The 72,089-nt window shown below is 40.7% G+C and overlaps 1 protein-coding gene and 1 pseudogene across 1 annotated transcript; one reads left to right on the forward strand and one right to left on the reverse strand.

Annotated features, from left to right (window-relative positions):
• Window positions 1-907: 907 nt before the first annotated feature.
• On the reverse strand, window positions 908-1,794 carry LOC114213045 (small ribosomal subunit protein uS5 pseudogene; annotated as a pseudogene).
• A 15,099-nt stretch (window positions 1,795-16,893) lies between these two features.
• On the forward strand, window positions 16,894-43,627 carry TBX18 (T-box transcription factor 18). Its single transcript, XM_028108129.2, has 8 exons — window positions 16,894-17,200; window positions 18,339-18,543; window positions 20,730-20,831; window positions 23,894-24,065; window positions 31,688-31,855; window positions 35,349-35,413; window positions 41,255-41,349; window positions 42,903-43,627. The coding sequence occupies exons 1-8, from the start codon at window positions 16,894-16,896 to the stop codon at window positions 43,625-43,627; spliced, it is 1,839 nt and encodes a 612-aa protein (XP_027963930.1).
• The last annotated feature ends 28,462 nt before the right edge of the window (window positions 43,628-72,089 follow it).

Below are 72,089 nucleotides of genomic sequence, written 5' to 3' on the forward strand. Positions count from 1 at the left end.
CTAGCTCCATAGAGCAAAATCCAAATATTGGCCTATGGTATTCATCTTAGTTTTTGTACCTGATTAAATAGTGTTTTCTATTTTCCTTGTCGTTTGAGTATGGGGCATACTAGTCTGGAAGTTCTCTTGTCCAGCAAAGAGAGGAGTTGCCCTTCAAAACTTGTGACAGAGAAAAAGCTACTTAGACATCAAGTAGCTTGTTTTACTTTCATTTTCCTGGGAAAAAAAAAAAGGAAATACTACATTTCCCAGAGTCCTCTGGAGGTACACAGTGCTATGGGATTGATTTCTAGCCAACAGAATGTGACCGGAAGTCACAAGTGTCATCTCCAGGCTGAGGTAATTAAGAATGGGTATGCTTTCCCCACACATCCTCTCTTTCCTTTCCACCATCAAACTTGGAAGTCAAGTCCTAAATGACATAGCTACAAGAAGAGGTCAGCCTAGGTCCCTGAGTTACAAGTTGGAAGAAAGATGCCACCTCACCCACATGGGGATCTTAAGTAAGTGAGAAGTAAACTAGTATTGGGTTATTCCACTGTTACTCAGAGACTGTAGTTAGTATTCATGTCCATGACTAATAAACAACTTTTAGAATGTTGAAATTTTCTAAAATAAGTTTAAGTGTGAGGCTTACATAATAAATGCACCGTAAATGGATGGAGATGAATATGCATCCAATTGAGTTCAAGGAAACCTAACTGGCCCAAAGGGGAACAGATTCCAGACTTTATATGTGGGTAAATGGGGACTTCTTGCAGCTACAAAGGCGCAAAAGAGGAGAGGTGCACAGGGAGTACCATTCCAAACCCTTGGACCTGCCAATCAAGGAGGGGGCCTTTATTTTTTTTCATTTATTTATTTATTTTTAACAAGCTTTAGTTCACTTTATTTTTCTTGTATAAAACTAGGTGGTGGCCGCAGCTGGAGCCTGAGTCCTCTGCATGGAGACTGGTGTGGGTCTTCACAAGATGGTCAGTGAATTCCTGTTATGGAGACTTGGTGAACACCATCTCCTCCCAGATGTCAGGGGTGAGACAGCTGTAGATCTTGGAGATGGCAGCAAAAGTAGTCTTAGCAAAGTTCCCCAGGGTGGCAGTGCAGCCTCTGGCCAAGGTGTGACAGTCGTTGATACCAGCCATCATCAGTAGCTTCTTGGGCACAGGGGCTGAAACAATGCCAGTGCCTCTGAGGGCAGGGATGACACGCACCAGCACAGAGCCACAGGGGCCAGTCACCTTGCATGGGACAGTGTGGGGCTTGCTGATCTTGTTCCCCCAGTAGCCTCGCCTCACGGGGACGATGGAAAGCTTGGCCAGGATAATGGCCCCACGGATGGCAGTGGCAACCTCCATGGAGCACTTGACACCCAGGCCGACGTGTCCGTTGTAATCTCCGATGGCAACAAATGCCTTGAACCTGGTCTGCTGGCCAGCACGGGTCTGCTTTTGCACAGGCATGATCTTCAGAACCTCGTCCTCGAGGGATAAGAAATCAATGATCTCAGATTCCTTGACAGGCAGAGAGAAGAGATAGATCTCCTCCAGGGACTTGATTTTCATGTCCTTTACCAGGCGGCCCAGCTTGGTGACGGGGATCCACTCCTTGTCCTCGGCATTGAATCCGCAAGCTCCGCGGCCTTGACCCCGGCCCCCACCACGGCCACCACAATGGCCCAGAATGCCACTGCCGAAGCCACCGCTGAAGCCGCCGCGGTCTCCCATTCCAGGGCCTCCAGGGCCTCCAGGGCCCCCAGGGCCCCCAGCCTCCTGCAGCACCGGCGTCATCCGCCATTTGGTGTTCTCTTGGAGAAGAAGCAAGGAGGGGGCCTTTGGAAGGAATAGCCAGAGTGCACTAACTCACGAAAAGGGACTTCCACTGCTGTGTGTGGGTGGGGCTGGGAAAGGAAGAAGGAGAATCCACAGCAGGAGGAAAAGGCAAGTAATCTGGACCACCACAGCTCAATTCAATACAGGTAAGCAGGCAAGCTTCAGCAGGGCCTCCAGCGTGCAAAACCCAAGGGTGTACCCAGGCCTGGCGATGAGAAGTTGGGATGACCATGAAGAGCGTTTCAGTAACTTGGGGGCAGTGTGAGCAATGGCAGCAGAAGCTCCAGAAGCACCAGTCTTCCAAGGCAGAAGAGCAGGAACGTTGAGCCAGCTGGGGCAGGCTGAGGCTCTGGGAGGGCCACGGCATGAAGGGAGGCTTGGAGGAGCTCCGGTTTAAGGTAAGCGTTGAGGACTGAGGAAGGGGCAGGGCTGCAGGCCCAGTGATCCAAACAGTGCAAGAAGCAAGGAAATTGTGAGAATTTACTGTATCCTTCTCCTACCAGGACTGTTCTAGAAGACAGTTTACTGGTTCTGCATATAGCCATATTCTAGAATCCATTAAAGCCAGAAGAGGAATCCAGATGCACACATTTTAACAGGATGTGGCTGTCTTCTCACTCCTCCTTTCCACCTCCCTTTCCCTGGGAGAGCTTCAGGGAGTTGGCAAACATGAACAAGAAAATCATGCCACAGGAATAGGCAGGCCTTGCTGGTCCCCCTTCATGGGATGGGTAGACCCCATTGCCGGCTGCCTACCACATTGCTCATACCTACTATCTACACTCACGAGGGGAAAAAATTTCTTCCTCATATGCCTCTCTCTTTTGTCATCATAAAGCCTGTTTTCCTTCTGTCACATTCTGTGCATCTGCTAAGGAAAGGGGCTGGATATTTGTTGTAGATCATTTGGCCTGTACCCCACAAATGAGAAACACAGGCTTAACTGTGCACCCGGGCTGACATGGAGATAAGACAGCAGGACTTGTGCACCAGCCCTCCAAAAGTTTAGCCTTCCTCTTTTACCTCAAGCTAGCGGATGTTATGAATAAAGGGTAAGATTTTATTCACTCAAAAATATTTATTGAGTACAGTGGTGCAAAACACTGGAATAGCTCTTTTGGAAACTCTAATGTAGACATTGTTCCTGCACCCGTGGGGCCGGCTTATGGTATGACAGAGGAGATAAGAAATAGTTTCCAGTAAGTTTAATGTAAGGAAGAATGTATTATGTGCCCAAAAGATGAAGAAACAAAATGCCGTGAGGGCTAATTCAGAGGAAGAGGAGATTACTCTCAGTTGGATTCAGGATCATAAAGTATCGGTGTATGCGGCATACATCATCTAAATACTTCAGGTGGAAGCTAAGGCTGTTAGATGATGACACAAGTTCATGGAGCCAGTGATGGAGCCAACAAAGCCTTGAGCCCCTTTCTTCCGAATCCAAGTCTTTGCCCACCCTGCTATGCTATGCTGCTTCTTGGCAGCTTAGTCAAGGGGCTGCCTGAAACAAATTACCTGCTGTTCTAGATTCAGCCAATCAATGCATCAACATGAGGAAGTTCATGAGCTTGGGAAGCTTACCAATCTAGCAGAGCAGGTCAAAGGCATACATGTGCATTTCCATATTCTAAGATACAACTAACCTCAGAAAACATAGAGGATATGTTAGATACACTAGATTGATATATTTAACCCATTATCAACCTGCAAGATTTAGCAGGAGGAGAAGGGTGACAGTTTAGTGGGTATTGAGCAGATGAAAGAGGGAAAAGGGACAAAAAGAGAAGATCTCAGAGGCCAGTGGTCTGGATAATCTTAGGTGGTAGATCCAGGACAGAGAACTTGTCTCCATAAAACCTAGAACCAGTGCTGGGTTCTCAACAAGTACTCAGTTTAAAAGGTCTACACAGTAAGAGACAGAGTGAGGGAGGATGGGGGAAAGGGGAGTGTCACTTGGTGTTTTGCTCCTGGTCCCAACCCCCTACATTTAATGGAATACTGACTTTCTGTAGTGACCTGTAAAACCTTCATGCTCCCATCCCCCTCCAACATAATACTCAGAGATCTGTCTACCTCCTCTTGGAACTCATTCATGCAGTGACTTATCCCAATATCAAGTGAACCTGACAACTGCCATTCACTGGTGATTAGGAGTGGGACTGCTGTCCAGAATCCACAAGACGACCTGCAGCCTCAGGGACTGAGCCACCCCTACCCTTGCTGCTGTAGGGCAATGCCTGTCTTACTAACATCCCCTTCTCTTTCCAGAAACTTAACCACTATGGGCAAGTAAGGAGAGTAAGGGAACTCAGAGACCTTGTTCATTTAACTCGACTAACAGATTTGCAAGTCCAAACTTTGGTATTCTTATTTGCTCTGAAGCCCCAAAGTAGTAGTACCCAAAATATAGTAGAATACTATATTGCTGTGGAAAAGGAGAAAGGAAACTAACCTTTGTGTTATGTTTATGACAATAAAAAACAGCAGTAATAACCTAACACTTACAAAAAAAAAGTCCCTTAGTGCCAGGCTCTGGAATACCCTCTCTATAAGCCTATGGGATAGACTGTCCCCGTTTTATAAAGAAAACTGGCTCTCAGAGAGAGAGATTAAGTGCCTTGCCAAGGGTTACAGCAGAATCCTAAGTGCAGAAGCCAGCATTGAATTCAGGTCTTTCTGATTCCAAAGTTCCTTCCAGAAACCAAACTGCCTCTATGTAGAGAAAGAGCTTTATTTTAACTGTAACAAAATAAAAATATCCCAGAAGAGTATCCGAGTGTGTGGGGGCTTGTGGAGGAGGGGAGCAGTTGGTCACAAATGGAGCATTTGAGTATCATTGTTATTGCCACCACCACCACCACCTTAGGGAATACCTTGCATACTGTAAGGAACTTCTATGCTTTCTTTTTGTGCTCAGTGGGAATCATGTTTCACTTTTTCTCCTAGGAGGCTCAGAGACAAATTTAAAGTTCCTCTTTAATAACTGTCTAGTACTCCACATACATATCAGCGTTCTTATTTTCTTCTCATCTTGACCCAAGATTGCTATTTCTATTTTAACTTGTTGTAATCACTTATTCATCATTTTTGTATTTATTTCTTATATGGATTCTCATGAGACTCCTCAAAACTTTAGTGGAATAAGGTATGCATGATATTAATTGAAACATAACTTACCTGGATAGAACTTTCATCTGTAGCATCACACAGATTCTTTAGTCCTTTGAATTCTATTGCTAGCAAATCTGAAAAAAAAGAAAAAAAATCAAGACACCATCTGGCTGTCTTTGGAAAGACAGAGGTAATTCAGGTCTTTGATCTGCTCTGCATATGGACTGGGAGAGGGAGAGAGGACCAAATCTCCCTGACACAGACAATCACTTGCTTTATTAAACAAGTGTCTTGTATTATACACAGAGAGTAGTGCATTATGTGGACGCACAAGAAAAAAATATGATGAAAAGTAGATACTGAGCATACTGAGTACTCTGGGTTTCGAAACATTAACGTCACAGCTGTTTCTAATAATTTTTCTCTAACTGCAAGCTTATATCCACAATATGTACTAATGTAACTGTAACTGCCCCAAAATGTTTTTCTTTTTTTTTAAACGGAGTCTTCTTAGAAATAACTATGCAACTGAGAGCCCATAACCATCTTAGATCACTACCCCATACACAGGTTATGTTGCATTATTTTTTGGTCTGCTATGACTGAAGATGGGGCAGTTTGAAACAGCTGACCTACTTAAAAACTTGTGAAATATGCCTTTCCAAACAACAATAACAAAACAAAAGAGAACCTCATTAATGAGAGAAGTCAAGAAAGTTATTAGGTGGTGTGCTCTGGGCTTTTAAATGGCAATGGCAATGGGGGAGAAGTGCATTCCTAACCCATATCTGGGGCGATGGTAATGGTAACAGGTCGTGGGAAGCTGACTGAGAAATCTCTGCTGGCTGCCCCAGGGCTTGGGGAGATTTAAGTCTTCTGTTTGAGGGTTGCCTTATATAATTAAAACTCGGGTTTACCTGCACTCGAGTGCAAAGAAAACGTGTGTTACTCTTCCTTTCAGGTTCCTCCTTCTAATTACCTTTCATTTGCAATTGTCTCCTTCCATCCAGTAGATGCTTCCTTTTCCAGATGGTTTTATATTTTTGTGAAGGGTTGGGAGACTTCTTCCTTTAGAGCCTCCCCGCGTAGGTTTGACGGAGTCAGAAGCCAATGCCTTCTCTGAGGCTGGTTCTCCTGCGCGACTCGGGGTCGCCTTCATTGCGCCCGCAGATCAGGACAACCTACACGACTTCCCTTTCAGCCTAAGTTGCGTGGGCCGGCGCCCAACTCAAGCTTCCGCCGGGGGCTGCGGAGTCCACTGCTGCTGCCCGCGGCGACGAGGTGGGGGGGGGGCGGTCAGCTCGGAGCCGAGTACAGGGCGTGGGGCCGGGGCCGAGCCTGAGCCTGCCAGACGTGCCGGGCGAGGCTTCTCGGCCTCGGGCCGGGATAGGGCAGTGCGGCCGACGCTGCCAAGGGCGCCCCGTGCCCCCACCCGGCGCTCCGGCTGCGCCCACCGGCCCGAAGTATGGCGGGCTCCGCGGAGCCTAAACGCCCACGAGCTCCTCCCTGGAGGAGGTCGCAGGCCAGGGCCTGAATTACTTCAAAATTCTGGGCGGGCTGAAAACAGGCACACAGCGGGATAGTTGACAGTCTCTCTGACAATCCCCCTCCCTCCCCACCGGACTATATTACCCCACCACCCAGCGAGCGAGCCCCGCAAGGATTATTATCCCAGTTGTAACTTTGAGGAGGTTAAGGCTGGGACATGGTCAAGGTCACGAAACAAATAACGTGCGGCATCGCGTCGGGAGCGCAGCTCGCTCGGCCGCCACCCCTCTCTGCGCGTCCCTGAGCGCTCTGGAGGGGCGGGCCACTGGCCAGGGCGCAGACAGAGGCCCGAAGTCGGGGGTGGATTCGGGTTTACGCCCGGCGGTGAGGAAGTGGTGGGCGGCTCGGCTGCGGAGGTCGGCGAGGGCCGGGGACCGCGGGGCGGAGCGCGAGAAGGGGCGTGCGTCGCAAAGCCTCCGAGCCACAGAGGCCCAGGCTCTCCCGGACGCGGCTGCAGGACCTCACCAGCGAGGGCGGTGGGCGCCCAACTCCCGGGCGCTGCCCGCAGAAAAGCGTGGCCTGCCCTATCCCAGAATTAAAGCTCCCCGCGGAAGGTGGAGGGTTTTAGGTTTTTCACTCTTTGCTCTGTAGCCGAGTTTTTTTAGAGGAATTCTTAATTCAAATAGAAGACAAGAATAGCCTTCTCTCCTCCACTCCATTCCCTCCTCGGCTCTACCGCGGTAACCCAGATAGCCTGAGAAGAATCCACATACGCGCTCGCGCGCACACAGATAGGCACACAAGCAGCTTTCGTTAACCCCGGGGTCCTCCTCGCCTCCAAGGCTGCCCCGGTAGGGTGGTGCGGCTTTAAGGGTCTGGGGAGGTTTTTGAGGGATTTGATGATCTTTATTATTCGTTCCCTTGCAGGAGGCAGACGCCGCGCTAGGCGGTGGCCAAGGCTGCGCACCCTTCTCGCTAGCAAGGGGAGGTATAGGGGGACCGCGGTCGCCCACACTAATCAGTAACTCCCAGAGGCCACTGAACAGCGGGGGCCTTTTCAGGGCAGACGCCCCAAGAAATGATCTATTTACTGTTCGCACTACTGTGCACTTAGCACCGAGAGAGTTGTTCTTTGCACTTATCAACAGAAACCCGCGGCTCCGCGGCTCGAATTCACTTTGGCCGCTGAGCGCGAGTCGGCCCGTAGCCCGGCGTCGCCGCCACCGGCAGCGCAAGGTCTGGCTTCACCATTCCAACAGGTGGCGAGGGCCGGCGGCGCCTGGTCTGGGCGCCCCTTGCCTTGCCTGACCTACAGGTCCCGGGGCGCCGTGGCCTGCCACCTCGCTCCAAGGAGGAGGGCGCGGGCTGGGCGGGAGCGGGGGTTCCGGAATGGGGCGTGTGCACTGGAAAGTGAATGCGCAGGCGGGCTCCGGACACCGAGAAACTAGAGCAACTACGGCGCCGCCGCGGAGAGCTTCCCAGGGAGCCACCCTTGATTTCCCGTAAAAAGAGTTTAATTGTTAAGACGAATATGCCTTTCAAGTGACTTGAGCAGAGAAACTCCTCCGGGATCCAGACACAGTCGAGGTTGTTACTCCTTGATCATCACCCCTTCCGCCGACACACACACCCCGTGCCAAGTTTGCCTCCCTTAGTCTTCTTTGATTTTACACACACACACACACACACACACACGTTTGCCTCCTTAGTCTTCTTTGATTTTACACACACACACACACGTTTGCCTCCCTTAGTCTTCTTTGATTTTACACACACACACACACACACACACCCCACTGGTGAATTAGGGGGGTCGCTGAGGCGTAGTCATGCCTTTCTCCGCCAGTGTGTCCCTTCTGGGATGACTCTGAACCCGGGACCGAGTCCTGTCCCCACTCGGATCCCTGCGGCCAAGCCCACTCACTCCGGCCAGCCGAGCCCAGCGGCTGCTGAAAGTCGCTGCGGCGTGCTGTGGACGCGCCGCTCCGAGCGCGCTGCTTCCCGAAGCCGCCCGCAATGCTGATTTATGCTCCAGCGGCTCGCGAAAACCCCAACGCTTTGGCTGGGTTAATTTTTGTCAATTGTTCTTCATCATACTGAGATAGTTTGCAGCTCGAGGCGGGTCTTATTTATCACCCTGAACATTTGAAATACAGTCAGACATAAAAATAACTGACTCTGGGACTCTGGCGCAATATTGGAGCCGTCGGGGAATAATTTGGCTAACTGTCTTGGACGTTTCACCTTCTAAACAGAAATGCAATTCTCAGTCAAACTGTAAATCAGATTGTCTTCGGCAATGGAGGCGGGGGAAGCACCAAACCCAGAAGGGAACGCAAACAAAATGAAAGAAAACGCAGAAATTGACCAAAGCAAAATGAGCTTTAGAAACCCAGACTGGATTTTAATTTTAAGCATGGAACCTCATCGGGAATGTGAATTCCTAAATGTTTTACCAGCCGGATCCGTCCCAGAAATTCTAGGTGCTCCGGAAACTGAAATGATTTATTTCTTTTTACCGTTATTGCTGTTTTTGTTACTAAACAATAATGAATTATAAATGCTGTTTTCGGGGTCTCCTTGAAGAGGTCTAATTATAAATGTTAATGAGAGGGCGCAGAACAGTTTGGGAAGGACTGGGTGGGAGCTTAGAAGTGACCTAACACTTGGAAAAGAAGGAAATTAGAAATTACCCTCTCTCTTTGTTCACAAAGTTCTGTGAATAGATAAGAAAGAATCTGATAATCTTTTCTGCGCCTCAGAGATTCCTTTCCCCTGCCTATGTGGAAGCCCCCAATAATGAAAGCTCAATTTCTTACCGCCCCACTTAGACCAAGTAGTTTAAAGCCTAGCCATGACTAGCCTTCCCTAAGGCAGGAACTGGAAAAGAAGAGAAAATCCATGCAGGCGACCACTCAACAGTTGATCATAAAGGGAAACTCAAAACACAACCAAATAAAACTTATGCCGGGGAAGGGTGCATCTGCTATTATTCTGCATTATTTCTACCCTCAAGTAAATTTCATTCTAGCACAACGAAGGGGAGATCAGCCTCCCGCTTTCACAGCAGAAATCTGAGGACGGTTTTCTTGACCTGAACCCACAGGGACCTTACCTGTAGGCACTTGCCCCACTTTTAGGGTATTTAAACAAGTATATATTTGTTTAAACTCCTTTTTTGACCAAGTCCTTTCACATAACTTGCTTCTTACATTTCTCCAAATAAACTTGAACAAGAGAGCTGTGACTTTTAAAATCCACAAATTAAAATTAAATTTAAAGATACCATGGGGGGCTTCAGGTAGAAAATTGGAAGGATTATTTTAAAATAACTTTGAAGCTTAAGGGATGATACTTTGGTGGTTGATAGTACTTGGTATCTATTGATAATACTGAATATATAATATTATGATTGCAATCAAAGTATGTAGTTTCAAAGGTGTTAAATGAAATAAATGAAATAAAATTTAATCTTTTGATGGGAAAAAGATCAGCAAATAGTTGGGCATTTTTTTTTTCATTCTTAAGAGTAAAGTGAACTGCTGCGTTTTTGACATTTGTGATCCAATTCTTAATCCGGTGGTTTTTATATCGGCCCCAACCTAATTTCCCCAAGTTGACATCTCTGCTTCTTCGAAGAGGGATCTCAATAAATTCAGAATGCTATGCTGATGGGCAGTACCCCTGTTGTGAGTCATCCTTTGCCAATAGAGGCTCTGATGTCCTTTTCAGTATAACCAGCTGGGAAATTAAAGGAAATGTGTTTGCTTCTCCACATGTTTATTTTTTTGTTTTTTCCCTTTATTTCTAACACATCAAGATGAGTCCTTTCTCTTAGAATCCCAAACCAAAGATATCTCCAAAAACGTATATTTCGAAAATTAAATCTACAGATGTAATACATACTGTGAACCCTATAAAATGCGTTTACAATGCTGACTTAAAGAAAGAAATTTATAACTTTCATATGTACCTTCCTTGTGCAAGAGGCAACTGCCATATGTTTCCGACTTCCATAATTCAGTTTTTCCTGGACATCTGTAGCAGGTAGTGAGTGCTTCTTAAAGTACATTTTATGTAATATGAGAAGGAACCCGCACCAAAGACTAAAGGTTAACATAAAAAAGCAGAAGTCTTTCTAGAAATGCTAGTTATTCTAAATTTACATCACCTATTACGAGTGGCCTGAGATGGGTTTTTTCCCCTCCCTCTTTCTTCATGAGGCTGGATTTGGAAATGCAATATTGTATATGCCAAGGATTCTTTACAAGCAACATTTCCAAAACATCGAAATGTTTGGGTAGATTTCCTCTTGTTATTATTGTTCTTTAGGATTTTGCTTGAAGATTCTCATTTGGCTCTTCCTGAAAACCCGGGTTGGAAATACATTCCAGTAAGATTATTTTAAGACAAAGTTTAATATTTTTGTATTTCCCCCTATATTTTTAAGGGGAAAAGAACTCTAAGATCTTCATTTTTCATTGATCTCAATTGTTCCTGATACACTTCTTAAAGGATGGAAGAGTTCACACAATTAAAAGTGAAAAGAAAACAAAACCAAAGTCATGCAGAAATGTCATAGTTTGTTGTCAATTTTTTTGCCCATATGTTTAAATTCAGGGTTCATTCCCACTGCTAATACTATTTTTCAATCGCCCACTTCTTTTTGTGCAATTCTTGTGCTAACTTTAAATTACTGTTAAAAATCTTTTCATTCAGCTGAAAATGTCTCATCTGTCAGTACAAAAATATGAATAAATCCCAGTCACATTCTTCATTGTTTACACTTTCAGCAGATTATATAAATGTGCACAAAATTTCCACTGTTCAAGAACTTTGGTATCTACAGTTGTGAAAAATGAGAACAGGGCTCAATTCACAGCCAATTAGAGGATGTAATAATTTTTAAAAAAGTTAAAAACCATAGCAAGTAATTCTTAAGTAGAGCCTAGTTAGAGACGCTTATTTCCATTTTCAATTTATTTTAGTAAAGCAGCAGGCTCAAAATAACCTTTGTTTATAGGGAAATAGTATTAAATATTTAATTCAAAGAACATGAAAGTACATATTTTAAAAATCAATTTAAACATAATTTTTTATAGCATAAGCTACTAAAATGCCCATTACCTATTTAGAGTATATAATTTAATTTCCCCATTCATTGTCTCAGTTTGATTTATATCCAAATCAACCTGTTGCAATGTTGGTATCAGCAAGGTCCAACTACCCATCCTTGGTATTTATTTACATCTGGATGTTAATTCCATTACTTCCTTTAAGCCATCTTATGTTTGAATCAGGTTTTAGTGATAGAGAACGTGTGGCCTTCTTGGACATTTCTGTTACTAACCCCTAACTGTAGGGCTGTGGGAGGAGTGTGGGTCACTGAATGAGGAAATGAAGCAGAGATTTTTTTCAGCACAGGGTGAAAAATAATTGCAGTATAGTCTGGAGGCAGAGCAGATACTGCTGGAAATTGGACATGAATGGGGAAGCTCATTAGCCCAGCAGAGTGAGTTTTGTTCTGGACACCTCACAACCCCTTTCACTTCTTTCCTTCTCCAAGCTGGAGAACTTGGAGATGGGAGGAATGGAGGAATGAAGACCAGCTTAACTTGAGAGCACACTTTCCTTTGGCTTTACCAAAACCTTGCACCTCCTCTAAGCCCCAGAGAGAAATGAGCCTTGATTTAAAAACCAACACTACTGGAGACTCTCTCTGGGTCCCCTGGAGCCCTGAAGGGCTCTTCTGTAGGCAGCTGGAGTGCTTTTGTAGAAGGACTCAGTCTCAAAAGATCAGACTTGTGGAACAGAGTGGTTGTTGAAGAGAAGAATGGTAAACAGGCGCCAACCCGTGCGAAGATGCTGTCTGTGTGTGCTATTTGCGACAGAAGGGAGCAGGGAGGAATTGCGGTTCTCCACGGGGCCTGGGTTTGCTGCTGGAGCCTGAGACTCGGCAGAGAAGCCCACGAGAGCACAGCCAGACAGACCCTGGCTGGCTGCATTTATTCCTGTAGACTTTGTAATCTTGCAGATTATAATTTATTATTTTTATTGACCCAAATCAGAGGGAGAGGCAAGAAGAAGAGTATGTACAAGGAGAAGGAAGGGAATGGGAAAGGAATGGAGGAGAGTGCGAGCCCTAGCCCACGTGTGGCATGGTCCCGTGACTCCGGGCGGCTTCTGGCATCCCTGGCCCCCAATTACGATATGGCTCCTTACCAGATCAAGTTACAAAGTAACACAGCCAAATAAGTATCCTTCTTGGGGCTCGGATTGGGCCTTCCTTCACCCGACTCTCCCATCTCTTACTCTATTTCTTGCCAAGCTAGTATTTTAGCGAATAATAAAATGTCTTTCTATGCATGGGAAGGAAGTCCAGATCCTGGGTGTTTGGAAATTTGGAGACTGCCTGGTGCATCTAGAGTTCAGGGGGCAAAAAACAGACCCTCCTGTATGCCAGGGTAAACCGCCCTGTGTCAGATTGTTAGTCTGGGAAATCAAACATGAGTTTGGAAATTTACAGCGATTGTCAAGTGTTAAAGAAAAACAGAAACAACAACAACAAAATAAGTCTATTTAGAGAATGAAATCCTGGCGCATAGGACTTTAAAATTTGGAATTAAAAATAACAATTGTTTATAAATAAAATACAAAAATAAAAACAAAATACAAAAATATAAACAATAGTAACTTAGGTAAGAAGAAACAGCAAGCTATATCTAAACATGATAGATAGATAGATAGATAGATAGATAGATAGATAGATAGATAGACTCTAGACGAAAGCACAGCAGGAGCCAACAGAAAGAATGAGCTTCAAAAAAGAATCTTTTCAATGTTCCAATTTTAAACTGCAAAAGAAAGACGAGAAAGAAAAGAGAGACAAGAAACAGGAGGAACCAGATATGCTTTTTAATCCTCCCCCCCCCCCCGCCCGCCTCCCCTCCCCCCCCCCCCGTTAATTTTCCTATCTGTTTGGATACAGATCCCACTAGGTACCATTCTCCCAGACCTGGATATGCAAGGCTCATATTATGCCCTTTCCCCTCTCTCCAAGTCTCTGAGACAGACCCACTCTGATAATGTTCTTCCCTGGGTGGCTTTTATTTGAAATAGAGCTTGGCTAGTCTTGCCAGAGGGCTGAGAGTTTAATTCAGTTTTAATCATTTCCTTAATGTAGCACAACCTGGGAAAAGACATTTTCTCTTAAAGTGACAGGAGGCGCACGTTCCCTGTACATACGCTCTCCTCCACGTTTGCACGTGCGCAGGTGCACACACGCGCATCCGCGCACACAAGCCCATACAGACAAGTGCACACATAGACAAGTGCGCACGATCGTACTCACGTGCACACAAGCACAGACATGTGCACACGCGCACACGTATTCCACCGAGCTTTTCTTCTGCCAATTCGCGTCCTGTCCCGTTTCTTTTGCTCTCTCGACAAGCAAAGTGCAAGGCCCTGGCTTCGCCCTGGCACGCGCAAGCCACGCTTTTGAGAAAACGCCTTGTAAGGGCGTTGGCTTCGCCTTCACTCCGAAGGCCGAGAATCCTCCCCGCCAGCGGACTCTGCCTTTCCTTCCCTCCCGCGCCTGGGGGGGGGGTGTTGGTGGTGAGGCGCCCCCCTCTCCTAGAGCTAAGGTCCTGGTGCTGTGAGGTCTGCGACTAGCTGCTTAGCGGGGTCGAGTACAGCTGGTCCTGTTAGGTCCAGAAGCCTGAGCCAGATGCAGCGCGAATCCCAGGCGGCAAGCGGCGATGCGGCTTTATAGCTATGGTTCCCAAAGCCTAGGCTGGACCTGTACTAAAAGGGACCAACGCTTCCTCCTGCCCTGGGCACCTAGCGCACACCTGGATTATTTGTAAGGGCCACGTTCAATCTGACATCCTGGGTGTCTGCGAGGCTCAGCTTTCCAGCTTGTAGTCTATGTGGACACAAGTACTCCGGTGTCTGTGGGTTCCGGGGTCTGCGCCCCTTTCTGCTCTGGGTAAAGGTGAAAGAGGAGGGAAAGAGGAGGCCTTTGAGTTGCATGATCCTGAGCGCGCCGTTGCAGGCTGTCTGGCCCCTTCTATATCAGTTTGAGCTGCAGAGCATGTAAATGGACAAGAACCCATCTACAAGGCAAGCTTCACGTCTGGAAAATGCGTTCGTCCCTGGCGGCCTCAGGTTTCTCAGGATGAGCCGCTCCTCGTCGGGCCCCTGGGCAGGTATAGACCTGAGGGTCCTGGTGACTCCACCCATAGCCCTCGCAGCCTTCTCCAAGTCTCAAGGGCTGCCTGAAGGAGCTTCGCGTCACTGAGTCTGGGCCTGCAGCGAGGCGCTGGGACCTCGAAGGCTGCTGATGCGGGCTTCAGACGCCCAGCGCGCGGAGCTCGGGGAGCAGCCTCCAGGCCCGTTTGCACACACCCCCCCACCCCCACCTCCTTCCACTCCCACTCCCAGCCCAAGCCCTCCAGGTGGCCTCCTCTGCTCTCCTAGGCCTGCTTCCCCTTCCGCTAGGCTTCAAAAACCGGGTTTGCGCTTACATTTTAGGCTGTATTACCCGCCTGGGGCGCCCTCCGGGGTCTGCACAACTCCAGACTGTTTGCAAAGCCTTCTTTTACAAATGCAAAACATCTCCTTCCAGTTGAATCTGTTTCTCAAGAGTTTAAAAAGAGCCCTCTTCCTCGAGGGTGTTACCCAGGCGTTTTTTGACTCAGGCAGCTGGGGCCCCGCGGGAGGCGAGTTCGTGGATGCCCGGGGCACCGCCTGCTCAGGTTCCGGCTCTTCTAGTTACCTCTCAGGAATGGCGCGTTCCCCCCGAGCAACGGTAAAAGGAACTCAGTCGCGAAGCTACTGCCTATCACTCTACTGAAAGCTTAGAGGGAAGTCAGAGGTAACAAGGAAGCCTGCAGTTGTGGGGGTTGAATTGAGCGCGAGAAAAAAACAACCCTTTGTCGTGTCTTTTATACCAAAGATTTAAGAGTAATATGTATCAAATTTTCTTCTACACTAGATTTGCTCTATTTACATCAAAACCATTTTGGGGGTTAATCCTGACCAAAAAAGTCGAGTTGAAACTATAAACTGTATGGATGCATGACTGGTGTTATTCAATTAAAACGCGTTTTTTTTTTTTTTAATTTTGCTGTAAAGAAACAAGTTGGCTCTTTAAAAGCCTGAGGAAAGAAGTGGCAAATTGTTTAAAGCAGGACAAATATGGAGCCAGGTTAAATCATAGAGATATTTTTTAAAAACCGCAATGGAAATTTTATTGTATCTTAAAACATTTCACCTTGCGAAGTTTTTAGGAGATTTAAAAGCTAAATCTTAATCACTGAAGACATGCAGGATTAAAATCCCACGATTTAACGTTTTAAAATTATCATGCTTTGAAAGGAAAGGGAGGCTCTGAAAAGGGCGTACTTTTACAGACTAGTAAATATGGGGGACTGAGCGATAATGTAAAATTTTGCTCTCCTAAATATAAAGGATTTAAATATGCCTTGATTTCCCACACCCTCCCCAAGAAAAAGCGACTAAGTAAAACATAAGCATAAATAAATAAGCAAGTCTAACGCCATTCGTGGCAGAGTGGGCGCTACTAAATACAGGGATGTTTAAATGAGAAAAGACGGGCCTGGTGGCTGTGAATTGTCCCCACTCAAAAATGTTCGGAGTTGTAGCAATATTAAGTGATAAGGGAGTGGGACTGGAGTTTAAAGTTTCTTGGAAGATTCTTGATATTCTAACTTGGTGATACCTCGCTTTAAGGCCAGGATCCTCACCCTTTCCTGGCCTGGGTGAGGAAAACTAGAGACGGGGATGTGGCAGCCAGAGAGACTGACCGGGTTCAGCGCCCGGGCTGGCACTTCCAAGCCAGACGGCGGCGCTTTTCTCTCTCTCTCCCTCTCTCTCTTTTTCTGAGACCTTGTAAGGAAGTGGGCGTGGATTGCGCGCAGTCGGCGCCACCTGATTGGCTGGACTTCCCGGTGATTGACAGGGCCCCAGACTCCACCCCCGCCGCTTTATTGACACTAATGAGCAAGTTCTTCCCACCGCTCTCCTGCCTGTAAGTGCTGACAGATCAAGGCAACAAATTTCAATTACAATCCCTAATTTGTGTCCGCAGAGTGTTTTTTACCCATGTTAGTCCTCTCTGGCGCATCAGTCGAAGCAGATCTTGGAGCAGCAGGAGGAGGTGGAGGGGGTGGGAACGAAGGAGTGCATCAGTGAGAGAGCGCGCGCGAGAGACTGAGGGAAGGAAACTTGGCGGGCGCGTCGCTGGTTCCTCGGATCCCAACACAAGCGAGAAAGAGGAAACGCCAAATTTGTTTTTGCCCGCGGCAGGGAAGGGGCCAGATCGGCCTGCGGGAGGCCCTGAGAGTCGTTCAAATTTTGGTGGGGGAGTAGAGCGAGTGTGTGTGTGTGTGCCCGCTTGAGTGTATGTGCGTGAGGGGCGGGCGGGCGCCAGGCGGCGGGGATGGCCGAGAAGCGGAGGGGCTCGCCGTGCAGCATGCTAAGCCTTAAGGCGCACGCCTTCTCGGTGGAGGCGCTGATAGGCGCCGAGAAGCAGCAACAGCTTCAGAAGAAGCGACGAAAGCTGGGCGCGGAAGAGGCAGCCGGGGCCGTAGATGACGGAGGCTGCAGCCGCGCCGGTGGCGCGGGTGAAAAGGGCTCCTCCGAGGGAGACGAAGGCGCTGCACTCCCGCCACCGGCTGGGGCGGCATCTGGACCCGGCCGGAGCTGCGCAGACCTGGAACGGAGCTGCGGCTCCCGCGGAGCCGCGGGTGAGTCGGCCCTTTCCCGCCCAACTTCCCGGCGCGTCCCTCCGGGTCCGCGGGGAACCTGAACTGCGAGTTAAGGGCGCGCGCGCGCGCGGTGCCCCTCCGTGCCTGAGGCAATTCAGCCACCAGCGCTTTGGCCTTGGGTGTCGGGGCGCGAAGCTCGCAGCAGCCCTGGCCGCTCTCGCCGCTCAACTCAGGTCGCCCTCCAGACGGTTAAAATGCAGCTCCTAGCCCCGCTTCTTAGGCTGCCGCCGCCCACTTGGCGACCCGCGCCTTCGGCCGCAGCTCTTTGCGGCTCTCCGCGGTGCAGGTCTGTGCCTTCCGCATCTGCCTCCCTTGGGGTTCCAGCCAATGGGTGCTCTTTTTTCTTTCCTAACTTTTAAAAGCAAGGGGGTGGGGGGAGCGACGGCATAACCCCCCCGAAACCGGAACGAATGCCCTAAACAGTTTGGGCAAACCAGGAAGAGGGCGGCGTATTTGCAAACGTGGTTTCGCGAGGGGTAGCTGAGCGCTTCCCTTCCCCTCTGGATTCCCTCTGCCGAGGCCGTCGGCCACCGTGAGCTTGCTTTTCGCGCTCTTCTCGTCCCTTCGCTGCTTGGCTAAGGGAGCTCAGGGCGGTCGGGGAGTTTGGCGGGAGCCGAGGCTGAAGAGCTTTCTTAGAGGATGCCTCCGCCTGGGCCCAAAGCGAGGGGCCTCGGACCCCTAACGCTAAAGGAGGCCCAGGCACTTCGGACCAGGGACACCGACGCCAGGCGGTTTTGCTGCGTGCGTTTTGGGTCGCGGGTGTGTCGGGGTCTGCAGTGGGGCTCTGGACTCGGGAACCTATCTCAGGCTCAGTCGGGCACGTATCCTAGACCCCCGCGGCGGCGCGAAACTTATTTGGGGCCTTGACCTGGCGGAGGCCGGGAGGGAGGGGTGGACGCGGCCCTCTTGCCTCTGCGGGACTCGGTCCTTGGAGGCCTCGCTCCGTCGAGTCCCTTTGGCGGGCAGAGCGGGTGTTAAAAGAATCCGAAGGCACGAAACTTCCCCCTTTTCTCCTGGTCCTTTTCGTCTCCCCAGCCGCCCTCCGGGGGTCAGTCTCCCCATCCGACTTCCTCTCTCAAGCCCTCACCGTTACCCCTCTTTGCCCTTTGCTGCCCAGGCGGCTGTGAGGACGGCTTCCTGCAGGGCGCTTCCCCGCTGGCGTCCCCGGGAGGATCCCCGAAGGGGACCCCGTCGCCCTCCCTGGCACGGCCGGGAACCCCGCTGCCCTCGCCGCAGGCCCCGCGGGTGGATCTGCAGGGAGCAGAGCTCTGGAAGCGCTTTCACGAGATCGGCACAGAGATGATCATCACCAAGGCGGGCAGGTAAAGGGCGATCTGTCGCCAACGCCCGGGCCCTGGCCTCACCCTACCCCTTGATGGGTTAGGAAGGAGAAGGGCCTGCAGAGCTGTGGAGTCTCTGGTTAGCATTTTTGTGCAGACAAGACAAGGCCCGGGTTGTGGTTCACTTTTGAGACTGGCTTTGCCTGCCTATACCGGAGTGCGGTCGGTGAGGGACACAGCCCCGCCGCCCTCTTGGATGTTAGGGAAAAATCCCCGTCGCCGCCTATGCGGCTGCGGCAGCGGCTGCGGGTGATACTCTGTGTGCTGGGTAGTTAGAGATTCGTGGTTATGTATACATCTGTCCAGGCATGTTTTTAGGCTCTAGTTATCGTTTCTGGAACTACTGAACAGATGACTTCCCTTAACCCCCCTTAAAAAAAAACAACAACGCAGTTTACTCTTTAGAAAACTATGATTTGTTTTTTTTTTAGATTCCAGACTTCCAGGCTGGTTCTTTATCAAAAGATTTCCTAGCAATGTAAGAACGTGATGTTTTGTACTATTTTGATATTATACTAGAATGAAAAGTTACTGGAATCATCAGTAATACATGTATAATCCCTGAAAAAATAATTACCCGTTTTTTAAAAACCATTCTGTTTGTAGATCCAGTTACGTGGTTATATATATATATATATTTTTTTTTCTAAATGAAATCCAACACATTCATCTAAATTTGCTGAAGAATACTAAAAAAAATTGTAAGAAGTTACATGTATTTTTTGAAAGTGTGAAATTTGCACATCCATTAGTTAGTAAAATAAATAGATTTGTTGGCCAGATACTGTTAATTTGAAGGAAGCACAGAAATATTTGCATTTTAAAGTTTTCAGTTCATTTAGTGCAATGAAATCTATCAATAATATCTTCCTTAAAAGGAACTTTAAAAAAGCACAGAAACTCTTTCAGGGAATACACATGGCAAAAACCTGGATAGCATAAAAGTATCCAAACTTATTAGAAATTACAAAAACATATTTTATTGAATCCATATGCTACGTTCTACATTTTCACAGAGCTTTTATTAATGATCCAAATTCAGTCTTCAACAACACAAAGCAACAGTTGTCTTATAAAGGATGTAGTTAAAGACCTTTACTCTTTATCTTACAGGTGCACTGAAATAACACTAAAACAGCAGCATATTAAACTGTTCTCATGCCTAGTTAGGAATAATGGACTTTCTTTTCTCTGGAAGTGGTCTTTAATGGCATTATTGTTAAAGAAAAAATTTTTGGTAAATAACAGTACTAAAATTTGTGTTACAAGGTTAAATTAGCAAAAATTAGATTAACTGGAAGGGTCCTAGACATAAATCATTAGATGAAAGTTAAAAAAAAAAAAGAACTGCTCTATTTGTTTTTCATATACAATAATTTGCTGTTATATTCTTGCTACTGTGTCCTTTTTTAAAAAGATAGCCTAGTGTACTTCAGTATCTCCTTTGATATGCATCTCTGGGAAGCCTAAAGAAATGCAGATTTTCATTTGTTTTAATTAGTGAAGTTTTGAGTAAGTGTGGTTAAATAAGAGTATTTCCAGGGTATAGTGGGGGAAGGAATGATTTGGTAAATATACATTGTGTTTAGTTTCTGCTTTCAATAAAGAAGTTTTACTATACCTTTCAAATTTAGAGCAACTTTTGCACTTCACCTTTACCATGCTGCAGACAGGAAGTCCTGTCTCAATAAAGAACATATTGTTTGGTTATAGCATGGCACATTGGCTCCTTGTGGTTTTTTATAACCCTTTTAAAATTTCACATTATAATATATTTTATCACTTGTACAAATTCAAATTTTCTATTTCTACCTTTGGAACATTTTTGTCATTTGCATTATTAAAGTAAATATGCTCATTGATTGTTATTTAAAAAATAAACTGCTTTTTTTTAGTGCTATTACTCCTTCAGTGTACAATTCTTTTCCTTTTAGCTGTAGTGACATTTCAGTAAACAACAGTGCACGACAGGGTACAACAAATTACATTTAAAAGCCTCAGTTTTGCTACGTCCTGTATTCTGATTCTTTGAATTAATGTTATCAAAGTGAACGCTATAAATTTGTCCATATGAAAAACAGAGAGGTTTCTTCGCTTATTCGTTCTCCATGCTTAATTACAAACAAAAACAAAACCCATACCCTGTTTCCTCCCCTCCATATGCATAGGCGCATGTTTCCAGCAATGAGAGTGAAGATCTCAGGACTGGATCCTCACCAGCAGTATTACATTGCCATGGATATTGTGCCAGTGGACAACAAAAGATACAGGTACCGTGATCAGATGGATACAGCAGGATTAAGAATACACTAGGATTTTACAGGCTGTGCCTGTTTCATCTGTGAGGACTGTGATGTTTGTTTCCAGAAGCCTGTAGAATTTCTAGATCTATAACCCAACTCCCCGACAGTTCCAGGAGACCGGGCGGTGCCTTCTCTTGCAGTAAATGTGGAAACTTAATTTTTGTTTTGCTTTTAGCAGACACAGAAATGTCCTTTAAGTATTGAGAACTTAAAATAGGGACGAGTTTAGGGTTGCTAAACTGTGTCTTTTATAATGATTCCCTTTTCAATTAGAATTTGAGAGGAAATGTTAAGTTTGTAGGTATAGGTAATATTCAACGAAATGTTTCATTTCCTTTGTGATTATTTTGAGCTTTACATAAATTCCCTTTTTCTTGTTGTACTCAAAATCATAACTGTTGGCAGGCTTTTTCCCTTTAATTTTAGGAAATTATTGAATTTAGAAAAATAAAATCTCATAATTCATTAGGATATTAGGACATCTTTAAACTGGTAATGAATTTGTTAATTTACTGTTGTTTTTGGTTAGTAGTTAACACAGTAGATTAAAAAAATATTGTAAGATTTAGATTTTGAAAGAGGGTGTAATACCTGGATATCAAGTAAGGTTGGAAAAAATACACATTCTTCAGTTTCAAACCAACCTTTGCTCTTTTTCTTTGGCAAATCAACAGTTTTCAGTGGACAATGCTTTCTACTTTCCTGAGGAGTTAAAAATGCTAACATTTGAAAAAGGAAATTTTGAGTAGAAGACCAGAAGATGCTTGCTTTAAAATTTTGGTCTTGTTTCTATTTTTTTTTTTTTTACTTTTTATAAACAGCTAGAGTACTTAGTAAGTTTTTAAATGAAGTCAGATTTGGTTTTTATCGCTTTTTAAAACTTAGGGAAGTACTTTTTTGAAACAGGCTTACCAGTGTCAGAAGTATTCAGATTTAATTAGTACAGGCACATACGGATTACTAAAAAAATGGGTAATAAAAAAGACAGTTTTATTGTTTTGTTTTGTATTACATTGCTTATTTTAATTAAATAACTCATTAGAGAGTTTGCTAAAATTATCTACTACATGGTAGAAACTAGAAGGCACTGTTTATTCTTTAAATATACTTGGTTAAAAATCCATATTCTAATTTGGGTTTTGTGTTGAGAAAGATAGTGTAATTCTTAATGGGCTTAGAAATTATTCCTTTTTCTTCCAAATTTCTCTCCTATTTCTCCAAATATCTTTCATGTATTTTGGGTGGTTTATTTTACTTAGTTGATTCTTATTCTCACATAAAGCAAGAAAAATTTCAAGTATTGGTATTAAGATGTCAAATTTTAAAAGATCAAACTGTTAATCATAAATTTGTTTTTCACTTATAATGCTTCCCAAGAAATTTGGTTTTCGTAATTATATTTAGAATGTTTCACAGAGAATATGTAACATGTAACATTTATTATCTTGGTGGGTGTGGATTTTTGAACTATTGGATATGCGTACTTTTCTAGGTTTTAATAGAGCATATTACTGTTTATTTTGGGAGTAACTATAGTGCAGTTTTTTTCTTGCATTTCTAAGATTTGCATTTTATTTTCTAACTTTTAGCAGTAGTAGAAAAAGTTTTTGGCTTATTCTCTGCTGTCAAAGAGTGGTTATTTGGTCAAATTCAAAATGCTTGTGATTTATTGTGATGCAAATTTAATATTCACAGAAGCCCATGCACTTAGGAACTTATTTACTGAAATTACGCTATACCAATTCAGGGAAGTTTTGAAAAAATTATTCTTAATTTTGTGATTATGTATTTTTTCCCCAAGGAAAGGAATTAAAGAATAGAAGGCATATTGAGCTCAAAAGAGAATGAAATATGTGACGTTAGTTGAAACAGAGGGCCTCACCAGAGATGTTATGAAAATGTTTCATGCTATTTTTAAAAGAAATTTGCATACTCCACAGGTAGAATTCTCTGAGACTATCCACAAATTATTGCTTTAAATTGTATGTCATATTTTAAGATACTAACGGAAGGAAAACACCTAAGTATATAATTTCATTTTATACCCTTTTCTAAGTGAATCATGATATACTAGTTTCTAGTTTTTGAATTAGTGAATTTTAAATTAACAATTAATAAATGATAACCTGAATATAGGATGAAATATTATGATCTTATTACCTGAAACATTGTTATTTAAATGTATCATTCTTATAGAGTCAGTGTATCTGACATATATAAGCAAACAGAAGAGGACGTTTGGTCCCTTAATTAGAAAAATAATATTAATTAGATATACGCTCATTTTCAAAATTTGATGAATATTTTCATTAGCGGTGTTTGCAAACTAAGGAATTTTCTTATAAAGTTTGGAAAAGAAAAATTAGGAGATAAAGACTTACATTTTTTTATTATACAAAAATTTTAAGTTAAACAATACATTATCTGTAATTTTTAGTTTAATAGAATTAGAAAAATATTCTAAATGATCATAGCTAAAACTCTTTTTCTAAGAAAATAAAAGTTATGGAACTTTTGACAATTTCCCCTTGCCTTCCTACCATCTACGTAATCCGTCTCTACATTGCCTAAAATGGGAAATGGTCTTAAAGGAAGTGAGATACTTTAAGTTATAACTCTCAAGTATTTTTGAGATTTACTTAAAGGTGAGCTTGACAACTTTAAGCTTGACAACAGTAGTTTCTTCATGTCAATTGAATATCCAGATGTAAAATGGAAAATATCAGAATACAGATGGAATGTCTAATGTGAATAAATGTGATTCATAAGAATTAAGATACTTGAATTTAGGGGGGTGATAATGTGCATAAATCCTTAACACATCACTTACTCTGAGAGGTCAATAGGCCACTGCTGCCTCAGAGAGTTTTTGAAAAGTGCTTGAAATCTTATTTTATGTGTATTGGATGTAAAGAGTAAATTGTTTTTTAGACTTAAAAATGAAAGATACGCAGTTTGTCTGATTCGACGGACTTGGAAATTCCAAGAAAACAATAGTCTGTATACTGAGCCTTGTCATTGCCTTCTAGGTATGTTTACCACAGCTCTAAATGGATGGTGGCGGGTAATGCTGACTCCCCTGTGCCCCCACGGGTGTACATCCATCCAGACTCACCTGCCTCAGGAGAGACTTGGATGAGACAAGTGATCAGCTTTGACAAGCTGAAGCTCACCAACAATGAACTGGATGACCAAGGCCATGTGAGTAGATGGCTTCCCTAATGGGCCACCATGGGGTGGTGTAGCCACATCTATACTGTGTCTGACTGAAGGGCATGAATTTCTCTCCAAAGTTGATCAGCATGTGTCTAATCTTTGCAAAACCAAGGTTATATTTGGATCAGAGACTATGCCTGTTGCCTGAAGCGTATCCTATGAAATATTTAATAGGTTAAAACTAGGTATTGCATTTGTATTGAAGTGATAGAATCTCAGGCAGCCATTTTAGCCAAAACATTTGTTTGAAACACTATGAGGTGCTAATTATTATGCTCTGAATGTGAATACTAGGGAGTTGGGTTAACAGGGATAATGGTTTATTGTGTCCTGCCTGGAATTCAGCTCTTTTCCCAGTTGAAGCTTATTGCTTCTCAGTAATGGTTCAGGCTTACAGGAGTTGTGTATTCCATCTGCAAGTTCCCAGTTGTTTTGTAATGGCATCTAATGCGTCAAAATATGTTACAACAACAATTCCTTTTAGTCTTAAAACTGCTGAAACATGATGTGTAAGTCAAAGTCAGTCATTCCAATAATATAGTGATTTTTAACGCCTTATTGTTACGCAGTATTGTTCCTAGGCCAGATTTCTATGTTATTATTTTAATAAATAAGTAACTCTGGATACATGCTGATTTCCATCATAAGCTAGCATTTCTATTAGGTTTTTGTTATTTGAGAAGGTTTTGATTGAGGCAGGATTGAAATGCCTTTTGAAGAGTACATCATACATGCCAACTAGTTCATTTCTCAAAGGGTGACCTAAAGAGTATATTTATAAGCAAATCTTTTTTTTTTTTTAAGATCTTTTATTTATTTATTTGACAGAGAGAGAGAGACTACGAGAGAGGGAACACAAGCAGGGGGAGTGGGAGAGGGAGAAGCAGGCTTCCCGCAGAACAGGGAGCCCTATGCGGGGCTCGATCGCAGGACCCTGGCATCAGGACCTGAGCCAAAGGCAGACGCTTAACAACTGAGCTACCCAGGCACCCCTATAAGCAAATCTTTTAAAACAAAAATGCAAACTGTCATAAACTAGTAACACAGTTATGATGGGAAATGATTTGCAAGTTGCTAGGCAGTATCTTAAGCAATTGACCTTAATAAAAACATTCAAGTATAAATTTTATTGTGGTACAAATTCAGTATCTAGATTTTTAAGATATATCTATCTTACATTGCTTTTGTTTGTTTGTTGCCTTTTATGATTTAAAACAAAATCAAATAAGTATCATAGTATATTTCATTTCTGAATCCAACTTCATGCCCTGTATTTTAGTGCGTTACTTCATTTCTGTTCTTTTTATTCTTTATGTACACAGTCAAGTAGTTACAGTTATTTTTCACTTGACTTCAGGGAAGGAACACTAGTTTCTACTGTCTCATTGAGGGCACTGGCTGAAATTTTGCCAGCACATTCATTGAGGGGTCTTTTGTTTTTAGAGTAGAAAATTTAAAAATAATGCCATTAAGCGTGACTTGTTTTCAAAAGCTTAAATATCCTCTACTTTTCTGAGTTCTACAGTTTGAGAACATATCTTTTAAAGAGACAACTGGGTCTAAAAAATATACACTATCATATATAAGGTACACTTCTTTAAATAATTTAAATCTGGGTGCTTGGGTGGCTCAGTCGGTTGAGCATCTATCTGCCTTTGGCTCAGGTCATGATCTCAGGGTTCTGGGATCGAGCCCCAGGTCAGGCTCCCTGCTCAGCCGGGAGTCTGCTTCTCCGTCTCCCTCTGCTTATGCTCTCTCTCTGTCAAATAAATAAATAAAATCTTTAAAAAAATTAAATACATACAGAAATAAATAATTTAAATCAATGTGGTCACTTTCTAGTTCTAATTCTTTCAGATGAAATTATTGGCTTTATATATAATACTCAATATATCTGTAATATTTGTATAGATAATTTGTTTCTATAATTTTAACTTTGTAATTTCACTAGACTTTATGTAAAACAGTATTTTCTAGAGGAACAGAGCCAGTAGAATGTGTATAAATATATACATAGAGGTTTATTTAAGGAATTGGCTCACATGATTGTGGGGGCTAGTAGGTCCCAGATCTACAGAGCAGGCCAGCAGGCTGGGGACCCAGGGAAGAGTTGATGTTACATCTCAAGCTTGAAGGTGCTCTCAAAGAAGAATTCCTTCTTCCTCAGGGGATCTCAGTCTGTTTTTCTTAAGGCCTTCAAGTGATTGGATAAAAGCCCACCCACATTATGGAGAGTACTTTCCTTTATTCAGAGTCTACTGATTTAAATGTTAACCTCATCTAGGAACACCTAGGTGACTCAATTGGTTGAGCATCTGACTCTTGATTTTGGCTCAGGTCTTGATCTCAGGGTTGTGAGATTGAGCCCTGCATTGGGCTCTGCACTCAGTGCAGAATCTGCTTGAGGTTCTGTCTCTCCCTCTCCCCCCCACCTGCTTACAAGCTCACTCTCTCTCTGTCTCTCTGAAATAAATGAATAAATAATATAAAAAATTAATGTTAACCTCATCTAAAAAATACCTTCATAGCAACACCCAAACTGATGTTTGCCCTAATACCTGGATAACATGGCCTAGCCAAGTTAACACATAAAATTAATGAGCACGCAGAATTTATTTAAACACAAAAGAATACATTGCAAATTGAAATTCAGTTGTTTATGCCTAAATAATCATAATATTTCACTTTTAGAAAAAATGAAAAACATAACAAAACAGGCAAAACCTAGAGAAATGTGTCATCTATCAGTTAAATTTTTCTTTTAAGGTTGTGGCACAGGACACAGGATGTAATACTTTAATACAGGGAGGTAATTAATGAGTGTGGAAACAAAGAGAAAGATATATACCTGTCCATTTTGGAAGCAAGAAAATTGCTTGGTAAAAATGTATGAATCAGTTGATACTAGAGGAGAATATAGGAGAAAAAAATGCTCTTTTCCATTATTTATTTAAAAAATATATTTTTTAAGACTTTGTAAAATGTAGTGTAACATAAAAAGCCATAGTCTCTGCCTTCAGTGATCTGGCCTAGATGGGGAGAGAAGACGTACACACAGATAATCATGCTGTTGGCTCAGAGAAGTACAGACACCACATTATTCCAGCCAGGAGAGATTGGGAAGGTTTCATGAGGAACGTGTCTATTGTATTTATTTACTCAGTTTGATGACCTCAAATGAGGTTAGTTCAAGATTAGGAATTCTTTTCTTAGTCCATTGTTGATGTGATTCAGCATCTAGGAAGACAGTAGTACCATTATGGTGGGACTTTCTAATTCAGTTTCATCATTTCTTGATACAGAGACCTCTCAGGGACTCACCCCTCTACCATCATGTGGTTGAGGTTCTCCTGCCCCCAAAATCTAAAGGAAGTGACACTAATTTCTAATTAATCAAGCTGTAGAGTTAAATGAGAGGTGATTTTCTAATTTACTTTTTAACTTGCTTTCTTATTTTTTTTTTTGGCCTCTCAGTTCCAATTTTACTCTGTGAAAGGTATATAAGCATTCAACGTAGTATCCTGAGAACTGCATGTATGACTTGGGACTTTTATTAAACACAGTGTGTTTAATATAGGAATCATATCCTCACAGGGCTGTGGCTGGACCTAGACCTGTATGAGACATGAAATTATATGCCATTGGGTTTTCCTCAATGTGACTTCATCTTCCCAAATACAGGGATTGTTTAGAGAGAAATATTGGTGAGAATCTAGAGTGGAATGTCCTACCACTCCACAACTAATCTTTGAATGTTGTAAAGACTTTATAATCTCTACTTACTCCTTTGGGAATCTGTAGTCAGCTTTATGTTCGATTGTATACAATCTAAGACTGGTGCTTGGGCTACCAATGTGCAAATGGTTAGCATGCTTGGGTAAGATATTTCCTTCCCATCCTGTGCATGTTTCCCTACTCATCTGGAATTTGTTATCTGGAGGGAAACATTTAGATGAGCATTTCCCTAAAAAATTAGAGGGGCACCTGGGTGGCTCAGTCGGTTAAGTGGCCAGCTCTTCATTTTGGCTCAGGTCATGATCTCAGGGTTGTGAGATCAAGCCTCACCTTGCGGGGGGTCTACGCTCAGCAGGGAGTCTTCTTGGGATTCTGTCTCCCTCTTGCTCCTGTTCTCTCTTTCTCTCAAATAAATAAATCTTTAAAAAACTAGAAGACATTTAACAGGTAATGGTGCCTTTAAACCTTGGCAGGACTCGTACCCGCAGTGCTGGGGTGCTTTGGAAGGAAGCATGGCCAGTCTGCCAGAGTCAGGGGACCTGTGGAGAATCTCTTTCTCAGCTGCTGAGGAGTCAGTGACATAGAGTCACCCTAGCTCTAAGTTTGTCCTCACCCTCTTCACATTTCTGCTTGAGAATCAGGTGGGGAGGCAAGGTGTTACAGGGGAGATTGCCAAGGTCTCCCTGATGGAAGGAACTTGCAACAGCTTGGAGATCCAACATGTTCATGTTCATGAACGTGCCAGTTTGGCTCTCTGAGGCTTGGTTTTCTCATGTGTTGTTAGAACCAGAGAATTTTGAGTGAATCAGATGAGCTGATGAACTTGAAAGTACATGTGTATAAGGAGTGTTTCATAGACAGTGTGTGTGAAACAAAACCAAGGCCATCTTGCTATGGAGCTTGTGATCTGGTGTTACTGTCTTGACCCCTACCATTTATAGTGAGTCAGTACCAGGTGTCATCAGTAATGCAGGGAGCCAAGGATCTGCTCCTCCTTGGCCCTTTGCTTGACTTGTTCCAGCACTGGCATTTAGGTCATCTAGAAAATTTCCAGAGTGAGCAGGTAATGTTTCCTTATTGAGCTGTTCTGTAAGGCACAGCTGGCTTTTCTGTCAACTTCAGGCACTGTAGGCCCTTCACATTAAACATAAATAATATCATGCTTCTTTTGACTCAAAACTAGTGTCTTTAGAGTGGAAAAAACGAGGATTAACCTGCACATGGGACAGCATTCTGTGTTTATGAACGTTAGTCCATGTGACTATCTGTGTTACCAGGTAATGCCGAAAAGAAAAAAAAAAAAAATCCTCCTTTTAAACAGAACAGAGAGCATGGAACATGCAGATCAGATATAATTATTTGAGTTTCAGCATTATCATTGTGGTCTCCTTACTTATAAGGCCAGTAGTTCTCCTGGTTCTACTTGTTTTATTAAATAAACAAAATGTTATTGATCACTCATCATTATAAAGTCTGATAGATCATTAAAAAGCAAATAATGCCATTTTATACAGAAGAACTGAGGCTTATTTAGCATTCCCTGAAAACATCTGGGGATATACTAAATTCCTATAGATAATATTGAAAGCATGTTATTTTGCTGGAAAGATCCCCAGATTACTATTGGCAGTTGCCCTTTAATGTGCAGACATAGGCATACATCAGCTATTTTTATACCCTACCCCAAAATACCCCACCTTATGTCATTTTGGAAATTCTGTAAAGATAGGAAGAAATAAATAAAATTTAAATATATATAGCTATATGGAGGAATCTGCTTGAGAGAACAAAGATGTCCTAAAACAAGAACCTATATTCATTGACTAGTAAACGGAAACCCAAATCAGTTTTTGTTTCCTTCAATCCAGGTCAGTTTCTTCCAGTTTTCTGAAATTAGCTATGTACTTATTTTTGTTTGTTTGATGTAAAGTAGCTTTCTCCAATTTCTCTTCTACCCTGGAATTTGCTGATCACTAGAATCATTAGAATAAATCTTACACCTATGTTTTTCGGACTTTTTACCTGACTCACATAACTAGATGTACATGTTATGTTGTGAACTGGTATAAACACACGCAAAGAAAACAGACAATGTTTTGCAAAATAGTACTTATCCTTACTATAAGGATACACTCTATGTTTCTACTTTATAATTTTATTTATTTAAAAAATTTCCGGTTGCAACTGCTTAAATTGATTTTTGTGAGCCATTAATGGGTTACTGAAGTTCTGTCCTTTTTTTAGACCTGGAAAGAGACTTTTCCAGAGGTTGCAGATTCATGTGTGTATCTGCAGGTGACTATGAGGGCTATTGTATTCTCTTATCCTTTCCTTATACTTGTGTTTTACCCTCCCCGCCCCCCCCCCATCAAGCAGGTCTGGTGGGCAGTGTCATTAGATCTGCCATCCAGGATCTCTTCCACTGATAGAAAATTTTAGGGTAAAAAAACAAAACAAAACTGACCACCATGCTGGTTACTGCCAGGAGGGAAAGACATCCTCTGGTGGCTGCAAACATGCTCTCCAGGTATAGGGCTATTTGTTTTGGGGCTGACCAAATACTCTGAATTTGGCTTTGTTAAACTGCCCGTATCCTGAAAAACACGAGGCAGGTCAACCACTGTGTTTTTCCAAGACTTTGTTTAAGGATTTCTCCTCTCAACTCTCAACTCCCTAAACCTGAATTCAAATCGTGTAACTCCGGGAAGATATAGCTCTTTTAACTAAACTCATTAACGAATACTTGAACGTGGCCTCCCAGCAGGAAATAGAAAAATTCACTGGGTAAGGCTGTTTTTTTGTTATTCCATCTCCTATACCTTGAAAGCATAAAACATAAAGAAAAAAAAAAAATTCACCCACAATCCCATTATCCAGAGATGATAACTGTTCCTATCTTTCTATGGGTCCTTTTTACTGTCTTTATGTTATTGTGATTAGTTTATAAACAGCTTGGATCATTTAAGGTTTAAAAAGAAGCATTTTATTTTGTGGTGAAAAATGTCCTAAACAGCACTTAGTAATGGCTGAATAACATCTATCCCATTGTATGGACTTTCATTTACTTAACCAGTCTACTCATGTAAGTGGTTTATAGTTTCTCTGCTGTTATATAATGGTGTGCTGCCCATCTCTATACATAAGGCGTTTTTTTGGGATTTGAAATATTTTCTTGGATAAATTCTCAGAAGTGGAATCATGAGGTAGAAAGTAGTTGAACCGTATTATCAGATTTCCCTAGAAGAGTCTGAGAGCACCAGCTTTTCTGTCCCCAGGTGCCTGGGTTTTGGAAGTTTCGCTCTGATGGAGACATGGACACTGGGTTCTCCAGGCAAACCAAGGATGTTGTAAGCCACACACAAGGCAGACTCTTGGGTACCCTTAGAATTCCTTTTGCCCTTGAATAGACACGTTGCTGTCACCAATGGAGGAAAAGTATTCTCTGAAGAAAACCTTGGTGTGCAAATACTTATTTTTAGGGGATGGGTGTGGTGGAATTTAAATTATCATTTCAATCTCATTTTTAGTTTTACTGGTTTGGACTCTTATGTTCCATTTGGCTCATTATAAATAAAATACTGATGAATTTATTCTTGTATTTTCAGAAACAGAAAATTAGATGTTAAATTCATGGTTGTACACCGCATTCCACCAAAATAATGATTTTTTCCTTTTGTATTTTTATGCATATTTTACAAATAACTTCTTAGCCCTCCCTTGCCAATTTTGACATACTTTATTAAATTGGCACTTCTGCATCCTTGGACATTTTCATTTCCAACTGGGATTTATTTTACACATTAAATATTTAGTCATGGTGTTGAGATTGGGCAGAAGTTGTTGATATATTTGGCTTTCTTTCCTTGATACAGATTATTCTTCATTCTATGCACAAATACCAACCGCGGGTACATGTCATCCGTAAAGACTGCGGGGATGATCTTTCTCCCATCAAGCCTGTTCCATCTGGGGAGGGAGTAAAGGCATTCTCCTTTCCAGAAACTGTCTTCACGACTGTCACTGCCTATCAGAACCAACAGGTATTGTTCTCAGAATTGCTATCTTTCTAGACTTTTTGTTTCAGGTGTCAATAGAAAGCTAGCTATCCTTTTCACTGTATCTAAATGTTATGAAGTGTCATAAAGCATTTGCCATATAAGACATCTAGGAGATGTGTGTGTGTGTGTGTGTGTGTGTGTGTGTGTGTGTGTGTATAAACATTTTTTATCCATGATTCCCCAAGTAAGGCTACTTCTAGTGAGAATTTCTTTAGAAAAGAATGTGTCTCATGACTAACAGTGTAGGTTTGCTTTCCATTTTGAGATGTCGAATCATGATGTCATAATTAAAATAAAAAATCATGTGGGGGCTCCAGGGTTGTTTAGTTGGTTGAGTGTCTAACTCTTTTTTTTTTTTAAGTTTTATTTATTTATTTATTTGATAGAGAGAGCACAAGGAGGCAGAGCAGTAGATAGAGGGGGAGGGAGAAGCAGGCGCTCCCCACGGAGCAGGGAGCTGGATGCGGGGCTCTATCCCAGGACCCTGGGATCATGACCTGACCCAAAGGCAGAGGCTTAACCAACTGAGCCACCCAGGCGCCCCTGAGTGTCTGACTCTTGATTTTGGCTCAGGTCATGATCTCAGGGTCCTGAGATTGAGCCCTGAGTCAGGCTCTGCACTGCGCGTGGAGCTTGCTTAAGATTCTCTCTCTCTCTCTCTCCCTCTGCCCCTCCCCTCCATTTACTCTATCTCTCTTTCTCTACCAAAAAAAAAAAAAAAAAAAAGGCATGTATATTGCCTAGGAAATAGACATGTAGAATATGAAACCTGGATTGTATCATAGAGCATGGGATTTGATAATTCACATATTTTAAAACTATAATCCATGTATTATAGGAAATATTTCAGAAGCATTTATCTTACATAGTCATTTGGCATATATACAAAAAGGGCTGTTTCTTTTAAGATATGCTTTAATTGTGACAGAGGGTGATACATATGCTTATAGCTTGGGAGATCAGCAGTTGTGGAGCAGTCTTTTCATAAAATTAGTAATAATTTCAAAAGTGAAATATTTCTCTTCAATATAGGTAAGTGTATGTATTTCTTTAAGGCTGTGTCAAGTAGGTGGAAAATTGATTCAAGGCGATTATTTAGTCCATGCGATTATGGCCAGTTTTCATAAAAAATAGTGATGTAGTTGAGGCTGATGTGGTCTGTGGTAGACTTTTTTTTTTTTTTTTTTAATTTTAGTGGTCAGGAGAATTATTTTAGGTCTCCACTTCTCTTTACACTTATTTACATCTCGGTTAAATTTTAAGGCTTCATAATCTCCCAGTTGTGGTTTTTGTTGTTAAAACTTATGAGGAGATTTGGATCCTGTCCCTGCATCTTCCTTCAGGGCTGGGAGGTGCATCTACTCTCACCCATGTGGAGCCACCAGTCCCACAGCTGAAGCCTTCCTGTCCTCTCACTCACATTGTCACGCTTTTGTATAGAAGTTAACCTTTATTCAACAATGGACTGTTTGATTTTGCTTGGAAGGTTGGGTCTATGAGGTTAAGAGGAGGCTAAACCACAAAACCGAGATCTGCAAACACTGGTAACTGTGAATTTAGGGCTGGCATTTTGTAGACCCTGCAGAGGCAATGTAAGTCTTTATATTTGTGAAACAATGAATAGTTTATTAAATTTTTGAATTAAAAATAAAAGCGATATAAATTAAAAAAAAAACAAGTTAACCTTTAGAAGGACTGGAGATAATTAGGAAAATATTCTTAAAATACATTAGATGCAGAAAATGATTTTTTTTTTTTTTTAGGAAGAGTGTAACGCATGAGGAGAAAAGAGCAGAGACGTTTAGTACCTTTTAAGCAACCCCAGTTTACCTGTCTCTCTTTTTGTCTCAAACACCAGCAGATTAATAATGTCAAATGTGTATTTTTCTCCCAGCCTCTGATACAATAAACAAGATGCAGTGGGCTTTTGGTACGTGTTGCTGACTAATAGCAATTGACAAACTTTGACAAATCGATAATAGGGTAAAAAAAATTAGAGGAAGGGAAACTGATAATGACCAAATACAATGATGTTCATTTTTTAACTTCCTGGCTCCTATTTTAAGAACTCAGGGAAAATTGGTGGTTAACAGCATGGGGTTCTGAAGCCCAGGGTTCCAGCCTAGTTCTACAGACAAGTAACCTTATGATCATAGGAAACTTAAGCCTCAGTTTAAAAGCAAACATAAGATTGGGATAATAACTACATATAAGTTGCCGTGAGAATTAAATGAAATATGCGTATAAAATTCTTACTACAGCATACATAGTATGCCCTCAGTAATAAAAATAAAATGGCAATAGTAACATATCTCTATTCGGACAAGACACCATTATATAAATCTACTCTTTTTTGAAATAGTATTTTATTTAAATTATTTAATGTTATTTAAATATTATTTAAATGAACAAAGAATTAAGCTATAATGAACTATAAAGAATTCCTTCAGGACAGTATATAGGGGGATTGCAGATGAGTTTTCAGAGATGCCTTTCCTTTGCCTTCGTGTTATCCAACAGTGTTCATTTGTCCTTAGCTAAAATGGCACTGTCAGAAGTATGTTCCTTAACTTTGTAGATTCCACTAAACCAAAGAGCATAGAAAACAAAGCATGATGTGCTTCTTAGAAAATAGGCTGTAACTTCCTTTGGGCAAGGAGCAGATCTATTAAGAAATAGGTGAGATGTTATTAGTGTCAATTACAAGATGGTGTAGCTAAAAAAATTTTTTTAATGGAGATGATTACACCGTTTGTAAAAATCCTACTCCCAAATCTCTGTTAAAATTAAAACATTTATTTCTACTACATGAATAAGATTTAATCTCATTAGAGCCTTTCGGTAGTGGTTACCTTTGATTAGACATTCACTGAAGGGCTCTGACCAGGTCAGGACTCAACAGAAAACAAAGGAAAGAATAAAATTATCAGATGAGAGCCATAAAGATGATTCAAAGAGAGACAAAGAAAAATACAGAGACAGAGAATTTAAAGAAGCAGATAATACCTAATTCTGAAGAAGAGAGCGATGCATAGGAGCTTGATGGCATTTAAGTGTTGTAAGTAACTTGACTAAATAGAAGGTGGATATTAGCTGTTAGCCATTACCAAGAGGAACAGGATTAAGCCATGTCAACTGCAGAGTTAAAGGGAAGAGCTTTAGTTCTGAGGGATTGTCAAACAAAGGACTGGTTATCAACAGATGATTCAGAATTTCCTTCTCTAGTGATATTAAAAGCAAAAGATTTTATTTACAGAGTTTGAAAAGGGGTGGGGAATGTCTTTTTCATAGCAGATGAATGTCTAGGTGATTTCTGAAATTTTCTTCTAGCTTTGCAGCTAAGGCAATAAAATACCTGAGAAATAGGGGAGAGGAACACAGTCAATTTTGTAATTGTAGTTCTTCCACCATTTCTCTTTTTAATGACCTTACATGACATTTATAATATTTGATACGATTTTTTTGTACTCTGTAGATTACTCGCCTGAAGATAGATAGGAATCCATTTGCCAAAGGCTTCCGAGACTCTGGGCGTAACAGGTAAGACTTAGTGAAGAACATTCTGCCTCTGACAAATATATCTGGCTTTTTGTTGTGATTTTCCATGACAAGGTAAGCAGTTAAATTTACCGGCATGCTTTTGAAATAATTTTCTGATGAGGATTAAAATTTGTCGGTACCGCTGGGCCTTGGATGTAACTTATTTTTGGGTGTAGTGCTATGGCCTGCCCATTCCTAAGGGGGATTTTGATGTGGGATGCTGGCTGAAAAATGCAAGTTCTCAAGGTGCACAGTGCATGCCACCTCTGAAGGGACCTTGAGGAAACCTGTCTTTCAGACTCAGGGGCTTCAGTATCTCAAGTCAATAGCCTACCCTTTAGGCCCCGGGGCTTCAATATTTCAAGTCAATAGCCTCTCTGCATCTGCTGTTTTATAATTTGCTTAGTGATGTCCCAACAATCTATTGATTCTGTCTTTGGAATATGATGGGGTTCCGTTCCCTCAGATTTCCAGCTAGAATATGAAACTACTCCCCATTGCCAAGAGAGCTGATGTTCTTTACTTTCCAAATTTGTCTTGGCTGAGCTGACAGCTACACACTTGTTTATTTTTTCTGTGTCGTGTTTTACGGTGTTTGTACTAGGAGGGAGAGCAACAATAATGAATTCCACTCTGTTACTTTTATCAAAAAGCAGATCACCCTTGTGTGTGCCATGGACTTTTGAATTTATTGATATGATTCTATTCCAATATAGTTTGGTGCAACATTTTCTAAAATAAGTCCTGATAGTAATAGAGAGTAATAATAGACTAACATCATTCTCCAGATGCTTTTTCAGGGGAAGGCTTTGACTTAAATGTTTTTAAAGCTTTTAAGAGGAAATATTTGAGAAATTTTTCTTACTTTACTCCAGAAATTATTCTAATACTTCTTGAAAACTTGGTATTCTTGAAAACTTGGTCTAGGCTGCGTCTACAGGAAGTCAAAGTCCCCAGTTGTTTTGTTTTAGGGACAGTTTGATTTAAAATTGTAGAGCAAGAACAATCAGGTGGTAGTCCAGATTTTCAGTTTCTCCCAGCTGATAATTTGGGCAAGGCTGGTGCAGAGATCTTTTCTCAGAATACAGTCAAGTGCTTGCAGAGTATACTCATATGCAGCGGCATTGTTTAAACACCATGCAACATGAGGACTAAAATGCAGCTGAAATGCTTTGAGAGTAGAGTAGCCTTTAATTTAGTGCAGGTACATCAACAAGACGGACTAATAATAGGACTAATAATTCCCTCTGAAATTCTTTATTCTGTAGGAAGATTTGCAGGTATTCCTATAATACCTATTGTCTGATACATTGAAATCATTCTGTCTTTTTAGATGTTTGTTTTAATGTGAGAACAGCTTTGCTTGGCTTTTGTTACGTTACATTGACAACTTTGCTGTCCAGAGGAGTTTCTAAAAGCTGAATAATTTAGTAACTGAGAAGGTCACTGGTGGGGACTAATGGGAGCCTTTGGGATGACTTCTTTTCTGCCTTGACAAATACTTTGATGGAATTTTCTTGTGGTTTTGGTGATAGCAGTATAGTATTTATCCATTTAAGGGTCGTGCATTACTTTCATTTCATTATTTTTTTTAAGCAGTGAATACATTTATTAAAACTCACTGCAACTCCAGGGAGGCAGCACGAGGCTTGAGGAATGTAACAGCCAGAAACCGTGTCCAGGCTCTCCTGTAAGACTGACCTAGCAGACACCTCAATGCTATCGACACTGGGGGAGTCACACTGCTTGGAGACTGTCGGTTCATTTTAAATGTATTGCTTCACAATACATTTAAAAATATTTTTAAAGGTATATTTTGGATAGATACCAATAGTGAATAAACCTACAAATAGAAGTGAGATGATAAGATGCATGGGACAAGTTTTCAGGAAGAATTTTAGAAATGTCAGCATAATGAAAAGGCATTTGAATTTGGTCAGTGAAAAAAAATCAGTGGGATTGGTGAAAATAAACTGCTAAGTCCCTTGTTTGTTATCATGAGGTCAGAATGCTGGGTTTGATATGAATTTTTTCCTTCCTTTGTTTTACAGGAATATAGGTGTGGCATCCGTGGTGCTTGCTACTATTTCTTTCCTGACTCTATAACTTTTAAAGTTTTTAGTGAACATAAAGGACATAAGGAATTACGTTTTAAAACTTTTTACGTTTTGTTAAATTTTAAATTTTTTGTTTTGCTCCAAATGTTTAAACAATATCATAGTACAAGAAAATTATGTTGAGTCTATACATAGCTTTCTTATTAGTGAAATGAATAATTTCACATTTTGTCTCATTAAAATTAGTTTTCCTTCTTATGATAGATAGCTCTTAGGTGCTTATTTTGGAATACTAAATATTTATAAATCAAAATTCTCTATTTAGAAATCTAATTTTAACATTTTCCATTGATAAATGCAAAAACTCATATATGGAGAAGAGGGAATTTGGTCAGCTTTAAAGATTTCTAACATGTATTTTCCTTAAAAAAAAAAGTTTAAGTTTTATGTAAGACTTGGAGGGTGCATTGGTGTTGAGGGCTTGGGGAAGGAGTGATATTTTTTCATATAAATTGAGAAGAAAGCCCATGAGAAAAAGTTCATTTTATTTCTTTAATGCCCCTGGTCTGTAATATATAAATTCTGTTTTTATTTTTCCCCATATATGAAATAAACAAATTAAGCAGGACAAGAAATAAACACGGACTTGATTTTTTTTTAAACTTTATATAAAACAATTTGCTTTAATTAAAAATTATCCCTTCCTGGTTATTTATGGTTCTACAGCCTATTTTATAGGAATCAGTAGCTTCAGCCCTTAAAAGCTCTCCTGCAAGACATTTGCTACATGCAAGAGAATTTATGTGCTGAGAATAGTTTCATTCTTCAGTTAGGCCTTAGGTTTGACCCTATAAAATTTTTTACTCAGGAAGGTACAGAAATTTCTTTGCTTTAAATACTTCAGGAAAAACATAACCATTTTACTAAATAAACTTGGCCATTTGATAGCGTAAATTAGGGTGGTGATAAAATGTGGAAATTGTTCAAAGGCATCTTGTATAAATTATCGCCTTGGCTACACTCCTGCAGGAGGTGCCTTTTATCTTTTCTTTAACTAGATGGGAAAAGTCTCCATTACTGGAGAAAATGAAGGCCTTTTTTAAAAAGTCCAGATTCAGCTAATAAATATTTTATAACTGTTTCCTGCAAAATATCTGAAATCCTTTCTGGACCTTGCAGGGTGAAACAGCAGCCTCAAGAAAAATATCAATAGCTTCAAGTCAGATCACTTGTAGATATGTCATTTTCAGAGCATCTTTTTAAAGCTTAGGGTTATATGTTTGCGATGATCAATAATGTCTCCCCAAGAACTGGGTGTATGGATTTGTATCTGAAGCATAATAAAGTTTACACTGCTAGAACAAATGATGCAGTAATGCTCCTCTCCATAGTTAATAAATCTTTAAGTCCAGTGGATGCTTATTAATTACCTCTTAGCAAACTCCCCTTGAAACCACTCCATGGCCACTTTGGTATCCTTAATATTCAAATCTATGACTATTAAAACTCATCTGTGTGGTAATAAAAAAGCAGTTTTATACAAAACTGCATTCTGACATTCTTTAGCATTTAAAAAAGCTTGTTTCTAGAAAATCATAAAACCTTGTACAAATGAAATATAGAGTAAGCAGATAAAGAGTACCCAGCATTCATTAGTTGAGTATTAAATGCAACCTGCAGGCAACATGGGGTTTTGGGACTGACCAAGCTGCCAAACTGCCCCCAAATCAATACTTTAATGAACATAAAATATTACTGAGTAGATCTTGCTTGCATCTGGCTCATAGTCAGCCACAGATATGATGTCTGGTTTTGGAAAAATCACTTGGGAGCACACAGCTTTAGAGCTAGGAAAGGATGCAGAGCTTTCATAGTCTGAGCCTCAGTTTGTGGGAAACTGAAGTCCAGGGAAGTTAAAACATTTACTTAGGGTCACACAGTGAATTTTAATGAGGTGGAACCATAGCCCAGTTCTCCTGACCCCCAATCCAGTGTTCTTACTGTGAAATAGTCCTCTCTCTGTAGAACACTGATTACATCCAAAGCTAGATTCTGCCCTTCACACTCAGTGCAGCCCAGGTGGAAGGCATGTGCACGTCCACTCTGCCCTGCTCTCCCCTTTGGCAGCCCTGTACTAGCACCTGTGTGGGGCTGGTGATGGCTTTTGGAAGTGCTCCCACAGCAGCACCCCCTGAACTTGTGACTTGAGAGATGAGTTAGGTTCATGTCTGGATGCATGTGAGGATGCTTCATGCACACAAGCCTGTGCATGCACTCAGTACCACCCATCCACACACACACACACTGCTGTCTCCTTCTATCACTAAGATGGGATACTGATGCTCCATGGAGTCATGATAGACATCAACAAATCAATGGAGTCTACAGTCTGAACACTAAGAAGTAAATTCAGTGTGTAAAACCTTAGAACAGTAGGGCAAGTTGTGTAAGATGGTGTTTTCTGCACATATCACTTACTAGGAGTGTTTAGAGAGTTTTCACCATGTTGTGTAGGTAGTATGACTATGGGGCCAGTGGGTTCCTCTAGTCTTAGTTCATAGTTCTTGATTTGGGGATGCAAGGTATCCAGAGGAGGTAGCAAGTTGAGTGCAAGTAATTAAAGACCCACTCTTTAACATTTGCATTAAATACAGATTATCTGTGTTAAATAAAACCGTATCTAACAATCACAAGAGAAGTCTGAATATTGTTTGATACTCAGAAGGCAGGCATTTCCTACAATGGAGCTCTATGTTTCAGGAAAAGCACAGTGTTATTAAGATTAACAAATTGCTTAGGGCTTTGGTAGTTGAGGGAAGACTGGTGAGGTCTGAAGAATGGGCTAGTTGAGTGAAGGGCCTCATTTCCAGAATCTAGAGGACTTAGTTATCTGATTCAAAGAGAGGAGGACTCTGAATCACTTACAGTAGGAGATACATTTATGTATGTATTTAGATATATAATATATATGTTGTTTTCAAATATATATATATTTGACATATATGTCATGCAAATAGTTTACAACCAACTTATCTTGTCTCTTTAAGTATCCGTTCACTAAGTGTATGTAGGGGCCTGAAAAGAATGTTTGATGCTAATCCTAGAGCCATATGTGGTACCGGCCTGTGAGATCACCTTTCTGTGTTCCGCCTGCATGTTGGGCTGAGAGGTCAGTGCTGCCTGCCAACCCCCTGGACTCCCTGTTGCTGAAGGGAGAGCCTACGCTGGCTGTACTGGGTGTGATGGAGATTGTGCCCCCCCCGCCCTCCGAGAGAAGTTGGTTTTCTTTGGATGAGTGCTCTTCTAAAGCTGGCTACCAAGGCACCAAATGATGGGCAGAAATGCCTCTTCAGAAAAAGTGTCTTTACAGGGTCAGGCTTTTGTGTCAAACCCTTCCTCATCAGAGGGAGAAGTAATGTTACAGGGGGAGAGGGTGGATTCCAGATCCCAGAAGAGCCTTGGACACACATCAGCTAGGATGGACCTCTTCACCTGAGCTCCTTAGCACAGAGAGACAACTTCTTATTCTCCAAGGTCGGCTTAGTTTTCTGAGAATGTTAACAGCATATCTTGGGTGGTTTCCATCGTCCTGTGCTCCTGGGGACAGAACGGTAGCCCATCTCTGAAGCGTTTCTTTCTGCCTGTGCCAAGCTCCTGCCCTACCAATATGGGGGGACACTGTCAACACCAGCGATGTGTTCTGAGCTGCTTATTACTGGCAAAAGCTCCAACTGTTCCTAACGAGGCTTCTTTTGTCCACCTCCATCCCAATCCTTCCGTTTAGAATGGGTTTGGAAGCCCTTGTGGAATCATATGCATTCTGGAGACCTTCACTACGGACTCTCACCTTTGAAGATATCCCTGGAATTCCCAAGCAAGGTAAAACACAAAGTCTCCTGGGTCATAGATACAGCCGGTTCTTGACTGGAAGCTCGGGCACTGAAAAATAACACCTGTCGTCATTGGCATCCACAATGGCGACCTCATCACCAACATTCTCTTGTTACAGAATCCACCTCTTTTCTGTGAAGAATGGGGATGGGAACCAGAAAAATGGCTCTTGTGGTCATAGGTTAAGTCTTGCATGTTGTAGGCTGTTTATGTATTTCACGACCTTTACTTTACCCTTAAATCTCTTGTTAAAATTAGAGCTGGACTGTGGGCCCTTGTGCCAGGCCCACCTCACAGGGAATTGCCAGTGCCGGTCCCAGTTCACCCTTCCTTGCCAGCTTCTTTCTGCACTTCCTTCAGCACAATGGCCTCTAGGCAGGGTTCACCTGTTGGATTTATGCTGAGGAGGTCAGGCACCTCGGGGCTCACCTCTGAGTGTTTCCCCCAACTTCAGGCTAGTGTTTCCTCAGAGGGAGCTGCTTGCAAAGGGATGATGCTTCCTCCTCTGCTCGATAGGTAGGACTCTTGGCCCGCTCTTGCACTCAGCCTTTTTATGCCTGATCCTGCCCAGCACCCCAGTGACAATTAACATGCTGGGTTTTAGATAATTATCATTGACTGGATGGGTCTTTTAGATTATTTTGAGAAGCTATATAAAACACTGTTGCTGGAGCAATGAAGGCTTTACAACCTGTCCAGCCTGTTGGAATTCTCCTCTCCCCCTAAGTTCTGTCAAGTTTGCAAACATCAATCTGCCAGTGAATCCAGAGAGGGGGAGACGGCCACCACCACCGTTATTGATTGGACACAAGGTCAACCACCCTCTCCGTTTCACAGGACTGTTTATTTGGTGGGCCTCTGCTCTTGTGTTAGCATGTGATTCACCAACCTGTGTTCTGGTTGGAAATGAGATTTTTGAAGTTCTAGACTATTGCCTTCTTGTAATAGCCCCATGTGATACAGCAATGAATACACAGAAGCTTTCAGTTTGAAGCTGCAGATATGTTTGAGGCAGGGTGTGTCTTTGACCAATTTGGCTCTTTCCTTGGAATTTTTTTCCATTTTCATGCAAGAAAACATAATGATCCAGAGCAACGTCTGCTGAAAGGGTAAAATATGGAAAGAAGAGAGGTGATGGCTATACTTTAGGAACAAGATACAGAGTAAGATGAAAATTGTCAAGTTGCCAGGAAAGTATTTGTAAATATTTATTATAGAAAATCAGAAAACTTGAGGAAAGCTAACGGAGGGAGAAAATGTGAAAATTCTATGTGGCAGTGTCCTGATCTCTTCTGCAATAAAAAAAAGAAAATTATTGCCTGGGGAGATCATATGCCTTAGAAATATTGAGAGGATCTGTGTCTAAAATATTTCAGTCTGAATTCAGTTAAATTATAATTCCTTGAGAGTCAAGACCATTTTGTTTTCATCGTTCCATGTAGGCTTCCTTGTGACAAGCTGTGTCTAGCTCATGTTCACAAAATTGAAAGGAAAACATGGCAGTGGAGTCGTTGCTGTTTACATTTCAACTTCTTTTGTAGGAAATACAAGTTCTTCCACATTGCTCCAAGGCTCTGGGAATGGCGTTCCTGCCACCCACCCTCATCTTTTGTCTGGATCCCCTTGCTCCTCTCCTGCCTTCCACCTGGGGCCCAACACCAGCCAGCTGTGTAGCCTGGCCCCGGCTGACTACTCCACCTGTGCCCGCTCTGGCCTTACCCTCAACCGCTACAGCACATCCTTGGCCGAGACCTACAACAGGCTCACCAACCAGCCTGGCGAGACCTTCGCTGCACCCAGGACTCCTTCCTATGTGGGCGTGAGCAGCAGTACCTCGGTGAACATGTCCATGGGCGGCACGGATGGGGACACTTTCAGCTGCCCACAGACCAGCCTGTCCATGCAGATTTCGGGGATGTCCCCCCAGCTTCAGTACATCATGCCTTCACCCTCCAGCAATGCCTTTGCTGCTAACCAAACCCATCAGGGTTCCTATAACACGTTCAGGTTACACAGCCCCTGTGCCTTGTATGGATATAATTTCTCCACATCCCCCAAACTGGCTGCCAGTCCTGAGAAAATTGTTTCTTCCCAAGGAAGTTTCTTGGGGTCCTCACCGAGTGGGACCATGACCGATCGGCAGATGTTGCCCCCTGTGGAAGGAGTGCACCTGCTTAGCAGTGGGGGTCAGCAGAGTTTCTTTGACTCTAGGACCCTAGGAAGCTTACCTCTGTCATCATCTCAAGTGTCTGCACATATGGTCTGATGAATCCTTGAAGTGAAACCATACTCAGATTGGTCTAATGTATTTTCTTTCTTCATTTTCTTTTTCTTTTTTTCTGAAAGCAATATGAAAAGAAACTATCAGTAGCTTGTAAGATTTACATATAATAGGAAATGAAGGCTCCCTGAGTGTTTTGACTTCCTCATGGTGAGATTGTAATTATCTATGGTATATATGTAAACTGTACATAGCATGTGGAGTTTTGCAGCCTATAAAACCACATCCTCCCTCTCCCCCTGCCCCATTTCATCTAGTTGCACAGAGTGTTGGCATAAGTAGGATGTTTAACCAAAATTCTCAGACTCTTTTAAAAACCAAACAGCAAACTTAAAACTTGGCAGTGATACTAACCAGACCAAGACTTATAACTTAATTTATCAGAAAAATGCTCTACACAGTTTCATACTTGAGTGTTGATAACTAACAGTAACCAGCACACAGAGTCTTGTGATTTCTGTTATTCTTGGGCACAGTGTGAGAACCTAAAATGCAAAAGCCAGCTGAGATCTAAGTATTAGTTCTGAGGTATTTGTAATCATGAAGGATTAGCTTTTGTGTTCCTGCTTGCTCTTGTTTGTCACAGGTATTAGATGATCTTGGTTCTGTAAAAATCCATGACCTATATAATAATTGTTTACTTAGGTAAGGTGGAAGAGAGGCTTATACTTTCTTTTCACTTTCCATTGGGTATGTAAGAGGTATTTATTCATCTGCAGAGAATAAATTTCCAGTATTTTGGATCTTTTGCTCATTTTATTTAGTCAAAGTAGACCATTAAAGAATGTTCTAGAAACATTTTTAAATTCCAGTTTTCACTGGGGAAGGACTATATGATATGAGTGGAATGCCAAAAAGAAAATAAACCCACCTCAAATTCTTTGATTCTGATGAGAAATGTCTGTCTTTTTAAATCAAGAGGAATAATATTGTCAGCTATCCCTTAGGTTTTTATAGTGTGGTTTTTCATTGAGGATATTTTTTCCATTTTGTTTTGAGATTCCTGACCTGTGGTCTATAAGGAAGGAAAGAGGCATTTGTGCTACTTATTTATGTCTCGTAACTCCTACAAATTGAAACCTCCCCCCTCCTTAACCTTGTTTCTCTGTCTGGGTCTTTCCCGAAACAAATAGATTCTAGGCCTTTATGGTATTAAATAACACTGTAAGGAATTTCAGGGGGTTATCTCCAGCAATCTGTCTTTTGGGGGTTGTAGTGCAAAGGCCAAAGCCCATTACCATAAAGACCCTCTTAGAGGATGAAGGAGGAAGATACTAATTATGAGAAAGGATCTATAAAACTTTTAACCTCAACAGCATTTTCAGCCTCAAAACTGGAAAAATGAAAACAGGATTAGTTTTTGAAAAATCCCTAAAATAATGTATACATGCTTTAAGATTTCAAAACAAGTAACTTTGATAGCACATTAGGAGATGAATAGGAAAGGCTAAGAATGCATGATGAGGAGAATTACCATATGTCTGTTGAGAAATTAAAATAATATGTTTGTTCATTGACTCATTACCTTTCATATATTTGTCAGTCTAAAGCAGATTTCCTTTCCAAGCTAAGTGAGATTTCCTTTCAGTGCTAAACAGAGTTGCTTTAATTCGTCCCTAGTTTAGATGGGGAAAGGGTGTAGCTCCTGACTTGCTTCTTTACTTTAAAACAGCACGGCTGTTAGATATTTAAGCAGATAACTGTTTGAAAAGTATTTGTATAGGATGTGACTCTGTTTATGGATGTTGATAAATTTCCTCATGGATTTTGTAACAGTTCCTCAAATCAGTATTGGTTTTTACACTGAAGATTAGCATGAAGGGACACAAAATACTTCCAGTAGGTAGATCTGTAGAAGATACCTGTGTATGGTATTAATAGCTGGACAGAGATTTGGCAGAAGTCCTCATGAGTACATTCCAGCCTTAGTGCTTAGTACAATTCAAGAACAAGAAAGTTGTCTCTCTTGAGAAAACATGGAAAGTAATGATCTATACTCATATGTATTAATAGGGAGAGCATTTTCCTTTTTGCTGTTGGTGATTTGAAATGATACAACAATATGAGTAGAATTTTTTATTAATTTTTTTGATTTAGCAATATTGTACAAATTGCTGTTTCCTTTAGGTTTTACTGTAAATATTAATCACCATGTCACTTCAAAGATTAGCCTTTTATCGTTATATTAAATGACATACATGCATTGATAATTATAATTATATATCTGTATTTTATTAAAAAGTGCTTAAAAATTATATATTAAAGTGTGTTACTAAACCCTTTTATGACTTTGGAGGGTAATCATTTAAAGTGTCTATAAATGTTGTTCCAAGAATAAGCACACATATGAACACCCCAAACACAGATTTTGTGGCTTTCGATGACAAGGCATGGAGAAATGGGTCTGGCATTCATTTTTCATGTGTTAAATATAATTTCTTGGGGCCCTGACCATGTCATTGAAGGTGAAGCCCTGACAAATGTTGAACACATGAAAATTCAAATGTAAGAAGAGGGGGCCATGGTGGTATGTTTTGTTTCTGGTCCGGGGGAGAAGGGCAAGGATACAAGAATGAGCTGCTTATGCCACTGACCAGTGATGACAGATCACTTCTAGACCCCTTGACTGGAAAACATTCCAAGGGGCATTGTCATGAGGTGAGGTTGCTGCTATCCCAGCCAGTCACATTTTGAAAATTAACACTTGCTTCTATACAGGCTCCTTCCCAGAGGTCAACAGCTTTTCACAAGCAGGGCACCCACTTGCTGACCCCTGATTTCTGGAATGTAGGGGGTCAGGAGACTTTCGTGGCCCCCAGAAGAGACTGAAGCACAGTGTTGCTGATATAGCAAAGGGTCACACTCATTCCTCACATCAATTAGTGAAATTTTGAGCAAAAGAAACCTCACCTTTAAAATGTGAATCCCTTTCGAGACATCACTCCCCGGATTTAAACCTATCAGCAACTCACAGCTTAGTATGAATTAGATGAACAGAAGCTTTGGAGGTAGCCAGAGGTTTGATTAGAAGAAAAGAGTAATTTTTGGAGTAGGACAATTCTGGGAAGATTTGGATGGGGGGGAGGAGGTGCAAGGAGAAGGATCTCCAAGCAAACCTGGTGTAAAGCCATTAAAAATAATAATTTCATGAGCTGCTTTCAGGAGTCATGGTAGAGTTGGTGGATGCTATGCTGATGCTCTCTCTAGACGGATTTGTAAAGAATCCTTTCAAAGTGCAATCATGCTGGGTTTCCTAATGGGGAATTTATTGACTCATCTACATGGAGGTTTTCTAAAGCCTTCCATTGGAAATTAAATAATATTATTAAGTTATTGCCACTGTGTTTTAATATCCTTGATAATCTTTTAAAATATATGCTCAGACAGGTTGAGAGAAAGGTTGAATATGTGAACAGTTAAGTAGACATGCATGAAGGCAGCCTTATGGGAACTCATTCAGTGATGGAAATGAACAAATAATATGTATTTAAGTATAGAAACATCCAAGAGATATATAAACTTAGTATCCATCTACATGCTGATAGACTTTCAAGTAATTCATTTTCTTTTCTTTTCTTTCTTTCTTTTTTTTTTTTTTTTTGAATTTTGGTATGGTGAGAACATCATTTTCTTGGGAATTAGGGAGGTTGGTTTCAAACCATGGGCTTCCCAATCATGATTTTGGACAAAAACTTAACCAGTTTAGGTCTCAGTTTTTTTGTGTGTGAAAGGAGTGTCTGGAATGAGGAATTTTACATTATAAAATTCATATGACATTGTATCAATATCAGTCAGCTTAGTAGGAAAATAGCTTTATAAAAATAGGTCTTTTGAGATAGATAGTTAGATAGATAAACGTATATACGTGTATATCTATTTTTACAAAGAACATACCATGACCTTGACCAGGATTATTGATTATTTTAAATTTATTGGATTACTTAGAATTTATCTTTTAAATGGAACTATGCTATATTAGTTATAATATGTAGGACATACTTTAGTAGTTGGGGGAATCTGAACTTAATGTATTTGCTACTTTATAGTGAACAGAAAAAGGTGTTAATAAAATTTCTTTTTCATGATGCTCTTATTGAATGGCATAAAATTATTTCACTTTGGAATAAGCATGGCATCTAGTAAAATATCTAGAAGTCATTCCAGGTACATTCAAAATACATTTAAATTGTCATCCAGAAAACACTTGACTTTGATTTTTTGAAGGGTTTTATTCATGCTGAGACTCAGATAACAATCATATAAAATAGTTGGTTATTCTGGAATTCACTGAATTTATACAAGGCTGGATCTTCATACATATCTTGTGTCCATATTTTATATTAATCAGGCCACTAGAATAATTTAATAAGGCCAAAACATTTTTCTGAATAACAGCTTTGTTGAGGCATAATTCACAAACCATACAATTCACCTATTTAAAGTGAGAAATTCAGTGTTTTGGTTTTTTTTTTGTATATTCAGAGTTGTGCCACCATCATCACAATTTTAGAATATTTTCATCACCCTGCAAAAACCTCTGTGCTCATTAACAGTCACCCCACTTTTCCCTCCACCCCTTCTTTACCCCAAAGTCCTAGGCAACCACTAATCTACTTTCTGTCTATAGATTTGCCTATTTGGGATATCTCGTGTAAATGGAATCATACAATATGTGGTCCTTTGTGATGGGCTTCTTTCACTTACGTTTTCAAAGTTCCTTTGTGTTGTAGCATGGATGACTACTTAAATTTTTTAAATTGCTTAAATCTTTTTAAAAATAAGATTCCACTGTAGGTAATTTCCACTTTTTATTTATCCATTCATCTGATGGACATTGGGTTGTTTCCATTTTTTTGGTGTTATGAATAATGCTGTTAAGAACATTGGTGTACAGATGTTTATGTGGGCATATGTTTTCCTGTCTCTTGGGTATATGTCTAGGAATGAAAATGCGAGGTCCTGTTGTAATATTTTGTAAAACTTCCAAACTGTTTTTCAAAGTGGTTGCACCATTCTGCATCCAGACCAGCAGTGTGTGAGGGTTCTGATTTCTCCATATCCTTCCTAATAGTTGTTAGTCTTTTTGATTATAGCCATCCTAATGGGTATGAAGTGGTATCTCATTGTGGTTTTGATTTGCATTTCCTTGATGACTGATGATGTTGAACATCTTTTCCTGTGCTTTATTGGCCATTTGTATATCTTCTTTAGAGAAATATCTATTCAGATCCTTTGCCCACTTTTAATTGGGTTGTCTTTTAACTATTGAGGTGTAAGAGTTCTTTATATATTCTAGATTCTAGTGTCATCAGATACATGATTTACAAATATTTTCTCCCATTCCATGGGCTGTCTTTTAGCTTTACTGATGATGTCCTTTGCATTACAAAAGTTTTTAATATTGAAGAGATTCAATTTACCTATTTATTTCTTTTGTTGCTTGTGCTTTTAGAGTGAGGGCCAAGACATTTTAAAACTTTTAAAATTTGCCTTTTCACATTCTTAGTAGAAGTAGTAGTAACAGAAGTGCATTTTATTTTATTTTTATCTTATTATTAGTATTATTTTTAATTTAAATTCTAGTTCGTTTACATATAGTTCAGTATTAGTTCAGGAGCAGAGTTCAGTTATTCATCATATAACACCCAGTGCTCATCATAATAAGTGCCCTCCTTAATACTCATCACCCATCTAGCCCATCCCCCACCCACCTCCCTCCATCAACCCTGTTTGTTCTCTATAGTTAAGAATCTCTCATAATTTGTTTCCCTCTCTCTCTTTCCCCCCTCCCAAATGTTCATCTGTTTTCTTTTTTTCTTTTTAAGATTTATTTATTTACTTTAGAGAGAGAGAGGGAGAGAGAGCATGAGCAAGGGGAGGGGCAGAGGGAGAGAGAGAATCTCCAGCAGACTCCCCACTGAGCACAGAGCCTTATGTGGGGCTTGATCTCATGACCCCAAGATCATGACTTGAACCAAAATCAAGAGTCAGACATTAACTGACTGAGGCACCCAGGCACCCCTCATCCGTTTTGTTTTTTAAATTCTACACATGAGTGAAATCATATGGTATTTGTCTTTCTCTGATTGACTTATTTTGCTTAGCATAATACACTCTAGCTCCATCCATGTCATTGCAAATGGCAAGATTTCATTCTTTTTGATGGCTGTGTAGTAATTCATTGTGCATGTGTATGCCACATTGTGTGTGTGCACGCGTGCGCATGTATGTGTATATGTACATACACATATACATATGTGTATATGTATGTATGTGTATATATATATATATATATATACACATATATATATATATACCACATCTTTATCCATTCATCATTTGGGGATTTGGGCTCTTTCCATAGTTTGGCTATTGTTGATAATGCTGCTATAAACATTCAGGTGCACATACTCCTTTGAATGTATTTTTGTATTCTTTGGGTAAATACCTATAGTAGTGCAATTGCTGGATCATAGGGTAGTTCTATTTTTAGCTTTTTGAGAAACTGCCATACTGTTTTCCAGAGTGGCTGCACCAGTTTACGTTCCCACCAACAGTGCAAGAGGGTTCTCCTTTCCCCATATCCAACACCTGTCGTCTCCTGTGTTGTTAATTTTAGCCATTCTGACTAGTGTGAGGTGGTATCTCATCATGGTTTTGATTTGTATTTCCCTGATGATGAGTGAAGTTGAACACCTTTCCATGTGTCTGTTAGCCATCTGGATGTAGAATTACATTTTAGAAGTGATTTTTGGGTGTATAAATTTAATAGTTTCTTGATAAATTACACCTCCTCCCAATGCACCTGAAGTGTTGTTCTTGAGTAAATATTTATACATCCTTCAATATCTTAAGAGTAAGGTAAAATGATCCGAAAGCATCATGAAATTTTTATTATCATAGCAAAAGTTTTGCACTTTCCGAATGTTTTAATCATTTAGTATTTATTGAGCATCTCCTATTTGCTTGGCATTAGACATCGGCTATAGCAAGCAGTGGAAAAACCTTTGGTGTCTTCAAATGCCTTGTAAAAGTTGAAATGCTGGTTTCCTGGAAAACCCTTCTTACTAGAATATATCAGAGTTGGCAGGAAGAAAAGTGTTGCCTCTTGGCTTCTCTATGCGCTTGTGCCCTTGCCCTTATTACAGTGTTACATATCCCAGACGGTCACTGCAAAATGCTTGCTCCTGTGCCAAGGTACAACAGGGATGCATTATCGCCTTAACTCTGAGTTTGTTTTGTGGTTTTCTTTGGAAATCCTAACATCATTTAAATGCAACTTTTTCAATTTGGCTCTGTTTACAGAACTGTAATGAGATATTTCTCTATTAATAGCAGGAAGGGAAAACCTTGCTTGTTTAGGGTTTTGGAAAACTCCTGCACATTTTTCTTAAAGGCATTTGGTGAAATGGATTGCAGGAGATTTGCGGATTCCTTTTTCTTAATTTGCCTAAATGAATTTCAAGGGAAAATTAAACTGTATGTTTTTCAAACAAAATAGAAGCTCTCACTCCGCAACAATAGAGAATCTTAAAGGAAAAGTGCCTTCCCTTAGGGAAGGTTGGCTCAGAATGAATGAATATCAAGGTGGGTCCCTTATAGCTTCTGCTCCTTTTGTCTTTCTGAAGTTGATAACTTTGTTGTGTGGGGAAGAGAGGAACTAGAAATAGTGTGTGTTTAAATGTCTTCTGTCTGCTCAGGTTTACCTTAAAGAAATATACAAATTTAGAGCCAGAAGTTCCTGAGAGATCAAGTAGGAGAGTTGTGTGTGGGGAATAAGTGACCTTCAGAGGTAACCCATGTTGATCCACCCACAAGTTTTAGACAAGATATTCAGCAAATTCAGTGGTAGTCTCCAATGACATCAAACATTTTCAGACTTCCTTGTCTTTTCTTCATGTTTTTCCCTCAGTCCTGACTGTCGTTCAAACCTACGTTCTCATTTTTCAAAGACTTACTCAAGTCCTTCTTCAGTGAAGCTTTTCTAATTTCCATTCCTTCCATCTTCCTTTCCCCAGTGGAAATGAACTCTCCCTCTAAAATATTTTCACAGCACTCTGTGCATACTTCTTTTAAAGGACTATACCTCAACATCTGCTTTCACGTAGGTCAACTAGACCAGCTACGATGTGAGAGCCACAAAGGGAGGAAGCTGTATCTCATTTTTTAATTTTTTTTGCCACAGCATATAGTAAAGATAAAAAGTGATTAATGAAGGAATGGATACATGAATACATGTGTCAATAAATGAATAAAATAATAAATTTTGGGATTTTATAGGCCTAGAATGGAACCTCAAATTTGGTAGATCTAGGGGTTTTGTTTGGTGAGCTGCCAATTTTCCATTATCAATGGAGATGCAGAGGACTGTGCCTCCCTCACAAAAGATAAGAAAGAAGACTTCTCTCCTTCTTTTCTCTCTTTCCTTCTTTTCTCTCCCTCCCTGCCTCCTTCTATCCCTCCCTCCCTCCCTCCTTTCCTTCCTTCCTTCTTCTCTCTCTTCTTTCTCTTTCTCACTCTTCTTTCTCTTTCTCTCTCTTCTTTCTCTCTTTCTGTCTTCTTTCTCTCTCCCTTTCTCTCTTTTTCTTTCTCTCTCTTTCTTCCTCTTTCTTTCTTTCTTTCTTTCTTTCTTTCTTTCTTTCTTTCTTTCTTTCTTTCTTTCTTTTTCTTTCTTTCTTTTACTTCCTCTGTTTGAGCTGAATTGTATGAAGAGAGGATTGTAGCTAACACCTAATTAAAATGCCCCTCTCCAAAGTGTAGGCATTTTATTATGAATATCTCTGAAAACTATTAGGATGTTATGTGAATTCAAAGGGGAGATACTACTAAGGAAAGAATGTGTTACATGCAACTTGGAGATCATTCAGTGTGGGGAGCTTTAGTGGGCTGAAGCCCTGGTTTCAGGAATTGACTGTTTCTGTTGCAGGCACCTCCTAGAGTCTAGTCTAGAAATCATGGTTGGGGGGGGCGTAGTGAGGCTTTCTACATCCTGTCATTGAGCTAGCCACAGATGTGTTGTTGATTGTAGCAAGATAGTCAGGGTGATAGAGAAGTCCAGGCTTCACAGGAGATGGGTCTATTATATCCTGGGAGTCATGGGCCCAGTGGCTCTAAAGGGATTGCTGTACTAGGTTACTAACATGCTTACTTACAGGTTATTAGTTGTATATCTGTGCAAGTGAGTTGATATTGTGATAAATATCATTTCATCTAGAAAAAGTGCTTATTTTATAACATAAAAAATAAAATTGCAGAAGAGGACCTAGAGATCTCTCCATCTCCCATGGATTAGAGGTGCTGTATCAGGAAAAAAAAAAAATGTTTTCTCTCTTGGTGGAGACCCAAGACACTTTGGAGAAAATCTTTTTTGCTCTGAGAAAAACCATAACAATGGCTGTTGACCCAACAGCTGGTGCCATCTTAGGGGCAGGCTGCTTAGATGAGTGGGGCACTGCGTATTGGGACACACGTGCTCCTTCTTGCTATCTGTCCATTCCTTTTTCTCTGGAATATAGGATAGTACTTTGGTGTGTTTGTTTGTTTTCATATTCTAGTGGTAAGATCCACCTAAGAGGTTGGGGATGAAATAGGAATACATGGGGGGAAAGAGTATCCATAAAGAAGGAGCCCCTATTGAGTTCACAGAGTATCTGTACCTAGCTCTGCTTTGGGGCTATCAGGCATCTGCCCAGACTGATAAAACTGTATTTCATGTCTATTTTTTCCTATTTTCCCTGTGTGTGTATGATGCATCTTTCAGAACCCCAGGGAGAAGGTTGTGAATGACAGCCTGAGTTCCTAACCCATTTGTTTGATTTTTTACATGAAGTTTACTCATTCATTCATCTCTGGATTTAGAATTTGTTTTTTTTTAATTTAATTTTGTTTTACTATGTTATGTTAATCACCATACAGTACATTATTAGGTTTTGATGTAGTGTTCCATGATTCATTGTTTTTGTATAGCACCCAGTGGTCCATGCGGTACGTGCCCTCCTTAATACCCATCATCGGGCTAACCCATCCCCCCACCACCCCCCAAAACCCTTAGTTTGTTTCTCAGAGTCCATAGTCTCTCATGGTTCATCTCCCCCTCCAATTTCCCCCCTTCATTTTTCCCTTCCTTCTCCTAATGTCCTCCATGTTATTCCTTATGTTCCACAAATAAGTGAAACCATATGATAATTGACTTTCTCTGCTATACTTATTTCACTTAGCATAATCTCCTCCAGTCCCATCCATGTTGATGTAAAAGTTGGGTGTTCATCCTTTCTGATGGCTGAGTAATATTCCATTGTATATATGGACCACATCTTCTTTATCCATTCCGTCTATTGAAGGGCATCTCGGCTCTTTCCACAGTTTGGCTTTGGGAAGATTGTTGCTATGAACATTGGGGTGCATATGGCCCTTCTTTTCACTACATCTGTGTCTTTGGAGTAAATACCCAGTAGTGCAATTGCTAGGTCATAGGGTAGCTCTATTTTTAATTTTCTGAGGCACCTCCACACTGTTTTCCAAAGTGGCTGTACCAACTTGCATTCCCACCAACAGTGTAAGAGGGTTCCCCTTTCTCCACAACCTCTCCAACATTCGTTGTTTCTTGCCTTGTCAATTTTTGCCATTCTAACTGGTATAAGGTGGTATCTCACTGTGGTTTTGATTTGAATTTCCGTGATGGCTAATGATGATGAACATTTTTTCATGTGTCTGTTAGCCATTTGTACGTCTTCTTTGGAGAAGTGTCTATTCATGTTTTCTGCCCATTTTTTGACTTGATTATTTGTTTTTTGGGTGTTGAGTTAGAGAAGTCATTGGAATTTTGATCAGGATTGGAAAGAGGAGACATGAAACCGTCAGCTGTCCCCCCTATGGTCTCCCCTGGAAACATGTATCCAAAACTTCAAAATGCTATGGGAAATGATTGCCAAGAGTCGGGTCTTCATTTGAGAAGATCGTTTTTTCTACGCCTCTTAAAAGAAGGAGCAAATATATCGAGATAGTGAAAATCAGAGAAGAAGAATGATATCAACTTGTTTCTTGAAAGAGAAGTTTACTTTGTGCCAAAGTTCTCTGATCTTGGAGCTGTCTTAGCTGAAGGAAAATCCCACCAAATTTAAATCTTAAGATTGATGTCATTGCCTAATATTCTTTTAACATGAATTGTGATCCCAAATCTCCTTTACATATTTTACTTTCCAAATTAACAGATATTTACGGGCATCATTTGTGAGGCAGGCATCCTTCTAGGCACTAGGAACACTGGTGAATAAGACACAGAACTGTGCTGCACACATAGTGTCTGATCTAACAGAGGAAACAGGCATTCAACAACGCAAATGAATATAAAAATCACCACAGTGTAAATGTTCTCTGTGAAAGGGGCATTGCTGGTGCTAGGAGAGCATATACTAGGAAGAATGTGATTGAAGGAAGAAATACTCTTGGTCTTGATTTTAAGTTTTAGGCTGAGACCTTCAACACACACATTTGTGTGCTGGGCACACTATATTGCTGCCACTCATTCAGCGTGGGTTGTACTGGCTTCCCAAGTCTCTCATTTCTGCAAACCAAGTACACTTGTGAGATTGCTTTGCCAGGAAAGGATGGGGAATGTCTCTTCTGCAACTGCCGGAGAGTGGCATTAAAAACACAAGCCTGCTCAACAAATGAGCCTGACACACAGATGCAACTGGTGTGTGTTTGCTTCTTGTCAGCTACCTAACAAGCCTCTGATTCTCCTGACAATCATGACAGCCTATCAAGATTATTTGGTAAATCTCTGTGGTCTGTTAGACCTTATGTAAGGAAGAAGGGAAGATTATTTTATTTACTGGCAAGAGGGTACGTGGAGATTTCATCATTTCTGTAACTGAATGTTGTTCACCTATAAAAAAAAACAAGTGATTCATATTTTATTTTAATTTTTTAATATTTTTTATTTATTTATTTGACAGAGAGCTAGAGAGCACAAGTAGGCAGAGCATCAGGCAAAGGGAAAGGGAGAAGCAGGCTCTCTGCTGAGCAGGGAGCCCGATGCGGGGCTCTATCCCAGGACCCTAGGATCATGACCTGAGCCGAAGGCAGCTACTTAACTGACTGAGCCACCCAGGCGCCCCCCAAGTGATTCATATTTTAAAACGGTTATTTAAATAAGGAAATACATAAATTTCATCCAAGCATCCTCTGTGTTAGAAGGGAGAGCAGGGGACAACTTCTTATTTACCAAGGACAAGGAGCATATCACTGGGGCCCAAAATAAACTGAGGACACAAGCTCTTTACTATCAATGTAATTTTTTGGAATCAGACGTGTTGTCATTTTTGGAACCACTAAGAAAGAAACATGAGGCTAATTAAACATGATACAAGGTCTTATCCATGGTCTTGTGCAACACATGAGTCGATCACACCAGTCTCTTGTTGCTTTGCAGTTTCTTCTGTCATCCATTGCATTGTTTGGCATGCAATAGGCTATTTTCCTTTTTAGAGGAGGAGAAAGGGGCAGGGGAGGGGTAGAGGGAGAGGGAGAGAGAGAATCTCAAGCAGACTCCATGCTCAGTGCAAAGCCTGGTTGCGGGGCTCAGTCTAATGACCCTGAGATCATGACCTAAGCCGAAATCAAAGAGTTGGACGCTTAACTTACTGAGCCACCCAGGCTCCCCTTTGAACATGTCTTCAACAGACTATAAGGTGACTTCTTGTACTTGTTTAGTCCCGTAAAGCACTTGGTTGTTGCTTTGTAAGGGCAGGCGGAATTGATGTCATTTGTCCACTAATGAGTTTACTACCGTCAATTTATGCCCCACCTTTCTGTCCCTGTGCCTTTTTATATGCACAAGAGCGTTTTGTTTCAGTATTGTATCCTTATGTAATCTCCTTAAAGACATTTTATTTTGCAGTTAAACTCAACCCTTGTTGTACCAACAATGCACAGAACTCAAAAGAAAGTGATTAAAATAGGACCGGCATGGCTGAATGGGCACACAGAGCGCAGGCAACCTTATTACAGCAGCTGCCTATAAGATGCCATCGGCTCTAAGAAACATTTCTGTTTGGAAGATGTTGAAAACGAAACAAAAATGTTACATATCCTCATATCTTTGAAATATGGTACATTATAAGCTACTTAAAATATTTTATAGAATCTTTATGGAAAGTCTTCTATCTATCTGGCTGAAAGTTCAATGGAAATGAAATTATTTGTGGTATCTGCTCTCAATTTGCTTGTTCCCCCCTGCCCCCGGCCCCCATGCCCTACCTCCACTTTGCCTCTCAATCTCTCCAAGACTTTTCTTGCCTCCTAAGAAAGCAGAGGCTTTGCAGATACCTTAGAGGTGTTGTCATGTCCTTAAACCTGTTGCCCAGATTTTTAACTAAGCTCAGTGAAAAGAGGCACCTCCAGTAAATGCTGAACAGCTTTCCTTCCTGCTCTGTGAACACTTGGCAGAAGCGTTGATGACAGTTGCAAGAATGTGATGCACAGCAGTATTCTTTACAGCAGTTTAATCTGTGTCATCAAATCCCCAGAAACCATGATTAATAGCAGTACTTGAGTTTGTTCTCAAGTTGTATATTTGGCAGTAGTGAACTTTGATCTACGGTTTTGCTTTAAAGAATCATTATGACACAAACTTTTCTGTAATCCTTCCATCTAATTAAGCTCCACACAGATACCATGTAGGGGAACACTAGTGCCATTGTTGTAAGCTGTGTGTTTATTAGACCATTTTAAGCACATTCGTAAGGGGAGGGGGTGTGTGTGTCATGTCCAGGCATTGAGTAGCCAGGGTCTCACAGAGCAATCTCATCACTCTGAAGTAGCCAGTGCACTGTTTTGATTAGGAATGTAGAGTAGAAAACGAAACCTATAGGGAACTGTGAGCCAGTGATTTGATCTCAGATAAAATTATTTTCCTTTCATATAGTTAGATGGGCTAAATTAGTAGTTGCTCATTTTTCCCTTCTCTATCCTTCTCCCCCTGCATTTCAGTAGAAACTATTGTGGAAACTACTCCTTTTATTCTGTTTATAATTATTTTCTAGAGCATAGTTGCCCAATAGAAATATAAAATGAGCCACATATGTAAATCTGAATTTTTCTGGTGGCCAAATTAAAAAAAAAGAAACAGGTGATCTTAATTTTAATAAAATATTCTATTTAACTCAGTGTATCCTAAGTATTATTATTTAAACATGTAATTAATATAAAATTTATTAATGGGAGATTTTACTGGTTTTTTTGGACTAAGTCTTTGAACTCCAGGGTCGATTTTACACTTAACAGCACACTTCAATTTGGATGCTAAATTTTCAGTATAATCCTCCCAAAACAATAAAGTTTTATAATAATGGAAAAATATTTTACATTGCTTCTGTTTTTAAATTTAGACCTGATTAAGTTTGAGTAAAATTAAAAATCTACTTCTGCAATAACATTAGCCACATTTCAAGTGCTCAGTGGCCCCAGGTGTCTACTGGCTACCATATTAGCATAGTTCTCAATCAGTGAGAGCCAGAGCCCTGTGATTTGGGGATTTAATTTAATTCTATTAAACACTTGAGCATATGCATTCTTATTCCTGAATTATTGGAAAAATGAGAAGTATGAGCATTGAGATCCCTAAGAGGACCTATATGGGTCTTGGAGCTAAGAGGGCATTTTTTTTCTTTAGAAAGTAAGGACCGAAAAGAGAAGTTCATAGAAGGAACACAGGATCACTGTAAGCACTTAGAAAGTAGTAGCCATTATTATGAACTTATTAGCTTTATATTGACCATATGAATTAAAATCCTTGAAGTCACAGAATGGGACTAACACATAACAGGTACTTAGTAAGTGTTGACGTCCTTTACTTCTTTCCTCATATCCATTGTAGTAGCCATATAATACTTCATCAGTTAAAGGATAAAAACAAGTCATTTATCCTTATGGGCAGCTAATGGTTGTGACTCAGGATGGATTTCCATAAAGACAACCATTGGATAATTGTTGGAGAAAAGAGGGATTTCTTTTATACTTTATGAAAATGATTATTGGTTTATGATAAGCCTTAGGTATACCTGGTATGCTACAGTTGAATGTATTTTGCACAGACAGAGTTGAAATTGGATTTTGGATTTATCTGTCACTGTAATAGAAGTGGAGGGGGTCAGGATGGGGCAAGTGGTATAGAGGCAAGTAAAACTGATCCTTGGGAGACTTGTGGGCTGGCCCATAGAACAGTTCTGAGTGGGGCTGGTCCCCTATTGCTTGGACAGTAGAGCTTTGTTCCCAGCCTGAGTCTTCCCAGGATGGATGTCTTTGGCTTCTCTCTCTGCCACATGGTTTTAGATGCAATCCAGGCTTTCTGAGAGGGCACCATGCCAAGGTTTCTAGGCTGAAGGACAAGATAGCAACTTCTGATGGAAATGTGCCTGGTCCGCGTGATGGAGTGAGTTAATTAATGGTGTTCAAAGTACTAAACTACCATCAGCTGTAATGGCTACAGAAACTGAGTCTCCATGAAGAACACTGAAGTAATGGAAATCCAATAAAAAGCAAAGCTGAGTTGGCATTAGATAAGGGGAAAAGGGAGCTATATCAAAGAGGAAGCTGGACTTCATGTCTGCTTAGCTGACCCACCATAAACTTCAAGAAAAATCTGTTGGGCCCTGACACCATCTTTCATCCCAAAGTGAAAATAGGTTGGATAAGGAGGATTATCACTGTGACTTCCAGAGACTCTGATCTCTTTCTGCTATTGCTGAATTTAGAAGAAGAAGAAAAAATGTGATGTTGTGGAAGTGACTCATTTATGGGCTTCTGCATTGAGACGATTCTGTACGTTCCTGAAATATGTGAACTGAACGGTTCCACCAGGATAAGTGTCACTTTGAGACATTGGAAAAAATACACTAGCCCCTGAGGATTATGGGCCTGTTACATTTATTCTTTAATTTCTCTTGCTCTGTTGGCCTGTTTGCCTTGTCTTTTTCAGGCACAAAGAGCTGTGCCCATGGACTTTTAAGAAAACAGTATTTTCTTCCTAAGTTCTTTGAAATTTGGTCTTCATGTTGATTCCATTATAGGTATGTCTCTGTTTTCCTGAGCAAACCTGAGCCTGGGGTTTCTTGTTAGCCCACCCCTCTTCTATCAAGCAATGAGGAGTAGGCTTTTTCGGGCACTGTTAAGCATCTGTGGCTTGGAAGGAAGGAAGGCAGAGAGCTGGGAGGTTTCTTGTCTTCCTTCTTCCTGGTGCAGGCCATTCCTTCCCCACCCTCCTCCCTAACTCCTGGGCGGCCAGTGTTAATCCTCACAACTGCTCTTTGTTGCACACTTCCAATGTTGGATACTCTCTTAAGTCCTTTACTTACTTTACACGGTGTTGTTTGTGTAACTGTACGAAGAAGGAGGCAACATTATGACTCCCATGTTACATCTTAGGAAACTCAGACTCAACCAGATTAAGTAATTTCCCGAAGTTACACAGCTAGTGAGTACTCAAGGCAGAACTCATGTAGCAGGTCTGATTTGGCCAAAACCCACTTTATCAAGGGTTCTTAAATGTTAGTTGGCACGAGTACATCAGAGTCTTAACTTCAGGACCCTCAGCCCCAGCCCTTCCTCTACCTAGTGACTTCTCTCCAGGTTCCCAGGCTTCCTTTTCCTTTTCTATTTTACAGGTACAACATGCCTTTTGGGTTCTGCTGCTGCTTGTATTTTGGGAGTAGAAAGCTTCCAAACTTTATAATACATAAAAGGTTGGCAAAGGAAGCTTATGTTGATTAAAAGTTACACACAAAAAGTTGGAAAAACAAAGGGATCAGGGAGTCCAGGACGGAGTTTGGCCAAGTGAGGGCTGAGAAGAGAAGGAGGCAGAAATGAGAGTGGGAAGTTTTTGTTTTCACATTTGATGGGCTTCAGTTCTGAAATAACACCTTTCGTGTGTGTGTGCACATGCGCACATCCACACGCGCACACGTGTGTTTTAAAGAAGCAATTACTTATAAAATACTTTTTCCGTACCAAGTAGAATTCTAAATGAATCATACATAATTTAACACATTTGCTCCTAACAACGAACCTCTGTACTAGGTTATTAATACTATTATTATCACCTCCATCTTATAGATGTGGACACTGAATATCAAAGAGGGATTAAATAATGTACCCAAGGTTACCCAACCTGTGAGTGGCAAAGTCAGGATTTGTACCCAAGGGTTCTGGCTCCAGAAACCATGTTCCTTGTCACCCCGCTATTCTGCCTCTCGTACTAAGCTAGAGAATTTTAGGGTTTCCAGAGCACCTCATAAATGCTTTCCAAAGCATCTGAGCAGTAAGTGAGGCTCCCTTACCGCAGTTCATTCCCGGACCTTCTCTCTCTCCAGTACTCTGTCTGTTCTATGTCACGCATGGTAGTTTCACAATAATATTTGTTGAATAAATGAATCTTCTAAAAGGGAAACGGAAAAAGTTGTTTTTTTTTTTTTTTAACATTGTGATCCTGGAGATCGGCACTGGGAAACTATGATAGTGAGAATGGATAGTCTTCATTCTCAGCTGTAGGACACAACCTTCCCCCTCCCTTGCTACACACACACATGCACACACAATACACTATTTAGTTTCCAACTGGCATACTATCCAAAACCAACTGATAAGTGTCAAGTTCTTGCACAAATGCATCCCTTGAGAGTTTCTTGCTGAGAAAGAGTAAGTGTCATGTTCATGGGTTAGCAAGAGGTATTTCTTATTCTTATTTTATCCTGTTTTTGGGGATCACTGGCCCAGGCCCCAGTACAAACCCTCAGAGCTCGAGTGGACAGAGAATGACGGTCCCACAGTGTCCCTCAGATTCCCCAGCTGAGTGGGGCCCTCCACAGTGACCGAGGACAAAACGTGTGAGCCAAAACACATGAGCTCTTGAATGCAGGCTGTTTCTTTCCCCACAGCTCTGTAAAATCAAAGTTTGAGGCACTGCAGGAGCTCTTTTTAAATGTCCTGGCCAGCTTGCTGCAGCCCAGATGTTGTTCCAGTCACTGCACTGCAAGCTCCAATAATCGCAGGACTCGTGCCCCCCGGCTGCAGACCCGCTCGTCTCCACTGGCACTGCTCCAGAGATGTTACAGATGCCACAACTCATTTCTTTGAAGTTGGTGTATTTTTTAAAAAAACACCTCTTTCGACAGATTTGGCCCAACTTCTCGTTATATAAGCTGATCTGTTGGAACATCTGTCACCATTGCGACTCCGGCCCCCATCCTCCACTGAAGTATAATAACTTGACATTAATAAATAATGAGGCAGTGCTGAGTTTAACGCACATATTATGAGGCATTGAGGCTAAAATGGCAGCCTTTCATCTTTCAGGAAGACCGAAAGCCCAGATTAAGCAAACAAGGGAAACACAGCTAGGGCCCACATGAAAACTTCCAACTATTGCTCGCTTAAAAAAAAAATTATAATGTACACCCCATAATTGACTGTCTCTTAATAATGCAGATTGACACAAGGTTATTGGGAAGGGCTGGAGCTTCGTAGCTGGATGCATATTAACACAGTAACTTTCCTTCTGCACCCTCTTGGCTCCCACTTCTCTAAATGCTTTCTTCTCCCAGAGAAAGTGTTTTCTTAGCAGAAATAACCATTATAATTCAGTCTCACATTGACCTCTACCATAAAGAATAATGCCCTAACTTTGGTAACACCAACACATGAGAATCTCGCCGGTGCTATGAAGGTTTGCTCTGTGTTCTGAGGTGGTTATCTTGTGTACCTGTTATGTGAATACCTTCTGGGCATATGGTAGTAAATGTCCTTTGTACAAATAGAAAAGGAGGCAGAATCTGGTTATGCTGTAGTGTGAAACCCAGAGGTTTTGAAATTCAAATATAGTTCCATATATTAATGGCCAGAGATAACTTAAAATCAAAGAAAGATGGCAAACAAGATGTGGTTCCAGCTTTTGTTCTTTAGCGCGCATGTGCACGTGCGCACACACACACACACACTCACACACACAAATATTCATGCTCCTGCCTGTACTTATGTGCCGAGAATCCGCCTGTCTTTTGCATCATGAAAGCTCTCCAAAGCTAGAGACAGCGTCTGTCTGGTGGAGCCCATATAGCTCCAACTTTGTGTCATGCATGTGGATGCCTAATAAATATTTAATGACAAAGGAAACGGTGCTGTAAGTGTGGACGGCTGCTATTATTCCTACTTCAGAGATGAATGAATGGAAGGAGAGAGATGAATTGCCTTGAAGCCCACGCGGCAAGTCGGTCTCAAGATGTAACTTGGAAGGCTGAGTCGCTGGACCGTGCCTGGACTCTGCCGTTTCTTCAGATATGGGCATGGAACACTTAGCTTTGGGGTTGGCTTAGAAGCATGCTAAACTTAAAACAAAACCCACAGAACTCTGGGAGCTTACATTTTAAACAGAAGATGGTGCAGAAGCCAAGAGTAAAATTACCAAAAAGTGACACCGGCCCAAATCGGTAGATACTGGTGACAAAGTGGAAGAAGGAAAGGAAGCTTCTCTGCTGGTTCCAAGCCCAGGAGAGACTTTTCCTTAGTTCCTTTAAAGAACACTGCCATATAGTTCGCTGTAGTTATGAAAAAAAAACTCCATTTCCTTCTCCCAGCAACAGTCCAGCCTCATTTACCAGAGTTCTTTGAGAATGTGACTCACTCAATTCGCAGGCTGGATCACAAAGACAATTGTTCCTGCCCCTCCTCATCTCTAGAGTTGACTTGTCTGAAAGCAGTTGAGATAATTTTTAAAAAAAATACCACCCTTGAGTTTATTTTCCATTTTCGTGAAGATTCTCATGTAGAAACGGATTTATATTAGTTCTGATTCTTTCCCTTCAGACTGATGCTATGTAAATATTGGTGTGATTTTTGCTTGACTCAGTGCAAAAATATCAGTCACCTTAATGTGCCTGGGCTCAAGCTGTTTGCTAAAGTGCTTTATAATTTTGATATTCATTTTTTCCCTGAACTAAGTTAATTGGAAAGAATAGTTGAGTAGTCAAGGTTCTGGTACCTTAACCCATTTGGTATTATCACCTTCCGTTTCTTAACAGCTCATGATTTGGTCTCAGAACTCAGAAAGGAGAGCACAAAGATTCCAAAACATATTTATATCTAGATGTAATGATTTGGTATATTTTATATCCCATCTGTCTAGAGTTGACTTCCTATAACAAAATCCTATGGAACTTCACAGAGCTTGGCCCTGCATCATTGTGGTATTTGTCTAACTTTTGTTACCAAAATACATTGTACTTCTTTGAAGTATTGGCTTGGGGCTCTTTGGGAGACCCTGCGAGTTGCCTACACAATAACCATCCTTCTTTTCTTCCTTACTATCAGAACTTCAATTGTCTTTTGGGAATAATTTGCCCTCCCAAATGCCTTTGCGGCTGTTGTGGTGACAATGTGAATACTTCAGGCCAATAAGATATAAATTAATGTACTTCTTGAAAAGTTTTTGTTTTCCTGGTTACAGTGCCACCTTTCATTTTTTATTCCCTTCTACTTTTCTTCTTCTCACTTATAATACAGATATAATCCTACAGGTGGAAGAGCCATTTTGTGAGCATAAACATTGAGGCATAGTAAAGGTAAGTTTGAAATTGAAGATTTGAGCCAGATGCAGAGGGCCTTGTATGTCAGGTCATGAACTCTGAACTTCTTCCAGTGGGCCAGGCAGAGCCAGCCACTGGCAGGTTTTAATCATAAGAGTGGCAAGAGTCAAGTGGAGTGTGGGGTCAGTTGTAGAGAAGGAAGATTCTCTACAGAATTGCAGATTAGAAGCAGGAACATGAGGGGACTGGGCTTTAATCAAAAGACTCTAAAATAGTATCCTGAACCATATGACAGTGAACTACTGAGTCAGTATCTAAAACTGGGCTGGGGTCCATTTGACATGAAATTGAATGTTAATGGAATCTGGTATTGGACTTTAAGGTAGAGATGAAGGGTTTAGCTAAATAGCCATTATATATGAATATCCTGTTTTTAATTCCTGCCTTCCTCCTTCCCTCTCCCTTTCCCTATCCCTTCCTCTCTGTCTCCCTCTCTCCTTCATTCCTTTTTACTCTCCCTATTTATAGCTTTATTCCACTCCAGAAATGATCATCTTTGGGGAACATAGAGGTTTCATTTTGTGTGTATTGGCACATGCACACATCTAGCCATTGAGCTAGGGAAAAATCAATGGAGAAGGCAATTGAAGAGCTACTATCCCAGGGCAGTAGTGGCTTATGTTAAGGAGCTCATTATTTTTAGCCGGCAGTCCCCAAATCCCTCTTCTTTGGCTAAAAGGTATTGCGAACCTCATTGTTAGAGGGATGCATAACCTCATGACCCCACAGTGGCAAAAGCTTGGCAGGCTAACTGGTAGATCTTGTAATCTACTTTCTAATGCTGCTGTCTGGTCTGGAGTGAGTTTTTGATGGGAAATAGCCTAGATGTGCATATACTAAACTGAAATCCACTTCCTGCCCTCACTCTTCACCCTCCAAATTAAGGGGAAATCGCAGTTTTTTGTTTGTTTGTTTGTTTGTTTATTGCCTGCTGCATATTTGGAAGGTATTCAGCTCCTTCCTGGCGAGCATTCAGTTGATCATTATTTCGGGGGGGTGGGCTTGGAAAGTGAGAACGTTGCTGTTGCTCTTTCTGTAGACAGCCAGAAACAAACAAACCAAGAAAATCTATAGGCTCCTAACAGATGGGTTTTAAAAAGTAGGTCATGTTTTGAGCCCACCAACTTTGATGACATCCCTGTAACAGAAACTGGATTCCTAAGTGTCAGGACAATACAAATGAGGTTCTAAAATGGTCTCTGGATCTGTTACAGCTTCCAACTACAGCTGGGAAAAAAGTTGTGGGGGGAGGTCTCTAAGGATTCAGGAAAGTAAAAACCATGCTGGGAAACCCTGAATTCATTGCTCTGTCTCACCCCCCACTACCCCCTTCAAAGAGATTGAGATTGACTCAGTCCTGAAGGAATTAAAATGATTTGGAGATTTCAGGAAAAAAAAGTGTGTGTGTGTGTGTGTGTGTGTGTGTGTGTGTGTGTGTGTGTGTGTGTGTTGGATGGGATGAGGACCATTTTTCTTCTTTTTAGTGAGAAATATACTCAAACAAAGCATATGAAGACTAAATAGACAAAGAGATTGTTGCTGCTTTACTTCAAGATGGTCTATTTCTGACACCTGAGAAGCTAGAAGGATGAGGTGTGTGGCCTATGAAGAGAAAAGAAATCCACCTATCTTCTTCCTGGCCTGAGATGTATATACCAGGGAGCTCTTTTTGATAATAGAATTAAGTACAGATCAAGTTGATGAAGTTGAAGCTCAGAGGAAGAGGGTTATAGGTCTCTGAGAACTTATAAGACTAAGATAAAGTGCCCTTGTGTATTTTCCACTCTACAGCCCTGGAGAGGGGAAATAAAATACCTTCTTAGATCCAAATATTTGTGGTTTCCCAGGCTTCATGCCTCATTGCTGAGTGAGAACAACAACTGGAAACCAGGAGGCACATTTATACATCAACACAATTTTGCTTCCAACAGAATGAAGGACGAAATGGCCTCCCCTGATTACCTCTTGTTGATTGTTTGGCTGACCCAAATACTAGTCCATCAGAAATCTGTTTCCTGAGCTCAACTCCCTCAAAACATTGTTGAGCTAGAAATACTTTTCCGTTACTTTTTGTCTTGTCTAAAGAGTATTTGCCCTTCCTCCCTCCCTCATGATCCATCTGTGGCTGAGATCCATAAATATTTCTTCTTTAATAGCTTTGTCATCTTGACTATAAATTTTGTCTGATGTAGAAATTCAGCATTATAAGCTGTTTACCAGGCACTGTTCACACTTGTTGCTTATATTTTGATTTTTGCACTATTATCTTCTACCTTGATTCTTTAGTAGACTAAGTCCACACTGACAAAGATTAGTGATTTGAGCCTTCCTTCTCCAGGCAACCTAAAGATTTCATGTTCATATGGGGTGAGGAAAGAAAAGACAAGTCAGTATATAACATTAGCAATAATAATGATTGCATTTAGTTTAAAAAATATATACATACTATATCTTGATGGTATTTGAATGCACTGGCATTATTCCTAACTACACCCATTCTGCCTCTTTCTTCTTATGTAAAACTATCGTGGGACAAAGCTTTATCTGGTGTGGGGAAGCTATTGTCCACTTGAACGGAGGTAGTCAGTCATACCTGAAAATCTTAAAGTATAACTGCAATTGTGTCAAGGGCTCTTGAACTATGAACAACAAAACTACTCTTTATGCAATAAGAATGCCAACAAGAGGAGGTCAGCAAGAAAATCACTGTCTAGCATATAGATAGCTTCTGGGCAAACTCAAGCTGCCCACCCATAGTGTATCTTGTGACTTTTTATGAAGAGAAAGAATCTAGACTGAGGGTGTGAAGATTGGATGCCCAACAATTATCCATTGGGGGAAGCTTCTTTATGCTATTCAATATGCAGTCACTCAGGATCCATTCTGTAATAGTTCAGTTGGAAGAATAACAATGATATAAGATATTTGATTTTACCCCAGCTTTTAATAGGGAATGCATATTTTGTTTTTAACATTGTATGGAGTCTTTCAGCTTTCCTATTCTTATAAATAGAGAATAGAAATCCCTACAGAGAAGGAAAATTGAGGAAAGTTGATAGGCTGCATAACTTAAATTCTAAGCTTTGACTTCCTTACCTGTCTTTAAAATGAACTGAATTACCATGTTTTTCATCTGACATTCTCAGATAGTTCTTTTGGTTCTATAGGTACAGAAGAAAACATTTGGTTTCTGTATCACATTCTTACGAAAGGAGCTTTGTGCTAAATTTTCAAGTGCACATCCGGGTCCTAACACTTTCTAGGTTTTAGGCTTTGCATAAGTTTACTAACTCCTCTGAGCCTCAGTTTCTCTATCTGTAAGAAGAGGACAATAATAGTACCTACTTTAGAGATGTTGTGAGGTTAAATCATCTCATAAATGTGAAGCATTTAGAAGAGTGCCTGGTACATAAGCAGCACTATGTAAGTGCAGCATTACTAACTTACGTATATACACTGACCAATATACTCTGACCACTGGATTTCTATAAAGGAGAAGTTTGGCTTCTCCTTGGTTTTGGCTGCCATTAGACATGAAAAGTGATTATTGAGTTTTCTAGGCTATCTGACTAACTAGAATTAGGGGGGAAAGCTGCCATTATACCAACTATAAAGTATACAGTATGGAAACTCTTATATCTGAGGCCATTGTATCTTCATTATAAAGGGTATTCATTTGTATATCAATTTTCATTTGGGCATTCAAATATGGAGTGTACTTAAACATTATGTAGGATGGCTTAGACTCTAAATATAGGTAGTTCTTAAGCATGGGAGGTGGAGAAACATACAACAGTAACCATCTTTCTTACATGTCCCATGGTCATATTTTCTTGGGGTCCAACTGAGAGATTATGAAAAAAACCTCAGATCAGTCTGATAGGCTGCTCCCTCATCATCTCTCACTCCTTCCCCCCTGACTCTAGTTGAGAGTCTCTGGGAAAGGTGACATGCCCATTAGATCTCACCAGATCTGTCTCACTACTTTACTTATCACTCCACTCACCACCATAAAACATGAAATGGAATTGAGTTTTAAAAATAGAAAATTACCAGATCCAAAAAATATTTGGCTGCTGCTTCCCAAATGGATTTGTATCTGATTCTGTCATCTTTGCCGACGTTGGTACAAAACAAATGGGTAAGATTACTTCAGTTTCTTTCTTTCTTTCTTTCTTTCTTTCTTTCTTTCTTTCTTTCTTTCTTTCTTTCTTTCTTTCTTTTTTTAAGATTAATTCAGTTTCTCTTTCACAATTTATTCAGCCACCTTACTTATTTTTAAGAATGGGATCAATATGAAATTAAACTTCCTCCACTCAAGGGGTTGGACATTTCAGTATGGGAATGGTCACATATCTTTTAATGAAATACACCTAGATATGGTCACTAGCCATACTTGTGAAAATGTTGACATCAAGTATAGAATCTTTGCAGAATTAGAAATCCAAATCCATCACTATTGGAGGTGATAGACAATATTTGGAGGGTCCTAATTACTAGGTTCAGCTTTTAATGGCTTTTGATAGAATGCATACGTTAAATTGTTCCATGCAATACATCAACAAAATCAATATGAATGAAGACTGATATTCAATTCAGTAAATAATTTATTGAGATACATTCTGGAAAAAATAACAATCTCCTCCATTCGTTCCTTCTCAAAAAAGCATTAATTTAAGAAAACTGGCAACAAATCAGTTAAGGAGGATTTGGTAAAGCAGGTGCAATATGATAAATCCCAAACCTTAAAATTCATTTTGATATTTTTTGGAGCTTGACAGGTCATTCTTAGATTCATCCCACCAAGTTCCAATAGTTGGTGGGGTTTATATATTTTGTAATAAATAATTAGGTAGATTGTAGTCCCTGGGAAGGCAAATCTGGGTGAAGTAGAAACCAACTTTCTTTCCCTTGGGTGCTCTCTTTTGTAAAAACTCTGAACTATGCAAATGACCATGGTTTTAAGTTTTGCGATCATCATTTTCACAACAGTCCAAAAACCTTTTATACATAAACAGTTATTTAACATTAAAACATGCATCCAACTTCATAAAGCATAAACAGTAGTGTACAAAGCTATTTGCTTACAAAGACCTTAGGGTTAGCATACTTTGTTTAGACATAAAGGGATTCTTCTGTATGTTATTTATTCATTACTCTAATCATATTAAATGAATAATGAATACTAGGCTTTCAACTGTGGGCTGGGAATAGAAGGAAATGGGTACTGCCTCCAAGAAATGTATAATTTAGTACTCTAGGAAACAACTACAGAAATAAAAGTTTGGAAATACAATGAAAAAAATGCATGTGGGATTTAGTAGGGTTCAAAGGAGTAAATGATAATTTGTTCAAAAACAGTTTGGTTGAAAACAAATTAAGTGCGTATATAATAAAATAATGAATTGGTCAGAAATTAATATTCCCAATTGCTTCTCTTTAATGTATTGGTAATTTTGTTGCACAAGGGAGCAGTTTGTCAAATTTGTTATTAGTTAGCCATAGTTGCCCATAATTTTTTGAGCATTTCCTCTTCTAAAACAAATTAAAAGTAAAAAAAAGAAACAAAGAAAGGAAAAAAAGAAAGAAAAAGGAAAAGAAACCACCTCAGAGCAAGGAGAGAGTCAGTCCTAAATCCCTTTGGGGTAGGTAGGGACACAAATAGAGTATGGTCATCAGAACCTTCCTAGAAGTGATGTTTAAGCCGAGTTTTGAAAAAAGGTAGGTGCTTTCCAGGTAGATAAGAATCAGGGATGGAGTGGAGACAGGAAACCATTTTAGGCAGAGGGAGTTGCTGTTTGTCCAGTTTAATGCATTTTTTCCTTATATTTTGTTTGCCTTTCTTGAAACTCATAGCATGAACACCCTGATCTTGGTTCAGGGCAACCAGAAGCCTTGGTGAGGCTGACCAACCATGGGTGACTGAGATCAAGAGTGCAGAGGTAGGGGGGCACCTGGGTGGCTCAGTCGTTAAGCATCTGCCTTCTGCTCAGGTCATGATCCCAGGGTCCTGAGATTGAGCCCCGCACCGGGCTCCCTGCTCAGTGGGAAGCCTGCTTCTCCCTCTCCCACTCCCCCTGCTTGTGTTTCCTCTCTTGCTGTCTCTCTCTCTCTGTCAAATAAATAAATAAATAAATCTTTAAAAAAAAATAAAATAAAATTATAAATAAAAAAAAAAGTGCAGAAGGCCAGAGCAATGGGTGAGTTGGAGCAGCAGGTGACTGGGCAGTAGGGAAAGTGCCAGATTCTGCAGATGGCCTGGAGGGATGCATTCCTATACCTTTAAGGCTGTGTTACTATGACAACACTTTTGTAAGGCTAAAAGCCTTGGAATAGTAGTGAGAAGAAGTTGAATCTGTATCTTTGGCTCTGAGCTAAAACTCTTTAAAAGGCAGAGGTAGTTCTAGGTCATATGTACCCACTGATGACCAGTTGAGGTAGAATCAAACTTTCTCTGGAGGAATGTTTCCCCAAATTAGGACTACAGAAGTTTCAAAGAATAATATCAAGCTGTGAATCCACATGCTAAGATTACCAAACACACAAGAAGGAAGGCCACTGTGAAGGAGAGTTGGTAGAAAGAACAAACAACAGATTTGGACCTCCATGGGCTGCTAAGTTTTAGGTATTTAAAGAAGAATGCAATTACGAAGCTAAGCATGCAGCAAAAGACAACCAAAGAAGGATAAATGTTTAAAGATACATTAATTTCTAAAATCCCAATGGATTGGTAAAATAGCTTAAACACAATTGAAGAAAGAATTAGTGAACTGGAATTATGTGAAGAATCTACTTAGAATACAGCAGAAATACAGTAATATAAAATGTGTTAGCAAAATTGAGAAATGCAGAAGATGGAAATAGAAGGTCTTACACATGTTCAATAGGAGTTTCAAATAAGTTAGAGAGAATGGAGGAGAGGGAATATATAACAAGTAATAACTATAAATTTTCCAGAACTAATAAAAAATTATGACTGCATACCTCCAAGGAGCACCATATAGTCCAAAGAAAATATAGAAAAAGAAACCTATCCTGAACACATCCTAGTAAAACGTCAGAACACCAAGACAAAGAGAAGGTACAGAAAATAGCCAGAGAGAAAAGGTGGGTCATCTATATAGGAACAACAATTAGAATGACATCAGCCTTCTCAACAGCAACAAAAGAAGCCAGAAGAGTGTGGAATGTTGTTTTTAAAATGTTGATAGATAACTATAATTCTGCCACCTCACCCCAAAAAATTATCTTTCCAAAATGAGAATAAAATGAAATTTTTTACAGATAAACAAAAATGCAAGAGAATTTACTACCAAGGATTTTGCTCTAAAGGAAGTCATAGGGGATATATTTCAAGAAAAAGGAGAATGATCTCAGAAGGATGGGCTGAGGTATAAAAATGAAAGATGGGAATTAAAATGATAAACAGGTAGGTAAATTTAGATAATGTACAAAATAAAATAACTGCATAATTTATGGTGCTGCAAAAAAAGATAGGACTAAAATATTGGAAAATGGGAGTTTTTAAATTCAGTGGGGGCAGACTAGTTATTCTAAAGTTTTTTGTTGTTCAGAAGGAATTCAAGACTTAATTTTATATTTTGTTAAGTTAATTATGCTCACCAAAATTTTGAGCATAACCGCTAAAAGAAAAAAAATGTTGGTGAGCATGTTAATGTGTAACAATTTTTCTCTCTGAAAACAAAATCCTGGTTTGTGACATTTGCCAATTTCTGTGATGTTAATACTCCCACCATGGCCAATTTTAAGCTACCAGCATGAACTTCGCTGAACTTGAAGTTGGGAAGAGA

This window comes from Eumetopias jubatus, unplaced genomic scaffold (genome assembly GCF_037043125.1).
Source record: "Eumetopias jubatus isolate StellerSeaLion01/CBP00866 unplaced genomic scaffold, mEumJub1_p1.0 scaffold_6, whole genome shotgun sequence".
NCBI classification, from domain to species: domain Eukaryota; kingdom Metazoa; phylum Chordata; class Mammalia; order Carnivora; family Otariidae; genus Eumetopias; species Eumetopias jubatus.

What these genes read in the sequence shown, in the direction of transcription:
- TBX18 (XM_028108129.2), top strand. Translation starts at nt 16,894, where the DNA reads ATGGCCGAGAAGCGGAGGGGCTCGCCGTGCAGCATGCTAAGCCTTAAG. An exon ending in GTGGACAACAAAAGATACAG is followed by an intron (nt 20,832 to 23,893) that starts GTACCGTGATCA and finishes ATTGCCTTCTAG; the next exon opens with GTATGTTTACCACAGCTCTA. An exon ending in AACTGGATGACCAAGGCCAT is followed by an intron (nt 24,066 to 31,687) that starts GTGAGTAGATGG and finishes TCCTTGATACAG; the next exon opens with ATTATTCTTCATTCTATGCA.